The sequence below is a fragment of the Rhinolophus sinicus genome, chromosome X, assembly GCF_036562045.2.
Source record: "Rhinolophus sinicus isolate RSC01 chromosome X, ASM3656204v1, whole genome shotgun sequence".
NCBI lineage: Eukaryota > Metazoa > Chordata > Mammalia > Chiroptera > Rhinolophidae > Rhinolophus > Rhinolophus sinicus.
This window is the reverse complement of record NC_133768.1, coordinates 13,914,771-13,975,718: the sequence shown is the minus strand read 5'-3', so window position 1 is coordinate 13,975,718 and position 60,948 is coordinate 13,914,771. Positions and strand designations below refer to the sequence as shown.

Below are 60,948 nucleotides of genomic sequence, written 5' to 3'. Positions count from 1 at the left end.
GTGCTGTGGCCACTCTCTGAGGTGTGAACGGTGATGGGGTATGGGTGGGTCCCCCCACCCACAGGCACCCAGGGGCCATGCACCTCGGCCAGGAAACGACATGGGACTCAGGTCACTGCCACAAAGAAGGCAAGAGAGGAGAGGTCCCTAGTTCTACCCCTGGTGGCCACTGTCGTCCGAAGGGGCAGGATGAGGTGTCAGCCTGGGGACCAAGCTCCTTGCCACCTGCTCCTGGAGCTGGGCCGCCCTCCGTCCCTAGCTCCCTCGGTCTCCACCAGAGTCCCAGTTCAAGACTAGCCTCGGTCAGATGGCCAGATGTACCTTGCTGAGGTCACCTTCTATAGGTCACACAACAATGGGGAGATGTTTGCTTGTATTTACCTGTCTCCTTCCCGGGTTCTTTCCTGTTCACAGCTCCCATCGCAGCCCCATCTTCCCCTCAGTCTCTGTTTCTCACACACACCGTCTCTCACACACAGACACAGACACACACACAGAGACACAGACACACACACACAAAGACACACACAGATACACACATAGACACAGACAAAGACACACACACACACACACACACACACACACACACGTGCATACATCTCTGTGTGTTTGGGATCCAGTCGGTGGGATCTAGTCTCATCACCTCTAGGACACAGCCCCTTCTGGGCCTTTCCCTGTCCTTATAAGAAAACATGTTCCTCAAACTTGCTCTGTCCCTAGAGGTGTTCTGAAGGCCTTGGAGCCAATAAGTCCATTGTGGCCCCTGTGGGGGCTGGGGGTGGGAGAGAGGAAGGCAGCAAGTACACGGGTCTTAGTCAAGTGTGGGGTTTCACATCTGGGCTCTGCAGCCCCCAGCATTTCACGCTGGGAATGGTCACCATTAGCGGTGCCTGGTGAAATCCAGCCCATTGGGGGTTTCTTGGAGATTCAATGGAGTCAATGGGAACCATCAGAGTGTGCTGCACGCCTCAGGGTGGGTGCTGTTCCATGAAAAGGCTGTGTCCGTCCTGTGTCTTGTGGGCTGTGGGTGGCGGTGCTGTAGGTTGCATTAAAGCCACTTCACGGCCTCTTCGGCCTGCTCGCTTCCCTGCACATAAACCAGCGGTTAACATGAACGTGCCCAGGTGATGTGAGAATGAATGCGATGATCCTATGACTGACCCGCATGGCGTGAATAGCGGTGCACCTCAGTCTGATACTCGTGAGAATCCCCTGGACTTTCCAAACCCGCCCCCCCATGACCAGTGACATGGGAGTCTGTGTGGCCCAGGCCTGGGTACCAGGAGTTTTTATAGCTCTCCTGGTGATTCTGGGTACAGCCAGACAGGGGAACGGGCATCTAGAAGAGTGACCAATGTCAGTTGTAACATAGCTGGGCTCCCTGCCTGCCTTCCCTTGGGGACTGTGCAATGTTTTCCTTGCTCTATTTTTCTTGTCCCCCAAACTGAGGTTGTCACTTCAGCTCCATACACTTACTTGAGTGTGAGGCATCCCCTAGCTTGTAGCTTAGCTTGTACAGGAAGCTGGAAAGGCCTGGGCCCACAAGCAAGCCTTGCTCACTGGGTTTGCAGCAACAGTTTTCCGTTGTTAAAGGGTGAGGAGGCTCCTTTCTGAGAACTTGGACCCTCAAGGATTTTCAATCTGGATCTTTGCCAAGATGGAAGATGCTTACAGACTAACTTTCTCAAGACTAAGGTCACTAGCCAGGTGCCTGTGTCAGGACCACTATGTGCAGGAGTGTCCTGTGATTGTTGTGTGGGCTGAGGGTGCAGCAGAGGGCGCTGTCCCCCCAGCGTAGATGTGTTTATTGCTTCTTTCCTCTACAGTCTTATCTTCTATACCTGGTGTTGTATTTCACTTCGTGCTGGATATTTACATTTTTTAAAAAAAGATTTTATTGGGAAAGGGGAACAGTGTGTACTTCCAGGACTTTTTTCCAAGTCAAGTTGTTGTCCTTTCCATCTCAGTTGTGGAGGGTGCAGCTCAGCTCCAGGGCCAGTTGCCGTTGCTAGTTGCAGGGGGCGCTGCCCACCATCCCTTGCGGGAGTCGAGGAGTTGAACCAGCAACCTTGTGGCTGAGAGCCCACTGGCCCACGTGGGAATGGAACCGGCAGCCTTCGGAGTTAAGAGCATGGAGCTCCAACCGCCGGAGCCACTGGGCCGGCCCTATTTAAATATTTTTTGTAGAAATAACTTGATGTTATCTTCACAGGAAAATAATTTTTGTTTGCTTACGCCGAGTACCTGGGAGTGTTAAATCCCCAGATGAAATGAGACTGAACTACAGTTCATGTGGTTAACTGGATCCCTTTTACTCTGAACTGATGGCTCTTTGTGGTCCCTGTCCATTGTGGGAGTGGTTTACCAGCTCCCCTCCTTCAGTAGGTTCCAGATTCTGACTTTTGTCCCTTAGTCCCACAAAGCCACCAGAAGTACAGTCTGGCCTCTTTCAGCCTTTTCTGGATCAGTAAATGCCCTACAGCAAAAACAGTCCTCTCAGCTTCTCACACCTGTCTAGGTTTCTAGTTCTTCCCAGCTCTTAGCTCAGTAGTTGCTCATTGTTTTGTTAACTTTTTGATGTTCTTGAGACTATCTTAGAACATTTCATCCAGCTTTTGTAGTTGTCTTTCAGGGGAACAGCTGCTGCGTATTACCCAGTCCACTATTACAGGAAGCAGGACTCCTGGTTCCTGTAGCTCCACAGGGTGTTGATAGAAATACCTAGTCTGTTTACAGTGTCTGTGGCTCAGCTCGCACCTCAGCACAGGTAGGTAGGAGTACCAACATCTCCTCCCACTTCTCCCAGTACTGCGAGGTCCCCCTCGCCTGTCAGACACTATGTTCTTTCCTACTCAGGTTGATGTGGCTTAAGCAGACCAGGAGAAGAAAAGCTAGACTAAGGGGTGACAGTAAGAAAGTGTTTCCTCCTTCCATTCCGTGTCCATCCATGGAGAAGAGGGGTCAAGCGAATGGACGGCGAGGACTGAGTGGAAATGAGCATCGAGCATCCACTGGATATTCAGTTACATTCCAGGAACAGACATTGTGTACCTATTGAGTACTAGGTGCTGGAAGGAGACCCAAAAGAGTGAGTGCATCAGTCTGGGTCTAGGTGGAGAAAAAACTACACAGTAATTTGAACAGAGAAAGTTAAATCTAAAAAAGTATTAAGTATAACAGAGGATTGGCATAATGAGAGATTGGCTAGTAAGAAATAAAGACAACGCTAAAGAATATAGGAATAACAGCTATAAGGAACAGCAACTACCTCCAGCGCTGAGATAGTGCATCGAAGAGGCACAACTATGACTCACAGAATGAGACAAGTCACTATTGTGCTGCACTGGGGGAACTTGCTTTAAATCAACCCTCTGGAACTTGCAGGAAATATGCCCTGCTGGGTGTGTGTGTGTGTGTGTGTGTGTGTGTGTGTGTGTGTGTGTTGTACTCTGCAGCAGCCTACCTAGAGAGCAAATGGGAACCAGGAAGCAAAACTCATTTCTTCTACAGTCTCTCTCCAGCACATCCTACTGAAAAAAGCTTTAATTGTGCTACTAGCAAAGGGAAAAATATTTAAAGGGCCTATATCAATTTTCATGGAGCCGGCAATAGGGGTGAATTTGAAGCTGAGAAGCGACAAGTGGATAACGAGCACAGTGCATCTTTCCACTACTCAGCTCCCCCATGCACCCTCCTACACACATTTACACTGCCATGCAACAGCCAAGCGGCCCTGCATTTCTAAGAAGATGCAGCTTTCCTTCTCACAGGTGAAGAAACTCTCACCCTTCCCCCCTCCCAAATGAGGAGACACATAGTGCGAGACTCATTGTATAACTGACACAGTGAAATGGGACCAAAATCCAGGCACTGTGCTGGGTGCTTTATATTTTATAACATTTACTCCTTAGAACCTTGTGAGGGAAGTGCTATTTTAATATAAATAAGACATGATGCTACTCTCCAGGAACTTAGGAGAGGTGTGTTTTAACAAAGATTTATTTTTTTCCAATTTTGTTAAAAATATATAATTTACATATACACACACCCCACATGGGAAATAATAAAATGTTAATAGTAGTTAATGTCTACAGAGTGAGCATTTCAAGTCCAAGAGGTATTTATGGATGACCATAGATTTTATCTTACTAAATAATTTTTTTCTGTATTTCCTAAATTTTGTATAATGAATTTGTATTATCTTTATAATAGGAGAAAGTATTTCAACCGTCCCCCATATATTCTTAAAGACTAAGTCCAAAATGTTTACACTTATTTTCATCTTCACCGTCAAAAGAGGCTAATGTTTTTGATTTGCTTTTGTGAGTTCCCTTTAAATGAGTCCTCCTTATTTATTTCATCTTCATATGTCTTCTTCTTTTTTGAACTTACTGTTAAACTTGAATATTTTTCATCTGGGGAACGCTTGACTGGTGTTTGATACATGATTCTTCAATCAGCTGATGTTGTTTCTTCATCTGCTTTGGCAGCCTTTATTTCTGCTTTAATTTTCATGACTTATTCAACTGACAGGTAACCTTTTTTAAAAAACCACCCCTTGGGACCGTTCATCTTTGTTATCACCATCTTCATCTGGGAGCTGAGGCTGGATTCTCTTGGTCTCTCCGGTCGGCCCTTCCCTGTAGCAGATCTGTTCCTCGAAGCCGGCCAGGAATGCAGGCTTGGCTGGCTGCAAGTATGAGACCTGGTTCCAAATGCTCAGGGCTGCTCTGGGGAAAAACTGGCTCGACAAAGATTTCTAATATCAGGCAAAGTGATTTAAATGCTAAAAGGAGGTGAAGGTAACCTGCCGTGGAATCCTAGAGAAGTTCCTCATTCTTACCAGGGAGCTGTAGGAAAGTGTCTTGGTGCAGATATTATTAGAACAGATGTTGCCCTGGAACAGGCTTTGAAAGATGTGAAAAATTCCCAGAAGCAATGGAGTAGGAGGTAGAATAACATAGGGGATGTGATTTTGTGCAGTGTGTGTGTGTGTGTGTGTGTGTGTGTGTGTTATGGGTGTTCATATCATAACTCTGCCACTAACCATGTGGCTTCGAGCAATTTAAACTCTAAGCCTCAGTGTCCTCATCTTTAAAATGGGACAATAATATCGACTTCTTACAATGCTGAGGACCACATAAGGTCAAACATTAAGTGGCTGGCTTGTGGTGAGCACTTGGTAAATCATAAATATTATTATTTTATGGAGGAATGAAGTACATGGCTGTTTGGAAAATAGCGAGTAGAAAGCAGTGCAGTGGAAGGGCAGGGTGGCATGGATTTAGTAGGCCTTATTAGGGGCACATTTTAAAATTTGGATTATTTTGATTTGTTCCCAAAGCTGGCACTGAACATGAGTATGCAACCTGGAAAACATTAGAAAATTTGAACTCAAACTCTTACATTCTACACTTTTTCTATGATGTGTTATATATGTGAAGAGCATTCTCGGAATGGCGGAATTACACTGGTGGCTACTGGTTCACATTTTATTTTTTAAAGTACACTTAAAAATATATGAATATAGGTAGAAGGTGAGGGAGGCAAGGTGCTAAATCTGTAGTCGTCCTTGCCCCCCCAATGCCCATCCCCCACTCCCCGGCCTCCCCACCCCCACCCCAGCCTGCGCAGGTCGTCAAGGTGCTATTATTGCGCAGCTGCAGAAGCGTCTCTTAGGCGGTAAAAGTCGCGCGTCTTCTGTTTGGCGCCTCAGTCGGCCGCAGTAGGGCCGTGTGCAACGTCGCTCTCCAACCGCAGTGCCTACGCCGAGCCCGAGGAGCTCAGAGCAGGTCTCCTGCCTCACGATGTCTAAGGAACAGAGTAAGTGACCCTCCTTGAAGCTGCCCCATTAGTTTCTGCCTCTTTTCTCACCCCGTCCGGGGAAAGGTGGACAGGAATTGTACCAAGCCCACCTAGCTGGTCATCGGTCAAGGCATGACCGTCATCCCCCGATTGGTCAATGCCCATATGGGAACAGCAGGTGTGGTGGACAGGAACTGGGCCTGGGTCCAGGGTGTCTCTGGGGCTTGATGTATCCCAGGAACTCGTGTTTTCCCCGGGGTTCATGGTGGCCCCACGGGCTTGAGGCGTCCCAGAGCCTCGCCCTGTCTTCGTGGTTCATGGCATCCCACAGGCGTGAGGTGTCCGAGAGGCTCGAAGCGTCTCTCAGGTTCATGGTGTCCCAGGGGCGCATGGCGTCCGAGAGGCTCGAAGCGTCTCTCAGGTTCATGGCGTCCCGGGGGCGCATGGCGTCCGAGAGGCTCGAAGCGTCTCTCAGGTTCATGGCGCCCCGGGGGCGCATGGCGTCCGAGAGGCTCGAAGCGTCTCTCAGGTTCATGGCGCCCCGGGGGCGCATGGCGTCCGAGAGGCTCAAGCGTCTCTCAGGTTCATGGCGCCTGGGCGCATGGCGCCCGAGAGGCTCAAGCGTCTCTCAGGTTCATGGCGCCTGGGCGCATGGCGTCGAGAGGCTCAAGCGTCTCTCAGGTTCATGGCGCCTGGGCGCATGGCGTCGAGAGGCTCAAGCGTCTCTCAGGTTCATGGCGCCTGGGCGCATGGCGTCCGAGAGGCTCAAGCGTCTCTCAGGTTCATGGCGCCCCGGGGGCGCATGGCGTCCGAGAGGCTCGAAGCGTCTCTCAGGTTCATGGCGTCCCGGGGGCGCATGGCGTCCGAGAGGCTCGAAGCGTCTCTCAGGTTCATGGCGCCCCCATGGGTTTGAGGTGTCCCAGAGGCTCATAGGCGTCTCTCGAGCTTATGGCGTCCCAGGGGCTCGCGGAATCTCTGAAGTTTACGGCGTCCCAGGGCTTTGAGGTGATACTGGGGCTCGTAGCACCAGCCCGTAGAGAAGCAGTGCCTGGTTCCCTTGCAGCCCTTTCAGGAAGGCCTTAATTCTTTCCAGGAGCCCCCCTAGTGGCCATGAAACAATCTCGGCCTTCTCTGCTCCTGAGATGCGCAACCACAATCCATTTCCTAGCGCCCTCTAGCGGGCGGCTCCTGAGCTTGCGGGTATTGCGCACTTTTTCCTTGAATTTTTTTTCAAAGCCTCTGGGCACAGACCACGCCCGCTGCTGAGCACGACCCCTTGTGGGAAGTCTGCACTTTGCCGCCGCAAATTTCAGCGGCGCTTCTGTGGGTGGTTTGGGGTGGTTTCCACAGCCTCTCCCAGGATAACAGCGCGTGTGAGCTTTTCTTGGCTGCTTATTGAATACTTGGTGCTGACTTTCTGGGACTGAGTTGATCCTTTATCCGTTCTCTTTCTTGTTGCAGGAGGTAGGAGTCCAGGAAGGACCAAGACTCTCAGACTGTATATGGAAATACCATAATTTATTTAACCAATTAATTCCCTTTTGTTTAGATAATTAGGTAGTTTCTAATGTTTTATCTTTTTCCATGAAGACTGTTAAGTGGCGTTCGCAGCAACTCTCCGCCCCCAGCTTCATGTTTTATGGATGTGAAAACAGAGGCAAAAAAGTAGATGTATCTGGCCCAAAGGTCATATTTCTGGATGGCTCTAGAGCCTGAATTGGAACCTATATCGTGTGATTCCCAATTTAGTACCATTTTCACACCACCACACCCCCTCACACTAGCTAATTACTTTATTTTAATGTTTTGGCCTTTTTAAAATAAATATATTGAATCCAAGTTATATGCAATGTAGTACTTCAAGATTAAACATGTTCTTTTTTCAGGATAACTTTAAGAAATAAAGCCCATTAATATATCATATATTTTGCATAATGTACTCTTTCGTATTCATTAACATGGTTTACTGAGTTGATATTTCACATCTAGTTTATTTGTGGCCACCTCTTTCACATTTTGTGAGATTAAAATTGAATTTAATTTGTTTCACAACAACATTTACTTTTGTACTTTACTTCTGCATTATTTATTATCATAAAGATTAATATAACCTTTTAGAGAACAAGTCTGGAAATTCATGATCCCCACAAAATTTGGCTATGTAACATAAGTTGTATCATTTAAAAGTTAGAAACATACATTGAACATGTAAATCGAATGGGCCAGGTGGTCATGTTTTTTAAATGAGAAGAAATGTATTGTTCTATAAAATCGGAAGTACTAGAAATAATACTATATATGTCTGTATACATCTGCATAAACATACATATATATCTCAAAGCTTCATATTAAGCAATTGATTTCTTAGCTAGCTTGCAATGATTAGAGATATGAAAATATTTAATGTAATTTTTCAGCTAAAATAAGTTTTTTAAACACTCCATAACTTTATAAGCTGGTTTCCTATAGAAGCTGTTTATTTATTGTGGTATCTACCCTAAAGTTTCTCTGTGCTTATTCTTAGATTATGTTGTGGTAACTATTGATGACAGTGACGACGACAACAATAGTGATGTTGTGATAATAGAAGATTCTGAAACAGAGCTTGCTGAGGACACAGTTCCCGCCAATGGCGTGCTGACCATACAACCAAATTCTCAAGGCAGCAGTGGCAACTATCAGCCACCATCCGAAATGTCACATGGTAATTTTGTTAAATTCCCCCCAGTATGAAATTTTGCTTCTGGTCCCCTTTTCCAGTAAATTGATGAAATATTCCTATATCTTTTACATTAATTAGTTATTAGCAGAGGGCCAGGCTTCATAGTAATGTCACAATGTTTACTTGTGCTTGCATTTTTCCTTCATGTAAGCCTTGTCATGTCTCCTTTTCCATTTGTGCTCTGCAGGGGGTGGGGAAGAAAGCATTGGGGAGGATAAGTTCTCTGTCTCTGAGAAATTATTTCTACCTGGCAACTATAATTATAACTGTTTGGTGGCAAAGCTAAAGCTGAACTTATGGGAAAAGCAGCTTGGCTCAAGAGTGCATAGAACAAATGACACGATTGTTTATGTGGACTATCTCAGAATCAACAACAACAAAAAACTCTAGGCATTAATAAGCAATTACAGCAAGATTGTAGGATACAAGGTTAATATGCAAAAGTCAATCCCTTTTGTATATACCAGCAATAAACAATTGGAACTTGAAATTAAAAACACAGCACTATGTACATTAGTATCCAAAAAAGAGTCCATGAAAAGTAGAGTCCTGCTTCCAGAACTGCTGTAGCTACTTGTCCTTCCAATGGTTGCTTCTCAACCACATTGATGAAGGAAATGTGAGGCCATTCATCTCCTCACTTACATACAGAGTCAAGAGACATTAACCCCTTGGAACATTTTTTCATTAGCTACATGACAATTTGATTTTTGTCCTTTGCTTAGAGAATTGGGTTTCCTATTTAAAACATTGAGGGCGGCCGGATGGCTCAGTTGGTTAGAGCGCGAGCTCTTAACAACAAGGTGCCGGTTCAATTCCCTCATGGGGTGGTGGGCTGCGCCCCCTGCAACTAGATTGAAAACAGCAACTGGACTTGGAGCTGAGCTGCGCCCTCCACAACTAGATTGAAGGACAATGACTTGGAGCTGATGGACCCTGGAGAAACACACTGTTCCCCAATATTCCCCAGGAAAACTCATTTAAAAAAAAAGAAACCCCACAAAAACATTGAAATGTTATTGAGTAGATTGGAGGTTGGCAAACTTTCTGTAAAGGGCCAGATAGTAAATATTTTAGGCTTTGCAGCCATAAGGACTCTGTCTCAACTACTCCACTCTGCTGTTGAAGCTTAAAAACAGCTGATATATAAATAAATGAGTATGACTGTGTTTCAGTAAAACTTTATGGACACTGACATTTGAATTTTCTATAATTCTCCATTTCATGAAATATTCTTTTGTTTCTGTTTTTTAATCATTTAAAAATGTAAAAAGAAAATTATTAGCTCGTGGGCTGTACAAAAACAGGTGGCAAGGTAGATTTGGTCTGCAGGCAGTTTGCAGAACCCTGATCTAACTGATGTCCAAAACTCATTTGACCACTTGTCATTTGTTCTGGTTCTAAAAATATGTGCAGGACCAGCAGGATACTTCCTTAGTGTATTATAGAACATCTGGCTGACTCCAACAGTACTCCTTAGTGGGAATGAACCAGTGTAGAATTTTCAAATGTGAATATATTTGAGTTATCATTTCTACTTCTAGAAATTTGTCCCATAAAACTACTTGCAGGAGTGCAGGACTGATCAGCAGTGTTCCTTGCAACAGCAAAGCTTTGGAAGTAATTTGAATATCCATGAATCAGGGACTGGTTAAATGAATCATGGCCTATCTTCATGATAGGAAACTACGAAGCTGTTAAAATGATTGCAGTATATCTAAAGGTATTGATTTGGAAAGGCAAATGCATGCTTAGTAAAAAAAAGAGGTTTCAGAGCAATACTTATAGTCTGATCCCTTTTATTTATCTGATGGAAAAATTTAGAATAGGAGATTCAGTAAAGGTGGTCAGGTAAATTTTTTTTATTGTGGTAAAACATACATATATCATATTTTTCATTTTAACCATTTGTAAGTGTACTATTTAGTAGCATTAAACAGCCTAATAGTTGGCTAGTATTTTCAGTGCAATGTTGATAGCAGTGGTGAAAGCAGGCATCCTTGTCTTGTTCCTAAATCTTAGGGGGAAAGCTTTCAGTTATTCACCATTGATACGATGTTAGCTGTAAGTTTTCATAAATAATCTTTATCTGTTTGTGGAATTTTCTTTCTGTTCCTAGTTTTCTGTGAATTTTTATAATGGAATGGTGTTGGATTTTGTCAAATGCCTTTTCTGCAACAATTGAGATGATCATGTAATTTTTTCCCTTTGTTTTATTAATGTGATGTGTTATATTGATGGATTTTCTTATGTTAAACTACCCTTGCATTCCTGTGATAAATCCCACTCGATCATGATGAATTATCCTTTTAATATGCTATTGGATTAGATTGGCTAATGTTTTGTTGAGAATTTTTTCATCTATATCTATAAGGCATACTGGCCTGTAATTTTCTTTTCTTGTAGTATCTTTATTTGGCTTTGGTATCAGGGTAATTTTGGCCTTATAAAATGAGTTGGGAAGTGTTCCCTCTGCATCAATTGTTTGGAAGAGTTTGAGAAGAACTATCGTTAATGCTTCTTTAAATTTTCGGTAGAATCTACCAGTGAAGCCCTCTGGTCCAGGCCTTTCTTTGCTGGGAGGTTTGTGGTGACTGATTCAATCGCTTTACTTGTTACAGGTCTGTTGAGTTTTTCTATTTTTTTCTTGAGCCAGTTTAGATAATCAGTTTTTTTAAATTACAAAAATAAATTGTTTTCTCTAACATTCAGCCAGAACTCCAGTTCTGTTTGAGTTGGCATTCTGAGAACATATCCATAGTAAATTTATTGAGGTCGTAAGTGTGTGAAGTAACTTTTTTATGTGTTGCTTTTCAGAAGCTGAAGGTTTAGCAGGGCTAGATAACCAACGAGTTTCACAAATGAACCATCCAGCAAATTTAAAAAGATGTAACCCCAATTCAGCAGAAGTGGAGTTTGCCCCGTTGAACAAAAAAGGACATTTATCTATACCAGGGAAGGATGATGAGGTTTGTATAGTAAAGTGAAAATCTTTATTTTTTTCATTCTGTTTTAGTTCTTTTTTTAAAAAAATTGAGTTTAATTTCATACAGTCAAATGTACAGATCTTAAGTGTATAGCCAATGAGTTTTACAAATATGTATACTCATCACCCCATCAAGATAAAGAATATTTTAATCATCCCAGAAATTCGCCTCATGCCTCTTCCTAGTAAGTCCCTATCCCCCCCAAACCTTGGAGAAATACCATTCTGATGTTTTTTCCATTGTAGATTAGTTTTGCCTGTTATAGAACATCATATAAATAGAATCATACAGTGTGAACTGTTTTGTGTCATGGCCTCTGTTCCTTAGAATAACGTTTTGGAGATTCCTATTTATTGCTGAGTAATATGCCATTGTAAGAATATCCATAATTTGTTCACCCATCCTCCTTTTGAGGGACATTTGGGTTGTTTCCAGTTTCTAGTTGTTATGAGTAAAGTGGCTATGAATATTATTATGGAAGTCTCTTTGTGTGTGTATACTCAGGAGTGGAAATACTGGGTCACGAAGTACATCAAAGTTTATAAGAAACTGCCAAACAGTTTTCTAAAGTAGTTGTACTGTTTTACGTTTCCATCATATTCCGCTATGCTTCTTCATCTCTGAACTTGAATAAAATAGATTATTAAACTATATATAATTTGGCTTAACAGAAAATGCATTTATTTCCTTACATAAGATTAAGAATAGTAATACCACCTAACTAGTATAGGCAACTCTCTTAATTTCTGCCAGCTCCAATATTTTCATCTTTGGGGATAATGTTAATTGCCTACCAAGAGTCATGGTTTCTAACATAAATATGTGAGAGCACTTTGAAAAGCATAAAGCCCTATACAAGGGTAAGATGGCAATATTGTTTTTGTAATTACTAATCTATATTATAATTCCATATAATTTTTGCTAATAAATTTATAATGCAGGGCCAATTCAGATAATTTTTTAAACAAAGATATTATTGATAACAACTTATGTTTATATTGAAATTATTTGTGTAGTCCGCAGTTCATACTTAGACTAAAGAGTTATTATAGTTGAATGTAATAATTTGTCTATTTACTTATTTATTCCCTGTTTTATTACAAAAAAGGATTTATGGTGTCTGAGAGATTAATTTATTAAAAAAAGTAGGTGCTTAAGTGTTTCCTATTTTGTCCACAAAGTGTCACTGTTGGATTATTTGAAAATCAAAAGCCATATAACATTTGGTTCTTTGTTTGCAGTCAGAAATACTTGCTTTTAAAGTCGTTTTGGTGCCAGATTACCAGAAGACTAGTCTGTCTACCCTGAAGTACATAAGGGGCTAAGCTTGATGGAAAATGGTGCCTTAAGTGTAGTTGGGTTAATGAGTAAACAGTTCTACAAGTATATCTTTTCATGCTGTTGTAGTATTTGCAATGGGCAGAGGTCCTTCAGGCCTCTGGCACTGCTTGAAAGTGAAATTGAAGTCCTGAACTTTTCTTTCATTTCTTTCTTTCACATTTCCTTTTAGTTTATTGATAAATCTTCCCTAGGCATGAATATAAATACCTGATTGTGAAGAAGGTGAAAGTGTCATTAATAAATGTATATCAGACTGAATATGTAATATTAATTGCTAACTGCCAAATACATATACATATATGTATATATATGTATTTAATATCATAAAGAAAATGATTTAAATTTCTTTTCAGCCTTCATATACTGTGTAGTTACTCTGAAATCATGAGCTCAAGAAATATTTCTCTTATGAATTTGTATGCTTCCTTAATAATGAGCACCTAACAAGATAGTGAACACTTAATCATTTTATTTTCCTAATCTAATAGGAAATCCATAGCAGTTTTGAACCGTTTCAGTAGTTTTTATAATTTTTGAAATAATTTTAGATTTATGGAAGAGTTGCAAAAATGTTACAGAATTCTCATGAATACACTTCACACAACTTCCTTTAATGTTAACTTACCTGTATAACTTAAAATCATGGTAATTGTATAACCACAGTGCAGTTTTCCAAACCAGGATATTAACATTGATAGAGTACTGTTAGCTAAACTACAGTCCTTGTTTGAATTTCACCATTTCCCTCCTCCCCCATGCCCTTTTTTTCTGTTCCAGCATCCAGTGCAGTATCCCACATTGAATTTAGTTGTGTATCCTTAGTTTCTTCCAGTCTGTGACAGTTCCTCATTCTTTCCTTGTCTTTCATGACCTTGGCGTTTTTGATGAGTGTACTCATCAGTTATTTTGTAAAATGTTTCTCAATTTTGGTATGTCTGATGTTTTCTCTTGAATAGAGTCAGATTATGCATTTTTGGCAAGAACACACAAAAGATGTTGTCTCCTCATTGAATCATATCAGAGTAAATAGTGTCCACATATCTTTTTACTGGTGATGTTAACATTGATTACTTGGTTAACATGGTGTCTTTTGAATTTTTCCACTGTAAAGTTACTATTTTTCCCTTTGTAATTAATAAATATCTTGAGTAGGAGGACACTTTGAGACTATGCTAATATCCTGTTTCTCCTCAACTTTTTGCCCACTAAGTTGAGTTGTTAGCTCATGGTTTTTACCTACAATATTCACTACTGTGGTGTTTGCCTAATGATGACTGTTTCCTTCATTGCTTCGTATTTATTCATTGGAATTCATTTGTAAGGACAAGCTGTTCTTTCTCCCCTATTTATTTATTTATTTATTATTTATATATTTTATATTAATATGAACTAGTGACATTTATTATGTTTTATGACTAATAGTACAATATTAACATTATTTTACTGAGCAGATTTTCTAGAGTTGGCTATTGGGAGCTCCTTCCAGTTGGCTCCTGTGGCCTTTTGACATGACTCTACTTTTTTTGAGCACTTTCTTATTTTCTGACATCACAAGATGTTCAGGCTCATTTATATTTTCCCTGCCCCAGCTCTGGAATTCACCTCTCTCCAAGGAGCCCTGGTTCCTTTTATTGGAGCATGGTACTTAGAAACCAAGATTTGGACACTAGATGTGTTCATTGCTACTCTTGTGTCAGAACTAGGAAATAAATGTATGTATACTAATCCATGTGTACACATAAATTTATATTTCTATAACAGTCTTTATATCTATTATAAGCTGTGTATTCATACTGATACTCACTAGCTTTTATTAAACCTAGGTTCTTATATAATAACTTCTTTCCTTATTCTCCCTTTTAAGCAGCTCTTTTTTTTTTTCTCATATGAATGTGGGTTTTGGTTTTACTTTATCTCTGTTTTATAAGACTTCTGAAATCTTTTTGGAATGTAGGTGAAAAAGAAAAGCAATTAAAATAGATAAATCAATAGTTTTTTCAAGTACTTATTTGGCTCCTAGTGCTATGACGCATTAACTGTCTATTTTTATGATTTTAATAGGAGGACAATGCATGTGGCTGTATCCATAGTGAAAATCATCGAAACCAACTTAAGGAACTCCAACTGTTCTGTGAGGTATCAGTGTTGTTTCTTAAATGTAGTTTTCCAAAAACATTGAGCTAAAATTTTGTTTACCTCATTTAATGCCATTGTACTATTAATAGACATTTTGCTATACTAAGTTCTGTATGATTGTGATATATTAAGAAATTCTAATTAGAATAGCATTCCTAGTTGAAATAATAAAAATATGAAATAAAAAATATGGATATTGTAGCTAACCCCCCCAAAAAAAAACAACATCCCATCACTGGTCAAACGTTAAGTCTCTTTCATCTAGATTGCTCTATATTGAATTAATTTTTCCTATAAAAATCTTTAAAGAAAATAGTTTAATTTGGGTAAAATTTAGTATGTGCATATCATTTAGTATTTAAATGCATGTCAAGAGATCTCAGTTGAAACAAAATGGCAACCTACCGTTGTTTTTACAAGAGTATATCTTACATAGTTTTGAGGAGATTTTATAAAAACTAGCATGTTGGTAGAGATTGATAGAAGTATGTAACTATCAAGGATTTTGTGAGCTGTATACCCTAGAGGTAATCAACATTTACAAAAAAATAAATGTTTCTTAGCATATCTAGTGTCTTGAGTAAAATGAGCTAACATACTTTGAAAAGTAGAGTATTTATGCGAGTCTTTATCATTGTTATCACTGAGAGCAGAAGTGGAATGCTTAAAGGGAAGATACCAAGTCTTCTGGGGAAGGATGTACAGAGGGTGGGCCGTAGAGGGGGAGAGAAGGGGTTCTGATTTTGAACAGGGCTATTCCTGGCCTGCCTTACATAAGCATCCATGACAACCTAGGGACACTGCTCTGCCAAGGCCTTCTTAGCAATTGTGCAGGATGTGGTGGGATATAGCATCTATAATAAGAAATGCTCAGGTTCCAAAGTCACAGCCCTGAAATGGAGCGTAAGGGATCCACTATATCTCTCCTAATGTGCGGGCACTCTCTTTTCTTCAACTCCTTTCCTTACCAGTCTAGACCACATGGTGCAGCACTTCCATCTTTTCTTATCCTGGCCCAGCATCCTCTAGTAAAAACTTAGCCATGGCCAGGCTGGGAAGCAGAGGGGAGGACCTCTGCTGGGACCCGTCTACTGCTGGGTAATCCTTCAGCAGTTCTCTAGTCAGCTCCCTCTTCCATCCGCCATGAGCTCCAGACACCCCAATCCTTGCCTCTTGTTTAATGGAGAAAATGCAGGGCATGGAGCAGAAATCCCAACAAGTCCTGATTCCTCTCCCCACAGCCAACAAACTTGCTTGAGATCCATCCCTCTGCTGACCTCCTTCCCGGCCATTCAAATGGGAGAGATGTCTTCCTCTGTAAGGCTAACACCTTCACTGGTTTCTGCATCTGACCATCTATCCCTGTGCTCAGACACCTCCCTTCATTGATCATGCTTCTCTCCTGTATCTTCAGCCTCTGTCTTATCACTCTCGGCATATTCTCCCACAGTTAAAAACAAAGTCACTCCTTTTAGCCTCCTATCCCTCTTTAGCTGTCATTCTTTCTCCTTCCCTTAGTAACCTAGCTCTTTGAATGTCATTTATGTTCACTGTCTAAATATCTGACTTCCTGTTTTCTCTGGGTATTTTTGAATATACTGTTCCTTTTGTGCTGTATGCTCTTCCATGCATTTTTAACTAGTGAATACCTTCTCATCTTTTAATTCTCAGTGTAGATTTCTCCTCTGAAAAGCCTGCCATGACTGCCAGCCTGTGTTAGGTCTTGCTCTTCTATGCACTCTTAGCCTCTGTTCTTACCTGTGTCATGGCACTGGTAATAATGATAATAATAGATGACAGAGTGCTATTGGACCCATCATCACGCAGTACTGTTATTCTGTTAGTATGAACATAATACTATAGCACCCATTTAGTCCTCAAGGTCACAGAGTCAGTAAGTGGCAGGACTGTAGTATTTGAGCCCAAGTGTGTTCCCCTAGAGCCTGCACTATTTACCTCAGTGCTGTAGCCCAGTGGGTCTCGCACTTGATGGGACATCAGAATCACCTGGAGGGCTTGTAAAAACGAAGCTCGCTGCCTCCACTCTCGGAGTTCCCAATTCATTAAGTCTGGGGTGGGAGATTTGGCATTTCCAACAAGCTAGTAGGTCATGTTGAAGCTGCTGGTCCACGGTCCACACTTTGCGAACCACTGCTCCAGGCTTCTGGTCACTTTCTCTGTTGAAATCGTCTCTTTACTTGTCTATCTCTCCAGCTAAAATGGGAGTTTGTTAGGATAGCTGTTTTTTTCCCCCCTCAATGTCCACATTTCCAGCATCTAGCAAAGTAGTTCTGACAGGTGATAGGACCTCAATAAATGTTTATTGGAATGAATGAATGAAACTTCTGGCTATTTCAAGTATTCTCAGGTTTTATCAGTCACATACCTGGTTGGCATATAGGGGACGTGTACTCAACGGTATTATGAGTTTGATTGTTGATTACATGATGTTAAAATATTTTGAAGCCAACAGTCACATCTGTTACATTGGGCTCACTGTTCTTTCAGTGGAACTCTTACTGCATGTTCGTTCATGCCGTCATCATAAGGAAAGAGACTCTTTGGCCTTTTAGCAAATTTGAAAATTTCTTTCTTAAGTAGTACCTTCCTTGATGTATAATGACTCCATCATAAATGTGATGGATTCTAGGAATTGTAGTACATTTACTTTTCCAGAATTAAAGCTTCTTAAAATGCCTGAATGACATGGAATAGTTGCATAGGAGGTTGGGGCTCCTTGTGTCAGCCAGCTGGGCTCTGTGTCACCAGCAACCAGGTATCAAGTGAGAAATGAGAAATTTCTGACGGCTTGAGAACTTTTCTTTGTTCCTAGCAGTTAAAATTTGGCATACTACTATTTTCTTATATGTTGCTTTTATTTTGAAATAGAAACTACTAAAATATTTTTTATTGTCATAGCGTATGCAAGACCTTATGAAAAGCATGACTGTGCAGGTTAACGAGTTTTGTGGATTCTTTTCAAAAATACAACAGTCTTTGGAGCAACCACTGTTGCCAAACAGTGTAAGTGTTACAAAAATATTTTTACTACTTTGATAAACCCCTAGTTCTTAAAGATCCCAATTAGTTAGAAGTAGAGAGAACTAATAACTGTGAGATTAGCAAGTCTGATCTATACTTAGTTTAGCAGCAGATGGGGGACTAAACCTTTGTTGAAAGAATGGTCAAGTCTAGTTTTGAGAAATGATGATACTGAATATTTTTACGTTTGTAACCATACTATATAAAGTGCAATTAAAATGTAGGGTTGAATAGGAATAAAAACCTTACAATAAAAATTCAGCATTTATCCTTAACTGTGGAAAATGATGTTGCAAGGAAAATAGGTATTAATGTTTTTACCAACTTTTTCATTTTTACTCATAGATGATTTATACTACATTTGTGTCATTTGGATTTACACAAAAAAGTTTCTATCGTATGCCTCATGGGGAAAGTAAAGTCCAGGAACCAAAGAAAAGAGCTTAACTCATTCTTTTCTCTTACCCTGGGCAGGGAGGTTGTAGCTCATCTTGACCAGTAGAAAGGCAGGAAAACCATGCCTGGACCAATCCTATAGGAATGTCTCTTCCATCAACCGCACTCCCTGAATCGCTGCAGCTGGTCCTCAGGGAGAGTCCACCACTTACCCACATTGCCCCACCCCCATATTTATTACAACCACGTTATCTCACCTGTCCAGGCTTCTCCAGCACTACGTACAGCAGTTTTGCCAGAAGAAGAACCCAATTTGGCAAACACCCCTGAGACGATGAACTCCGCCACTTTAATGGTGAATAAGAGCATGGGCCCAGACACTGCCTCTTCATCTCTCTGCATTTCTCCCAAGTTGGGTGAGTTTGAAAAGGCACATATTATAAATAACATCCTTTAATCTAGATTAATGTAAGCTAGTGATAGCTTTTATTTTTCAATGAAAAGTTTTATACGTATTGAGATAATTGTAGATTTATGTGTAGTTGTAAGAAATAACAGAGTGATCTCCTTTACCCAATTTCTTCCAATGGTAACATCTTGTAAAACTACGCTGAAATATCACAGCCAGGATACTGATGTTGATGTAATCCACGGATCTTATTCATTTTGACTTGTATTCATTTGTGTGTCTCTGCATTTAGTTTTATGCAATGTTATCACGTGAGAAGGTTTGTTCACACCGTAGTGAAAGTACAGAACATTTTATCACAAGGATCATTTGTGTTGCCCTTTTATAAGGACACCCATCACGCTCAGGTGGCCCTGCCCTTCCCATCCCCCAGTCCCTAATTCTTTCCAACCACTGATCTATTCTCCATCTCTAGAACTTTGTCCCTTCAAAATAGTTGTATAGTTGGATGCATATAGTATGTAACCATTTGATACTGGCTTTTTTTCACTCAATGTAAGTCCCTAGAGATTAAACCAAGTTCCTTCCTTTTTATTTGCTAAATGGTATTCTATGGTATAGATCTGACATAGTTTCACTGTTCATCTGTTGAAGAAAATTTCGTTTTTCCCCCCATTTTTGACTGTTAGGAGTAAGGCTGCTTTGAATATTCATGTACAGGTTTCTTTCTTTTTTTTGTAAACAGAAGTTTTCATTTATCTAGCATAAATACCTAAGAGTGCAATTGCTGGTTATATGTTAATTGCATGTTTAGTTTTATGAGATACTACCTGTTTTGCAGTGTGGCTGTACCATTTTATATTCCTGTCAGCTATGTATGAGTGATCCAGTTTCTCCGCATCTGTATTTCTGCCCTTTCCATTGTTCTTTCTCCTTCTGATGCTTTGTGATTCCTTCTTTTATCATATCCTTACTGATAGAAGATTTCCTTTGACATTTCTTTAAGTCTACTAGGGACAAAATTTTTCAGTTTTCCTTTGTGTGAGAATATCTTTATTTCCCTTTTTTTTCTGAAGGATAGTTTCACCCAGTATAGAATTCATGGATGAGAGTTCTTGTACTACAACCTTTGAAACTCTTTTATTTATAGAAATGCCAGGAAAAGTACAAACCAACCTTGAAAATAGCAGAGTCAATATATTACACAACTTTATTGGGAAATGACAGTGGTCAAGATACTGCTTTTTCATCTGTATTCATCCTTCCCAATTTTGATGAGTTTGAAATGATGCATAATATAAGGTAGCACTGTTTAATCTAGACTTACCAATATCCTCAATGCAAGTCAGTGGTAGCTCTTCTTTTTTTTTCACGATTAAAATAAATTTTATTGTTTGTAATTTAAAAAAAAACCCAGTGGGAAACTGTAACATATGCATAGTAAAGAACATTTGGGAAATGTAGACATATTAGAAAAAGGAAAGAAAATAAACCTCACATATGTTACCATGACCTAAATGCAAACACTGGGTAAATGATTGTCCATGTTATTCACAAGGAATAGATAGCTCAAGATTTTTAGAGTCCTTATTTTCTTGAATACTACATAACATAGAATTTCATTTGACAAAGTAAAATATTAATGAAAAATGTAACCTTTCAGGCCCCTAGTAACTAATTGCCTGCCTGTTGAGCAATTTTTGCCAAGGGAGAATACTCCTTCATAAGTCACTTTTTCTTATTTATCAACATAGACTACTCTTGAAGATACCCAAGACTTTATTATTTCTGGCTAAGACTTCTCTTAGACATTTTTATTTATGCCACCATTTCACCAGATTCACAGTCATAGCTCTTCTTTAATTAAGTTTTTTATTTTGAGATAACTTTACATTCATGTGTAGTTGTAAGAAATTACACAGAGATTCTATTTATGCTTTACTTATTTCCCCCAATGATAACATCTTGCAAAACTAGCAAAATAACACAACCAGGATACTGACATTGATTAAATCCACATTTGTGTATGTATGCATGTATGTAGTTCGATGCAGTTTTATTCCATGCGTCAGTGTATCTGTCCACCACCACAGCTGTGGTACAGAGCACTTCCATCATCACCCCAAGGGCCCTTCATGTTGTCCTTTTGTAACCACAACAACCTCCCTCTGGTCACCCTTCCCTCCTATCCTGCCCCATCCTAACCCCTGATAAGCAATAAGCTGAAATCCCTTTCTATCATTTTGTCACTCGAATATTGTTATTTAAATGGAATAAAATACTATATAACCTTTTAGGTATGGCTTTTTCTTTTTTTTTTTTTTTTGCTAAACAATTTCTTGGAGATTCATAGCAATTGCTGCATGTATCAATAGTTCCTTCCTTTTTATTGTTGAGTACTATTCCGTGGTATGGATGTACAGCTATTTGTTTCATCTGCTCACTCATTGAAGGACATATGAGAAATTTCCAGTTTTTGGCTATTATAAGTTAATCTCTATGAACAGTGATATACTGGTTTTTGTGTAAACATAAGTTTATGTTTCTTTGAGATGAATGCCCAAGAGGACACTTCTGGGTCATATGGTAATTCCATGTTCAGTTTTATAAGAAACTGCTAAAATTTTTTTTCAGAAGAGCTGTACCATTTTACCTTCCATTTGTAATATATGTGATACAATTTCTCTGCATGCATATTTCTTCTCTTTCCATTGTTCTTTCTTTCTTCTTGATACTCAAAGATCTATTCTTTTATCATGTTCTTTCCATTTGAAGACTTTCCTTTAGTCTTTCTTTAACGGTAAGCCTGCAAGGGACAAGTTCTTTTAGTTTTCCTTCCTGTGAGAGAATGTCTTTGTTTCCCATACATTAATGAAGGATAGTTGCACTATGTATAGAATTAATGGCTGGAAGTTGGTTTCTTAAGCACTTGAAAAATATTCCTTCTGTAGATATGCCAAAAATAGCAGAAATCATTGTGGACAACAACCCTGGGATAATGAATTACCCAACTTCATTGGGAAATGATGGTGGCCAATGTTCTTCCTCTTTATCTGTCAGCCTCCCACCTAATTCTGGTGAGTATCAAATGATAACTTTTACAGGTAGTAATATTTAATCTAGGTGCATTAACATCCTTAATGCAAGTTAGTGGTAATTCATTTTTTAAATTAAACTTTTTATTTTTAAAGAATTTTAGGTTCATATATATTTGTAAGAAATAATATAAAGACCCTTTTACACTTTACCCTTTTCTCCCAATGGTAACATCTTGCAAAATTGTAGTAAAGTATTATAAACAAGGTATTGACATTAATACAATACACAGATGCTCTTAAGATACCCCAGTTTCACTTGTAGTAGTTTGTGTGTATTTATACTTATTACTATCTGATCTTATCACATGAGTAGGCTTGCTACATAGCACCACAGTCAAGATTCAGAACATTTCCATCCCCATACAGATGCCTCACTTTGCCCTTTTATAACCATGCCCACCTCTCTCAGGTCACTCTTTCCTTCCCCACTGACCCCCACCCCACTAACCCTTGGCAAACACTGATCTCTATAATTTTTTCACTTCAAGAGTGTTATGTAAAGGAAATCTTATGGTATATAACCTTTGAGGATTATTTTTTTTCACTCGGCATAATTCCCTGAAGATTCATCCAGGTTGTTGCATATATCAGTACTTCCTTCCTTTTTGTTGCTGCATGGTTTTTCCATGTCTTCCCTATGCAATAGTTGTTTTTAACCATTCACCCAATGAAGGACATTGCCTTTTCTTTTTTCTCTCCAATTTTTGGTGTAAAGCTGCTGTGAACATCCATGTAGTTTTTAAAATATATATAAATGTTATTTCTCTGTCATGAATACCAAGAGTGCAGTTGTTGAGTCTGTGGTAATAGCATGTTAGTTTTATAAGAAACTTCCTGTTTTCCAAAAAGGCTGTACCATTTTTTATTCTCACCAGCAATTTATGAGTGATCAAGTTTCTCTGCATCCATATTTCTGTTCTTCCCATTGTTCTTTCTTCCTTTCCAATGTTCCAAATTTCCTTCTTTCATCATATCCTTTCTGTTTTAAGGTTTTCCTTTAGCTTTTTTATATGGGTAAGTCAGCTGGGAACAGAGTCTTTCAGTTTTCCTTTATTTTGGATTGTCTTTATTTCACCCTTTTTCCTGAAGGATAGTTTTGCCTCATAGAATCCGCGGTTGAGAGTTCTTTTCTTTCAACAGCTGAAAATTACTTACTTATAAAACTACCAAGAAAAGGAGAAACCAGCTTGGAAAACAGCTCTGAGACAATGCATTACCCAGCTTCACTGGGAAATATCAGTGGCCCAGATACTAACTGTTCTCTCTCTATTTCGCCCAATTTTGGTAAGTTTGAAATGATACATATTAAAAGCAGTGCTGTTTAATCTAGATCCATCAACATTTTCAATAAAAGCCAATTGCAGCTCTTTTTAAAACCCATGGGTATCCCACTGGAGAATTCTCTAATAAAAAAAAGTAACAAAATAAAAAACCCTTTTTATTTTGAAGTAATTAAAGATTCATATGCAGGTATAAGAAATCATACGGAGAGATCCCATTTATCCTTTACCTATTTTCCCCAATGATAACACCATGCAAAACTATAGTACAGTGTCACAATCCAAGTATTGACATTGATGGAATTCACAGATGTTACTGAGATGCCTCCAGTTTTACTTGTCTCGGTATGTATGTGTTCATGTGTATATTTAGTACTATACCATTTTATCACATCATTAGATTTGCACATCCACCACCACAGTCAAGGTAGAGATTATTTTCATCACTCAAGGATCCCTCATTATTGCCCTTTTACAACCATACCCACCTTCCCTTCCCCTGAGACCCATCCCTAATACCAGGCTACTATTGATCTCTTCTAGATATAAATTTTATATTTAGTTTTATTTATAATAAATAAAAATTTTATTAAAACTAAATATAAGTTTTCACATCTCTGTCACAAATGCCTAAGAGTGCAGATGCTTGGTTGTGTGGTAATAGTATGTTTAGTTTTATAAGAAACTGCCAAATAGTTTTCCAGAGAGGCTGCGCCATTTTATATTCCCAACAGCAATGTATGGGTGATACAGTTTCTCCCCATCCATATTTCTGATCTTTCCTTTGTTATTTCTTCCTTCCTGATACTCCAAGATTCCTTATTTCATAATATACTTTCTGTTTAAAGATATTTATTTAGCTATTTTAATCTGCTAGGGACAATTAAAATTTTTTTCCTTTGTGTCAGAATGTCTTTATTTCCCCTTCTTTCCTGAAGGATAATCTCACTCAATATAGAATGCACAGTTGAGAGTTTTTGTATTTCAGCACAAGAAAATGTTATATTTCCAGGGATGCCAGCTAACGCACAAATCAGCGTGAAAAACAACTCTCAGACAATGTGTTACCCAGCTTTATTGGGAGATAACAGTGGCCTAGCTACTGCCTCTTCATCTGTCTCCATCCTGCCCAATACTGGTGAGTTTGAAATGATACATGTTTCAAGTAGCACTGTTTAATCTAGATCCATCAATGTCCTTAATGTAAGCTAGCGGTAGCTGTTTTTGAAATTAAACGTTCAATTTTGTGGTAATTTAAGATGTACATGTAGTTGTAAGAAATAATACAGAGAGAACCTGTGTACGCTTTACCCAAAAATAACATCTTGCAAAAATATAGCATCATAACCAGGATATTGACATTGATATAATCCACGGATCTTATTGAGATTTCTCCAGTTTAATTATATTGCTTTGTGTGTATGTATTTATTTCTATCCAATTTTGTCACATGAGTAGGTTTGATATCCAGCACCACAGTCAAGATACAGAACATTTCCATCCCCATACGGATGCCTCACTTTCGCCTTTTGTAACTACACCCACCTCAGCATAATTCCCTGGAGATTCATCTGACTTGTTGCATGCATCAGAAGTTCCTTCTTTTTAATTGTTGAGTACTATTCCATGGTATGGATGTACCACAGTTTGTGTATTGGTTCACTGAGGAAGAGCATCTGGATTTTTTCCGGTTTTCAGTATTAACAAGTAAAATTGCTATGACCATTTATGTATAGGCTTTTGTATAAACATACGTTTTTATTCCTCTTAGGTAAATGCCCAAGAGCGCAGATGCTTGGTTGTATGGTAATAGTATGTTTAGTTTTGTAAGAAACTGCCAAACAGTTTCCCAGAGAGGATGTGCCATTTTACATTCCCAACAGCAATGTATGAGTTACCTAGTTTTTCCATATCCGTATTTCTGCTCCTTTCATTGTTCTTTCTTCCTTTTTGATGCTCCAAGAGTTTTTCTTTCATCATTCTTTTCTGATAGATATTCCTCTAGCCATTCTCAAATGCAAACCATCTAGTGAGATACACTTTTAGCTTTCCTTCATGTGAGAATGTCTTTATTTCCCCTTTATTCATTTTTTTTAACAGTTTGAATGCTCATTTCTGTTTTTCAGCTTTATTGGGGTATAATTGGCAAATAAAATCGTAATATATTTAAAGTATACAATATGATGATTTGACATACATATATATTATGAAAGGATTCTTTCTCACTGTTGAGTTAATTAACACATCCATCATTTCACATATTTACCTGTTTATGTTCTGTGGTGAGAACGCTTATGTTCTATTCTCTAAGCAAATTTCAATTATATAATACAGTATTATCAATGATAGTCACCATGTTATACATCCTTAGCCCTTAGTTCATTTTATAACTGATAGGTTGTATCCTTTTCCAGTCTCTCCCTATTTTTCTTACTCTTCAAGCCCTGGCAGCCAACATTCTGCTCTCTATTTCTATGAGTTTCACTTTTTTATCTTTTTAGATTCCACATATAAGTGATACCATACAGTATTTGTCTTTCTCTGTCTGGCTTACTTCACTTAGCATAATGCCCTTCAGGTTCATCCATGTTGTTGCAAATCTGCTTCATTCTTGAACGATCGTTTTGCCTAATATGGAGTTCATGGTTGAGATTTCTTGTCTTTCCATACTTGAAAATATTTTATTTATAGAAATGTTGGTAGAAGCTCAAGCCATCCTGGAAAAGAGCCCTGAGACAATAAATTACCCACTTTTATTGGAAAACAGCAGTAGCCAAAAACATTTCCTTAGTATGTTGCTGCATTCCTCTGATTTTGCTTAGTTTGAAATGATACTTATGACATATTTAATCTAGATTCATCAACATCCTTAGTACATGATAGTGACAGTTTTTTCTAATTAAAAATTTCGTTATACATGCAGTTATAATGAATAATACAGATTTATTATGGAGATTTTGTATTCCCATTTCCCAAATTTCCTCAATGGTAACAACTTGTAAAATAATAGAAAATTATCACAACCAAGATAGTGACATGATACCCTCCACAGATATTATTGAGATGTCCCCAGTTTTATTTGTATTAATATTAATGTGTTTGTGTTTAGTTCTATACAATGTTATCATGTATCCTCTACCACAGGCAAGCCCCTAAACAGTTCCATCACCACCATGACCCCTCATATTGTTCTTCTATAACCACACCCGCTTTTCTCTGGTTGACGTTCGCCCCCACTCCCACCCCCTGCCCAGTTTCTAACTGCTGGTAACAACAAATCTGTTCTCCAGATCTATAATTTGTCCCTACATCATTGTTATATAAATGGACTCATGTGGTGTTTGAGATTGGCTTCTTTCCCTCAGTGTAATTTCCTGGAGACCCATTCATATTACTGTGTATATCAGTCGTTCCTTCTTTTTTATTGCTGAGTCGTATTTCATGGTATGGGTAGACCATGGCATATGTATCTGTTCCCTTGTTCAGAACCTCTGGGTTTCCTGTTTTGGGCTGTTAGGGGTAAAGCTGCTATGAACACTCATTCATAGCTTTTAATCTTGCTTCATTTCACTCTTTCACACAAGCTTTCATTTCTCTGGAATGAATGCCCTTTTAAGAGTCTAATTTCTGATCCTTTGGTAATCGCATCCTTAGTTTTTTATAAGAAACTGACAAACTGCTTTCTAATGTGGCAGTACCATTTTCCATTCCTGCCAGCAGTGTACAAATGATCCAGTTTTTCTCTGCATCCATATTTCTGGTCTTTCCATTATTCTTTGTCTTTCTTAATACTCCAGAATTCTGTTATATCCTTTCTGTTTGAAGATGTTTTTTAGCCATCTTAAAGCATACATTGTTTTTTTGACAAATACTTTTGGATTTTCTTTGTAAATATATTTTTGCTTCATTACTGAAGGATAATTTCATCGGATATAGAATATAATGTTGAAGTCTTTTCTTAGCATTTGAAAAATGTTTTCCTTATAGATATGTTGGCCACAGGAGAACCCATCCTGGCAAGCAGCACTCAGATGGTGAATAACCCACCTTCCTTGCAAAATGACAGTAGTAAAGATACTCAGTGTGTCTTCAACCCTTCCAATTTTGGTGAGTTTGAAATGATACATATTACAAGTAGCACTGTTTAATCTACATTCATTAACACCTTTAATATGAGCTAGTAGTACCTTTTCCTAATTAAAAATTAAATAATTAAAATTTAAAAGTTTTATTTTGAGAAAATTTTAGCTGCACATGCAATTGTAAGAAATAATACAGAGATCTCGTGTACACTTTACCCAGTTTCCCCCAACGATAACATCTTGTAAAACGATAGTACGATATGTTAACCAGGACATAGACACTGATGCAATCCACAGATTTTATTGAGATGTCCTCAGTTTTATTTGTATTCCTATGTGTGTTTATATATATTCAGTTTTATATAATTTCATGACGTGAGTAGGTTTCCATGTCCTCCATCATAGTCAAGATTCAGAACATTTTCATCACCACAAGGATTTCACCTATTGCCCTTTAAAACCACACCCACCTTTCTCCTCTTACCCTCCTTACCCCTGCCCTGTCCTTGCCCTTGGAAGCCGCTAATCTGCTTTCCTTCTTTATAATTTTGTCATTTCAAAAGTTTTATATAAATAGACTCATGTAGTACGTAACCTTTTGGGATTGCCTTTTTTCATTCAACATAATTTCCTTGAGATTCATCAAGTGACTGGGTATATCAGTAGTTCTTTCTTTTTTATCGCTGAGTACTATTTCATGGTATGGGTGTACTAAGGTTTGTTTATCTGTTCACTGGTTGAAGGATGTCTGGGTTATTTCCAGTTTTTGGCTATTAGGAGTAAACCTGCTATGAACACTTGAGTACAGGTTTCTGTGTGAACATCAGTTTTTCATTTCTCTGAGAAAATGCCCAAGGGCACAGTTACTGGGCCCTATGGTAATGGTAAATACAATTTTGTAAAATATTGCCAAACTGTTTTCCAGTGTAGCTGTACCATTTTACATTGCCACCAGCAATGTTTGAGTGATCTAGTTTCTCTGTATGCATATCTCTGCTCTTTCCATTGTTCTTTCTTCCTTCCTCATGCTCCAAGATTTCTTCCTTCATCATATCTTTTTGGTGTGAAAGATTTTCATTTAGCCATTTTTTAAAGGGCAGGTCAACCAGTGACATTTTTTTAAAAAGTTTTCCTTTGTCTGAGGCTACCTTTATTCTCCTTCATTCCTGAAGGATAGTTTTGCCTGATATGAAAATCACTGTTGAGATTTCTTATCTTTCAGCACTTGAAAATGTTTTACTTCTGTTGTTCAAACAGACTCCAACACAGAAATGAGGTCTGAGACAGTGGTTCACATAACTTTAATGTAAAATGGCAGGGATGAAAATACTGACTTAGAATCTTTCTTCCTCACTCCCAGTTATTGTGAGTTCGAAATGACATGTATTATAAGTAGCACTTTTTAATCTAGATTCATCAACATTCTTTTTAAAAAGATTTTTATTAAAATTTAGCTAATATACAATATTATATTAGTTTCAAGCATACACCATAGTTATTTAACATTTATATACCTAAAGAAATGATCACCGTGATAAATCCAGCAACCATCTGACACTGTATCACACTATCACAATATTATTCACTATATTCCCTATGTTGTATATTACATTCCCATGACTTGTTTTATATGTGGTCTTTGAACCTCTTATTCACCTGTATTTCCCCCCTTTTAATTTTTAGGTTACAGTTGATGTTCAATAGTATTTTATATTAATTTCAGGTGTACAGCATAGTGATTAGACTTTTATATAATTTAAGAAGTGATCCCCTAACTAGTCTAGTACCCATCTGACACTATACATAGTTATTACAGTATTATTGACTGTATTCCCTAAGCTGTACTTTACATCCCCATGACTTATTTGTTTTATACCTGGAAATTTGAACCTCTTATTACCTCCATCCTTCCCCCCTTTTTAAAATTTTTCAATTACAGTTAATGTCTTGCTATTAATTCTTAGTGATAATGTTTTCAAAATTAAACTCTTCACTTTGACACATTTCAGAATCACGTGTAGGTGCAAGAAATAATACAGAGAGATTTTGTTCACACAATTTCTCACAATAGTAACATTTTGCAAAATAGTAAAATATCAAAGCTGGGACTTTGACATTGATAACAATCCACAGCTCTCTTCAGATGTCCCCAGCTTGACTTGTATTTATTTGCTTGTGTGTGTATTTAGTTCTCTGCACTTTAGTGATATATTTAGGTTCAGGTATTCTCCACTATAGACATGATACAGAACTAGTCTATTACCTCCAGGAACCCTCTCGGCCTTTTTATAACCACACTCACCTCCTTCATGGCATTCCTTCCCTGGCTTCATCGCTAACTCCATCTTTATACTAATATGTTCTCTCTTTTTATAATTTTGTCATTGAAAGAATGTTATATTGATGGACTCTTATAGTGTTTAACCTCTTAGGATTACCTTTTTTTCATTCAGCAGAATTCGCCGGAGATTCAGCCAACTTGCTGCATGCATGTACCAGTAGTTTCTTCCTTTTTATTGCGGAGTACTATTCCATGGTACGAGTGCAGCCTGATTTGTTTATCTGTTCACCCACTGAAGGACATCTGAGTTTGTCCAGTTTTTGGCTATTAGGGACAGCCAAAACACTCATGTACAGGTTTTTGTGCGAACATAAGTTTTCATTTCTCTGTGATAAATGCATTAAGAGTGCAATTACTGGCTGGTATGGTAATTACATGGTTAGTTTTATAAGAAACTGTAGAACTATTTCCAAAATGACTTTATTTTATATTCCCACCAGCAGTATAAATGATTCAGTTTCTCTGCATCCTCATAAGTATTTGGTGTTTTCACTATTTTTAAATTTTAGCTATTCTGATAGGTATATACTTTGTTGTGGGTTTAATATACATTTGCCTTTGGATAATGCTGTACAACATCTTTCTGTGCACTAATTTGCCATCTGTATGTTCTTTTCTCTGATATGTATGTTCTGTCTTCTTATAACAATGTTTATATTTTTACTGCTGAGTTTTGAGAGCTGCTTAGATATTTGTAGATACTAGTCTTTTGTTGGATATGTGGTTTGCAAATATTTTCTTCTTCTCCAGCTTGCCTTTTCATTCTCTACAGAGAGAAAGTTTTTAATTTTCATGAGGTTTAATTTATCAACTTTTCCTTTTATAGACAGTACTTTTGGTATCAAGTCTATGAACTCTTTGTTTAGTCCTTGATCCCAATTTTTCCTTTGTCTTTTTTCTAAAGGTTTTATATTTTACATTTCACATGAAAGTTTGTGACCCATTTTGAGCTAATTTCATATAAGGTCGAGGTTCTTTATAGTCCCCCTGCCTATGGGTATCCAATGGCTGCAGCACCTTTGTTTGAATGGCTTTCTTTCCTCCATTGAATTGCTTTTGTACCTTAATCAAAAATTAATTGGTCATATTTGTGTAGGTCTATTTCTGGGCTCTCTATTGCATTCTACTGATCTATGATTCTGTTCCCCTGCCAAACCACAATGTTGTAATTACTGTTGTTTTACAGTAAGCCTTGCCATCAGGTAGAATGATTCCTTCTACTTTATTATTTTTAAAAATTGTTTTAGTTATTCTAGGTCCTGTGACTTTCCATCCTAATTTTAGAATAACCTGTTTAAGTTTCCAAAAATCTTTCTGGGATTTTGATAGGAATAGTGTTAAACCTACAGATCAACTTGAGAAGAATTGACATCTTTAGTATGTTGAATCATTTCATCCATGAGCATTGGATGTCTGTATGTATTTATTAAGGTTTTCTTTGATTTCTTTTTGCAATTTTCAGGATACAGACCCTGTACATTTAAAAAAAATATGTTTCTACCTATGTATTTTGTTTTCTTTGAAGATGTTGTAAATGGTATTATATTTTAAATTTTGGTTTACACATGTTCATTGTTAGTATATAGAAATGAGCTTGATTTTCTTTTTTTAAGGAGGGCACAGCTCACAGTGGCCCATGAGGGGATTGAAGTGGCAGCCTTGGTGCTACCAGCACCACGTTCTAACCAATTGAGCTAACCGGCCACCCCGAGCTTGAATTTTTGAGTGTTGATCTTGTATCCTGTGACCTTGCTGAACTCAGTTTTAGGAGACTTTTTTTGATACTTCCTTGAGATTTTTATATAGCCATCTTTCTTATATTATGCCATCTGCAAATAGGGTCGGACCGTTTGATTTCTTCCTGTCCAATCTGTATACCCTTTATTCCCTTTGCTTGTATTATTGCCGTGGCTAGAAATTCCGGTGTTACGTTGAATAATAGTGGTGATAATGTAGCTCCTTGCCTTGTTTCTGATCTTGGGGGAAAGCATTCAGTCTTTCACCAGTTAGTATGGTGTTAACTGTAGGTTTTTGATAGATAATATTTATTAACTTGAGGTAGTTTCCCTCTATTCCTAACTTGCTGAGAGTTTTTATTTTATTTTATCATGAATGGGTATAAATAATTAATATTGATTTGTTTTGCAAATATTTGATTAACAATTTTTGTGTCCAAGTTCATGAAAGGCATTGGTTCTGTATTTCAGCTATCTCTGTCTGGTTTTGGTATCAGGGAAAACTAGGCTCATAAAATGAGTAAAGGTTTCCTTCTCTTCTATTTTATGGAAGAGTATATGAAAAATTAGTGTTAGTTCTTTAAATGTTTGGTAAAAATCTCCAATACATTTTACCACTTAGAACGAAGTGTTGGAACTTTAATTCCTCTCAGGTTCCTTTGCCCTTCTCACTTTTAACTGTTATAGTTTAGGTGTCAGATGGTGTTTTCATTTTTGTTTTAGTCATTACATATGATTTACAAAACTCATGATAGTATCGTATTTGTCCATATTTTGGCTCTTTCTGTTCTTTATTTCTTTTTATCGTTGAATAGTATTCTATGGTATTGGACTTACAACAGTTTAACCATTCATCTGTTGCAGGATGCCTGTGTTGTTTATAGATTTTGGCTATCAAGAATAAAGCTGCTCAGATATATGGTGATGGAAGGAGAACTGACTCTGGGTGGTGAACACACAATGGGATTTATAGATGATGTAATACAGAATTGTACACCTGAAACCTATGTAATTTTACTAAAAACTGTTACCCCAATAAATTAAAAAATAAATTAAAAAATAAAATAAAATAAAATAAAATTAAGGTAAAAAAAGAGTAAAGCTGCTAAGAACATACATGTCTTAACATGGCACTCAGGTTTTCGCATCATCATGGCCTTTTATTTCTCTGGAATAAATACCCAAGAGTGAAATTACCATCACACAAAAACCAAACATATACATGTGATAATTGCAGGTCTAATTTTATAAGAAATTGCCAAACTATTTTGTCGTGTGGCTGTTTCATTTTACATCTCCTCCAGTAATGTATGAATGATTGAGTTTCTTTGCATATATACTTCTCCCCTTTCTATTGTTCTTTCTTCCTTCCTGATGCCTCAACGTTCCTTCTGTCATCATAACCTTTCTGTTTGAAGCTCTTCCTTTAGTCGTTTTTAAAGAGTAGGTCTGCTAGCGACAAACACTTTTATTTATTTTTTGTTTGAGAATGTATTTATTTCACCTTTATACCTGAAGGACAGTTTGCTGGATATAGAATTTGTAATTGAGAGTTCGTTTCTTTCAGCACTTATACCTATAAAAGTATTGGCAGGATCAGAAAACGGCAGGGAAAACAGCCATGGAACAATGACTTACCCAACTGTACTGGAAAACAACAATAGCCAAAATTCTTCCTCATCATCTGCCTGCAACCATTACAGTTTTGGTGAGTGTGAAATGACACATATTACAAGTAACACTATTTAACCTATATTCGTCAACATTCTTGTTACAAACTAATGGGAGCTTTTCGTTTTCTAACATGCCTCTTCTCCATTAATAGTCCCCATAATGTAGGTACCTTTATTACCCCCAATTCCCAAAACCACAGAGCTTGTGAGTGGCACTTCTGGAACTCTAACCCAGTTTTCTCTGACTTTATAGCTTGTGTTCCTTAACAGTTTCCTGTATTGCCTGCCAAGCCACAGTGACAGAGATGATGAGACCCCAGGTTTCGTGGCCTCTAAGGGCAAGCCTTCCTAATGTTTTACAGTTCCTTTGCGTCTCTACTTCTAAGTAGCTAATCTCTTATTTATATTTATATTCTAGTGCAGGGCTCAGCAAACTTTTTCTGTAAATGGCTAGATAGTAACTGTTTTAGGTTTTGTGGGTCATCTCATGTCTGTCACAACTACTCAACTCAGCTGCTGTAGTATATGAAAGCAGCCACCCATACAGGTAAATGAATGGGTGTGGCTGTGTGCTAATATAATTTTATTTATAAAAACCGGTGGTGGGATTGGCCTATGGACTGTAGTTTGCTGATTCCTGTCCTAAAGACCCCTTTCCCTTAAATTATTTTGTTACCCAAACTAGAAGAAATTTCAAAAAATTGTGCTCTTTGTACTAAATGGGCACTGGGATATGCTGTTATTAGCAGTATAAATTGGTGAAAACGCTCTGAAAGGTAATTTGTATAAAAATCCATAGAAGTATTTGTGACAGTTGACTCAGTAATCCTACTTTTATCTGAAAGTATACTTTAAAACAAAGATTTGTATTAAAATCTGGGTCCAAGAATGTTCTTTACAGAATCATGAAGAATTAGAAACAGCCAAATAAGCAACCATAAGGAATTAGTTAAGTGACTCCTGGCATAGTCGTGGTATGTGAGGCAGTAAAGAAGCATAATGGTTAAGAGCCATGGGTTCCTGAGTCAGACTGCCTGGGTTCAAATCCCAACTCTGTGTCTTACTAACCATGTGATCTTCAGCCACTTCTCTAACCTAAATATTAGTTTCTTCATCTGTGAAGTGACAAAAACTATAGTACCTCCTTCAGAATTGTGAGGATCAAATGAGATAATTCATTTGAAACACCTGACACAATTCCCAGAGCATAAGTAAAACATAAATGTCACCCATCAGAAAAACATGATGACAGGGATGCAGACTTGAAAAAAAAAAAAGAAAACGGAGAAATGCTCAAAATATAATGTTAATTGAAAAAGCAATATTCAAACTATCTATAAAGTATGATTTCAATTTTGTGTTTTAAAAAAAGAAATAAAAAAAGAATCGGAGACGTTAGCAGAAGATTAATGGTTCAGAGCCCCTGGCTTATAAACAGACTTAGATTTTAAAACTGGCTCTGTAACCAGCAGTGTGATCTTGTTCAAATAACTTATCTTCTCTGGGCCTCAGTTTCCTCATCTGCTGAGTGGGATTAAATTGTTAGGATGATGAAACCGAGCTTATAGATGTAAAATATTTAGCACAGTGCCTGATATATAGTAGATATTCAATAAATGCTAACTATTTTTAAATTTTCTTAATTATACTCACCCGTGCTTTCCAAAATGTCTTCAGGGAACATATATCATTCAGTAATAGTGTACTTTCAGAGTGTCAAAGGGAGCAGTGGGATCTCAGAGCAACATATTCACATATGCACCTGTAGCCTAAAAATTAAATTTATTCAAGACAATGAACAGATTAGTTCAAGTACAGCAAATTCAAGACTAGCAAAGGTGAAAAAATGCTAACAATTATGCAAATGGCATCAAAGAAACTCATTTAAGGGAAAGGAGAGATAAGTATAGAAGAAAAAAAATTCACCCAAGTAGAAATTTGTGAATTAGAAATCAATTAGATTAATTTTCTTAGGCACTTTCATGGTAGCCTTGCATGGAAAAACAAGAATTTTACTTTTTCTCTATATTTTTAAAGGATTTCTTGGTGACCCAAGAAGAAATATCCGTATTCTTAATTTTCATTTGATGGCCGCACAAAGGAAGATTGAACCTAGACAGGCAGCCCGCTACTTGGTTCGTGTTCTATTCTCCAAGGAAGTCCTGATTTGCAGCTCAGTAGGTGTCAACTCCTACCAACCAACCTGTAGTGGCCAGCGACCCCTAGATCCAAACAAAATGGCTGCAATAAGAGGTATGTAAACTCACTATGGAATCTTGTTTTTTAATCATTTGGTTACCTGATGGATGTTATTGGCAGATGAACAAATAATGATTAAGTCTTGGTAAATCTTAGAACTATTCATTTTTTACCTGTCTGACCCAGATTTTACAATTTAATAGTATGTAATGGGTAACAACGTCTAAAGAATAAAATTTGTCCATAGACTGGTGGAATAAGACAAGCTTTATTGATTATAGTTGCTTATGATTAGTACGAATTCAGTTCTTCAGTGCTGAAACTTGGTACTAAAAACTAAAGAAAAATAAATAAATAAATGTGGGAGAATAAAACAGTGCTAGTAAATGGCAACACAGAAGTAGAATCTCATGATTAATTCACGTTAGCCTTCTTCCTTCCTGTCTTCCAGAAATGTGTATGGAGGTTCTAGAACTCATGGGCATTGAGGATATAAGGAATAAGTATTTCTGCCTGCAAGGAGTTCACAGTCTAGAAAGGGACACATTGAGAGAAACAGACCAATCCATCCCAATCCAGTGTGGTAATGTGGGAGCTCAGAGAGCAGAGCAACTACTTTGAGGGCATTAGGGAAGACTTACTGAGGACGAGACATTTGAGTTGAATTTGAAGGATTCCTTAGCTAGGTAAAGAAAATAGGAAGGGGAAATAGCTTATGGGGAAGATAGACATGTAATGTACACAAATAAATAGACCACGGCGTAATACTGTTTGCAATAATACTATTTTCTCTTTATAGGTTTTCTTTTATTTTTAGTTCTGACTTATCCATTGGGCTATTAATGGCATTAGCACCTGAAATGGTTGACTTTTTGTTACACACTTTTTTTTTTTTTTAAAGCACCAAAACCCTCTTTACTGGCTCCCTAGGTATTTTAGGAAATTGCACATTGGAAGAAATGAGATATTCAGCAAAGCATCCTCTTTGGGTGGAATTTCTCAACTCTCAGAGTTAGAGAAAAGAATGACAATTAAAAATAGTCATAAGAATGTAAAGTACAGCATAGAGAATATAGTCAATAATGTTGCAACAGCCATGTATAATGCCAGGTGGGTACTAGACTTATCAAGGGGATCATTGCCTAAATTATACAAATGTCTAGCCACTATGCTGTACACCTGACATAAAATAATATTGAATGTCAACTGCAACTGAAAAAAAAATAATTTAAAAAACAAAATAAAAATAGAAAGCTTCAGTATTTTAAATAAGTTTCTTGTCAGTTTCTTTGTTAATTTTTTCCCTAATTTTCATGATGATTTTTACTATTTGCAGAGTATCTGGCAGAAGTTTTTCCCAACCATGATTTGCGTGAATGTGGAAAAGACTGGAAAGCCTGTATTGCCTATATCAATGCTCTGATCCGCTATTTATGTTTTTATAACACCAGAAAAATACTAGTAAGTTATTTTTCATCTAAATATGGTCACTTTTGTATAAGTGTATACAGTATACAACTCCAGACTGAAAGCATGACACACAGGATCTTCCGGCACGTGCTCAAAATCCTGTTTATTTAATTTAGGGGCAGGGCATATTCTCTCAAAAGCATACTGCCTGTTTACTTCACTCTTTGGTGTTTATGCTCCATAAAAATATCCTTAAGATAAAATAAATCAAATATAGTATTATAATTAATATGTTTGAAACCGAGGGCTATACTAGAACAAAAGTTTTGGCTACAAAGATATTTGGCAAATCTTTTTCAGTATCCCACTGAGTAATACAGAAAAGACCAGACTGTGGTACTGCTTTGCTGTTCTAGTGGTCGTTAAGGGTGGTACAGGAGAAAAGGGAGGCACGTGGTCACATGTTCACTTTCAGTGATGGCAGAACCTGATGAAAGTAATGCATGTCATGAGGTTAAGTTATCAGAGATACTTTATATTCTGTATGGTTACATGGTAAATGGGAATCTGGCCTCTCTCTCATCCATTCTATCTTCAAAGTACATCAGCGATTTTTTAACACGAATGGACCAGTAGAGAAGAATGTCCTGTCTATTGCCTTCTCCTGGTGAATTTAATGACAATTCTTAATTTCCACCCACGTCTCTAAAAACTCCATTTTATTCTCACCATGTCTAGTCACTCCTGTGTCTCTAGAGTAAGTTTATGGAATCTGTTTGCCAAGAATATTTGTAGCTGAGCTTATGTTTTCCTGGTGAACGGCTTGATTTTAGTGATAGCTCAAGCACCATCTGTCTGAAACCAAATCTGCTTATTTTTCACATTCCCTTTTATATCCTACAAAAATTGCACCCTAAACATTTGAATGTAAAATTAAGATACTGCCTGGAAAATGATAATTTGCATATTTGCTTAGGCATCAGAAGAGAAGCAGCATCTGCCAAGTGCCTGCTGTGTAGTTGACTAAGGGTAGGGTAGGTTCTCACCACTCAAAGTGGGTATTTGGACCAGCAGTGGCACCACTGGAGAGCTTGTGAGAAACGCACAGTCTTGAGTTTCACACCAGACTCACTGAGGCAGGATTTGCATTTTAACAAGACCCCCAGGTGATTTGTGTGTACATGGAAGTTTGAGAAGTCCTGACCTAGAGCTGTGGTTGTCAACCTGGGATACATATTAGAATCATGTGAGACACTTGATAAAAAGTTAGTAATGCCTGAGCTCGCTCCCTTACTCCACCAGAGGGTCTGGTGGAATTTGCTGAGTGTGGGGCCTAAGGAGAGCTTTTATTTTTTTTTTAAGATCCCTAGAGTAATTCAAATGTTCAAAAGTGTAGCCAGATTTGAAAGCCACTGGGGAAAGAGAAAACAAACATTAAAAAAACAAACAGACGTTGTCATCTTCAAGAAACTCATGTATTCGTTTATATTCTAAATATTTATTAAGTATTTATTTTCTGTCAGTAATTATCATTCAGTTCTTTAGATAGAGCTACCAAGTCCCCCAGGAAGCAGCAGTCATGGCAGCTTGAGGAAGAGTCCACACCTATACTTCTTTGATAGTGACACACAATATCTCTGTGCCTTAGCCCACCTTATTGAAAACAGTTGCTTCCCCACCAGCCTAGGGGGCCCTGGTTGATGCTGGAGCATGTCCATACTTTCTCACTATGGGACTTCATTTATAGATAAAATTTTGTGTTTCAGGGGAACACTTCTGTCAACAATAAATTTCCTACCAACCCCAATACACCAGTGTCTGCAGGTTTGAATGATAAAAAGGATGGTGATGGCTGTGAAAGCAGTTTCCAGTTATTTCAGGAAGCAGCTGCCTCAGAAATGAGAGCAAATCGCAATTCTCAGCAGAACAGCAGTGCTCTCCCTAAAGGATTTATAGAACCTTCCATTGATGATTCAAAGATACCTTTGGGTGCCCTGAGTGAGTTTTAAAATAAGTTCTCTTGATGAGAGATGTTGAATCTGGGTGATGCTTTTATGGGGCTCATTGTACTACCTTTCTACCTTTATATGTCTTTGAAATTTTACATTATAAGAAATCTGAACAACTTAATCTCCTATAGTAATGAGTTAATGAAATATAGATACCTAGTTCTGAGACTGATAGTTTTAACGTTAAGTGAAATCTGCTATTTTTCCTTTGGGAAGCAGTTCTCAGCCCACTCCTTTGACCGAGTGTGAACTCTTACTTAGGTTAGGCACCTTGCTCGGCAGGTAAAGACGAAGGAGCTACCCGAAGATTCAGAAGCAATTCAGGGCTCTTGCTGTCAGTGTGCCGGGCATATTGCAGGTGCCCCATAAAGCGTGAGCTAATGAATCCCATTCCTCAGATCACTGTGCCCTCATGCTAGCTGTCTGCCGGACATGCTTCCTGCTTCATTAGTGTTGAGTGGCAGTGGCTTCTGTAGGTGACTGTGCCACCTGCCCCTCATGCTTCTCAATGCCCCCTTCCCAGGATGCTGGGGTTTAGGGGCACCTGAGGTAGCAAAACTATTTTCTGTCTCTCCCTTGCCCCATGTCAACCCTGGGTAGAACATTACCTGTGAGCCTATTCACATGAAATTATTTAAATGATACATCTTCATATTAATAGTATACTGTTTCCATTATAAAAGTAATAGAACTACTGTATTTGTTAAGGTCCTACACCGTAGAGACAGACTCTGGCCAAATTAAACCAGCACAACCAAAATCACCAGACGAATAGCTCCTAGATTTAAAGAAGCAAAGAACAAACTGAGCCGCAGGCAATAGCCAGAGTGGCCCCAAGACTGTGGCATCTGGGGTTCATCTGGGTCTCTGCGGCTCCATGTCTGCAGCGTCCATGAAATCCAGGTTCTAGGTTTCTCTTGTCACTGTTCAGATTCTCAGGACAAAGAATCCAATTTGGGGAGGTTGGGTTACAGGTCTCAGACCCCGACTCAACTAGAACCAGGGGCCAGCACATTGTGAGTCAGCCAGCCACTCCAGTTTGTATGTAGTCTATGATACCGTTTTATTTAAAAAAAAAAAAGGAAAATATTTAGGAGGGAAGAAAAGCTCCATCAAAGATGCCATAACAAAAATTATTATGGACGTTTTAATTTTTTCCAGTTTTTTTTCTTACACTTTAAAGCATTATGGTCTTTATGTAATTTTTCTTCTTTTTAAACATGGTATGTAATTTTTTTTTTCTCAAGAATCTCCAGTCATCATACTCCTTGCTTCTAACATGTATGTAAAATTCCATTGAGTAAGTGTGCTCTAATTTATTTAACTACTTCCCTCTTGTTGTATTTTTTGAGGATTTTTTGGAGGGGATTATCAATCATGCAAATCATGCTGCCAAAAAACCCCAACTTCATTTGTATAGGGTTTTTCTTTTTCTTTTTTTTTTACATACTTTGGATTCTTTCCTTAAGTGAGGTTCTCAGAATTTGAATTACCAGGTTAAAGAGTATAAACTTTTTTGCGACCCGTCATTAATATTGCCAGGTTAATCTTCCAGAGTTAATTCTATGGACCCACTGAGTGAATTTTGAAGTAATTTAATCTCTCTTAGTAAATGTTGCAGCTGAGGGATTTAACAATTTATATTGTCATCTAGTAAATGATGGATATTCCAAGATGAAAAATATGCTTCTTGACTTGTAAGGATCAAATTGTATTTCTCTAATATATTTTCTTCAGCAAATAATTCTTTCTTATGTGTGAAACACAACATTTTTCAAGTACGGTTAATTTGAATCAGTATAGACTGAAGAGGAATGAAAACAGGCTTACAATTTATTTTTCAGTTCAAATAAGTTATCTAAAATATGATATTTAAGATGAGTTTGTTGATTTTTAAATGTTTAATACCAAATAGAAACCTACATTTTAAAAATTATAAGTATTTCAGTAAGCATCATGGTGCTTACTTTTGAAAAGGCCTTTTTTATAAGTAGGAAAACAATGCATTAAAATGACTTAGAATTTATTACTAAATGTAATGAAAAACTGATTGTGACCTAAAAGGTAGCAGAACACGGAATTGTCCTCTTGAACAATCAGAGCACGTGTGATCACATCAGCAGTGATTCCTGTCTCATTTCTCGTGCTGTCTCAAGATACACTAAAAACTTAAGGCTTTAATTTTTTTTAACCTTTCAAATTCTTGAGCCTAAAAATTCAGAAAAATCAATCTTTTTGTCACAGCCTTTTAAAAAACTTGAACCTAACATCTGCCATGAAAATCGACATCTTCTTTCTCTTTTGCTTCTAGCGTATGTTGGAAATCCAAGTAGAAATGTACAGGTACCATATGAAGTACCGAATACAGCAAAAGCGAAGCCTTGCCCAGAGCTGCCAGCCAGACACCTTATTCGCAACATGTTCCCAGAGGACATCCTGATGAAAAGTAATGTCCATGGCAATGTGACACATGGCACACATGCCCTTAACCCCAATAGGATTACCACTCTCAGAGGTTTGTTACAGGCTGAGAATGTGAGAATAAATAAAAGCCACTTATCTTAGAGAAACCAAAAAGAAAAATCCATTCAGTTGTGTGTTTCGAGGAGAGGGAGCTCTTACATATCCCTCATTAGGGCACAGCAAGTACCATGTTCATGAATTGTGTTTCTTTTTGCATTTGGGTTCTCGGGGCTAATTGCTCTGTTTTGAATGGCATTATTAGTACAGGAAAGGCATTACTGACAATAGCTCCCTGGTATGGACTGTCAGGAGTAGGGAAACTCAAACACCTTCATTTACTGAGGATCAGGGTCAAAGATGCTGGGCTATGTCAATTTGCAGAAGTGTCAACAATAGCACAGCGGGCTAATTTGCGAGTTTTTCTTGTGCACACGAGCCTGGTGTTGTGTTTATCTATGACAGATATAGATGAAGTAATAAAGCTTCCAAGAGCAATTCTGTGAAATCTTACATTTGAACAAAGCAGGAAGCAGAATATTTCTTACTTGTATCACTGGTACCCAGCAAAGACATAATTCTGAGCCCCAGCCTGATCTCACTTGGTTCCTACCTTCATATCATTGTGTGTTTGCATCCAACAAATTTGAACAATACTTGTGTTTCAGGCTAAACTAAAGAAGCCTGGCTTACAGCACCTCTCATAAGTATTTGCTGTCATCTAATCCAATTGTTTTCAGGTTTTTTCCCACTGCAATCCATAGTAAAATATACATTTTACATTGTGACTCAGTACATGTGTGATTTTTTAAAAACTGAAGCAAAATTTTCAGAAACAATACTTTTTCTATGAGAATTACATTCCATTGTTTTCTATTCTATTACACTTTTTGGAAAGTACTGCTATCACTGATTTCATGACCTAGTAATTGGTCACAATTTGCAATTTGAACATTACTCAGCTAATCCTCTGGGCAAAAAACCTGAAACCCAATTTCTCTTACCTGATAATAAAAATAGAATACAGAGTTTGTAACCAGTTTGGAAATGCAGATGTTTATAGAAGAAATAGTGTCTTTCTAATTAAAAAAAGTTTTTAAGTGAGGAGGAAAAGTGACTTTTATAGTTCTTTAAATATCTGGACTACATCAATTTCTTAAAAGTGGACTAAAGATATTGTTCTATGTATTTCATTTTGTTTGATCATTACTGAATTATCTTACAAATCAAGATGTCTTTTGTAGCAAAAAATATTTAGCATGAGTTGGACATACTATCCACGTGGGGCACATTTTAATAGATTTCCCATAAGACTCAAAGTTCTACTCCTTTGGAGAAGGGGAGCCATGTGAGTTATTTTAGCAGAGAGAATACAGTAGAATCATCATTATCCTGGTGGGCAGAACCAGTCCCAATGAGGAGAAGCTGGCAAGAAAGCATATTTTAATTTAATATACAGGCAAAATGATCTTGGAAAATGAAGAGTCAGAGCAAAGGCTGAGTGAGATTCCTGCACTTGTAGACTGGGCTTTATGACCTCCAACATTTCTTTAGAAGTATCAGTTCAGCATAAACTATTTAAAACATACAGAAATGTACAAAAAATAATATAAATAATAAACACCTGTCTGCCCAGTACAGATAAAGACATTTTACCTTTTATCTTTTTTAGAAAAATAAAAAAGTATTACTGATATCGTTAAAACTCCATCCCATCGTCCCTTTCTCCCGTCTTTCTCCCCAGAGGTGATCACAGTCTTGGAGTTGGATCTATCATCCTCATGCATATTTTAAACTTTTGCTACCTATGTTGATAGACTCATAAATAATATGATACTGTTCTTTAGCTGTGTTAATGTACATGAATGGGGATATATTGTACATGTCCTTTTGCAGATGTTTTCACTTTTCATCATATTTCTGAGATCTACTTTATACATTTTAACTGCTGGTTGGTTTCTCATTGAATTAATAAACCGGTTTATTCTTCTAGTCTAATGTAATTTCTTATCCTAAGATTTTATTATTTGGTGTCGGTGGGGGGGGTGGGGAACACTTCTGGAAATTAGTAATCAAAGGTAAGTATATCCAGAAGCCAAAGGTATTGATTTCATATAAGAAACTATTATTTGATGCTCTCTGATGAGAGTTCAGTATGACTTAAGAGCTCTTTAGAGAATGGTTTATGTGGAGAAAATTAGTAGGCTGTAGATTTGCAATCAGTGAACAACCTTTACTCTTATACCCTCCCATCCAGTTCTGCATATTACAGAACTGTAAAATTTTAGCAATAGAAAGTGCATTACAGGTCCTCCAATCCAACTTCGTACCCAAGCAGGAATTCCCATCTCAGCTTTGACTTATAGTTGCCTCTCTTTGGCTTGAACACTTCCATTGATGGCAGTCCACATTTTAAAAGGGCTCTAATTCATAAGAAAGTTATGAACACGGAAGCCAGGCGTCTCAAAATTTACCTCCCTGCAGGTAAGATACATTTGTTCTACTATCCCTTCCAGAGCTAATCCAATCACTTTTCATATGATAGGCCTTCAAGTATTTAAAGGCAGCTATTATCTGTCCTGGCTTTGCTGTCATGGGCAGATGGGACAAGCCTACTTTCCATAACTTCTTTTGTTGTTAATGAAAATGTTCAGGATAGAGGTACTACCAAATCTAGTGACATACCACTAAAAACCTCCTTCTAGGCTACCATTGATCTATTAATTAGTCCTTTGAGTATTAAAGCCTTTTAACTTCGTTGGATATGTGCTGTATTTATGGCTTTGTCCTGATTTCCCAGTTTATTAATTCTATTGAAAAATAAATGAATTAATGTAGCTAACTAATGCTGGCCTGTAGTGATCACCAGATCCTTTTCTAAGGGCTCAAAGGAAGTTACCTAAAAATGTATCTGAGGGCAGCTCCGCTCTTCTAGATAATACCTCTCTTCCCGACCTTGCCCTTTGCCTTCCCGCTTTCTCTAAGAGTGCTCCTTAAGCTGTGTTGCTCTGTCACCTTCCCTTATGGAAGTTTTCTTCTAACTGCAAGATCTAGACTCTCATTCCTTTTGTCTGTGATAAACCAACCAGTACCACAAAATTTAGCATTTGTAGCTTCTTGACTCCAAGAGTATGAAAGACACTGCAGCCCCTTGTGTGTTTCAAAGCCTTAGCATGTCTTTATTTGATATAATGAATAACATGCACATTTGATAAATTTAAGAATAAGAAAAGTTTACATTGGGTACTGAAGGCGACAGAGGATTTCCATTCGGGTTATGTAGCAAAATCAAAATCGTGGGATGTTATTGTGATTTAAGAATGGTGCTTTTAGATGAACAGATTTGTCAAGCTAATTTAATGATAGTTGTAGTCCATGTGTTTTAATTAAAGTCTAATGACCCTTTCACAGACGCGGCAATAGAACTAAGGTGGAATACATTAATTTCTCTGAGAAGTGATTTCTAAGTTAACTTATTATGTTTTGTGACTTTATGACCAGAATTTCTCCAAGACAACTACCCGAACAGGGATCTAAGAGAAGCTGGATATGACTGGAAGTTGTGTGTGACGGCTATCAATAGCTATATATCCGTCATCTTAGACATGAACTCAATAAGTCCACATCTAAATCCCAGCCACTCCCAGCAATGACCCCTTAACAAAGTCAGAACAAAAATATATCGAATGAAATTATACCGACTGTAATACTTGAATGTGAGCCATCCTGCCTTTTTTTTTTTTTTTTACTCTTGTGTTATCTTGTAACTTTCTCAAGTTATAATTCCAAAATTAGCCTGTTGTAGTGGCATTGTAGGTCTGCATTCACACTTGAAGAAATAGCCAATGTTCTTTTTCTGCCAACATACGAGGGGGAATTGCACGAGGAAGATGTATAGTGTTTCACCTCATGAGCAAAATAATAGGCAGTAATCTGATAAGAACTTCTGATTAAGGGAATGGTAGTAAACTCCGTAAGGTTTTCATTGCTGTTCTTTTTTTTGTTTCTGGTGTTCAAAACAACATAATGATTAGACAGTTTATATACCTCACAAAGTAATAACCCCAATGTCTGTTACTCATCTGATACTGTACATAGTTATTAGAATATTATTGACCATATTCCCCACACTGTACTTTACATCCCTGTGACTCTTGTAACTACGAATTTGTACTTAATCCCTTCACCTTTCTCACACAAGCCTCCATCCCATCTTCCATCTAGTAACCATCAGTTTGTTCTCTGTATCTATGGGTCTGTTTGTTTTGTTCACCTGTTTGTTTTGTTTAGATTTCACATATAAGTGAGATCATATGGTGTTTGTTTTTCTCAATCTGACATTTCATTTAGCATAATACCCTCTAGGTCCATCCATGTTGTCCAAATGATAAGATTTCATTATTTTTTTGTGGTAGAGCAATCCATTGTGTAGATTAGCTTTTTGGATTCCTTTGGTTAAATGCCCAGGAGTGGAATTGCTGGGTCATTAAGGTAGTTAGTTCTGTTTTCAATTTTTTGAGGAACCTCCACACTGCCTTCCATAGCGGCTGCACCAGTCTGCATTCCCACCAACAGTGCATGAGGGTTCCCTTTTCTCCACAGCCTCCCCAACACTTGCTGTTTGTTTATTTATTGATGGTGGCCATTCTGACAGGTGTGAGGTGATATCCTATTGTTGTTTTAATCTGCATGCCTCTGATTGAGCATCTTTTCATATGCCTGTTGGCCATCTGTATGTCTTCTGTGGAGAAATGTCTATTCAGGTCCTATGCCCATTTGTTAATTGGATTTTTTTGTTGTTGAGTTGTATGAGGTTTTTTTTAAAAATAAATTTTGGATTTTAATCCCTTATCAGATATATCATTGTATATGGTGTAAGAAAGTGGTCTAGTTTCATTTTTTTTTCAAGTATCCAGTTTTCCCAATACCATTTATTAAGAGACTGTCTTTATGTGTATTTTTGCCTCCTTTGTTGTGGGTCAATTGACCGCGTAGTCATGGGGTTATTTCTGGGCTCTGTCTGTTTCATTGATCTATATGTCTGTTTTTATGCCACTACTTTGCTGTTTTTTTAATTATTATTAAAGCCTTATAGTATAGTTTGATGTTAGTTAGTGTGATCCCTACAACTTTGTTCTTCTTTCTTAAGATTGCCATGGCTATTCGGGGTCTTTTATGATTCCATACAAATTTCAGGATTATTTCTTCAAATTCTGTGAAAAATGCCATTGGTATTTCTGATGACATTTTAACTACCGTGTTTCCCCGAAAATAAGACCTGGCCAGGCAATCAGCTCTAATACGTCTTTTGGAGCAAAAATTAATATAAGACCTGGTCTTATATTATGTTAGATAAGACCAGGTCTGATAGTAAAATAAGACTGGGTCTTATATTAGTTTTTTGCTCCAAAAGACTCATTAGATCTGATTGTCTGGCTAGGTCTTATTTTCAGGGAAACACGGTATATTAATTCTTATCCATGAGCTGTAAAGTGAGAATAGCATGTTTAGTTATTAATGACACATAAATTCTGAGTGTCTGTGACACAAATATAGGTAGTGAGGTAGAAAGCCATAGTTGGATAGGCAAACCATAATGCTGAGTTTAGGAACTTGTAGGCAGTAGACACTCAATATTTGTCAAGTGAATTGTCACCATAGAGCTGAGGTCTAAGCTTCACTGATTCAGAAGGGAGGTATGGTTTGCATACAACCACAACACTCATGCTGGCTTTCTTCTACATCCATCAGTAGGGGATTTCATAAGATTGACATCATTTATAGATGATGTAATACAGAATTGTACACCGGAAATCTATGTAATTTTACTAACAATTGTCACCCCAATAAATTTAATAATAAAAAAAAAAAGATTGACATCATATTGTTTGACCTAAGCTTTCCAGAGATGAGACCTATGTTCTTTAGATTTACTCCTGATAAGAACAGCATTCTTTTAATTACCTCCTTATAATATTTTATCACAGAAGTTTGCTAAGAGTCGACATAGAAAATCATATCAGGAGACTTGGAGACTTTGGGTTCCATTGAAGTAATTTGAATTTGAGAATACACCGCTATGAATAAAAAGAATCTGACCAGCTTTAGACACTAACATTTTTTTTTTTTTTGGTTTCTGAAATGTTTACTATGTTTTTCTGATTGATTCTACTAGTTGAGATGCATACAAATTTAAATCTTCTAATGTTTAAATGAAAAAAAATACTAATTAGAAATTCAATTAGAAAAAGGTGATCTTACAGGACGTTGGCCCATTGAGGCAGGATTGTTAGAGAATTAAATAATAATTCAATTTTGCTCATGAGTAGGATTTTATTTTTAAAGTTCTTGAGTGTTTATTTTATTTTATTATTATTTTTAAATTAAAGTTTATTGGGGTGACAATTGTTAGTAAAATTACATAGATTTCAGGTGTACAATTCTGTATTACATCATCTATAAATCACATTGTGTGTTCATCGCCCTATTTATTTTATTTTAAGCACTTTAAAGTTCTTGAATGTTTTGGCTATAGAAAATACTATATAATTTTATTTTATCATTTGTGTTTAAGAAACGTTTTGTCAGTTACAATGCCATCTTTTAGCTTTCAACCTATTCAACAGCTCTCAATTACATTCATTTTATAGCATTATTAATTATTCTTCAAAAAGAAAATTTTTTTCCTTGTGAGAATTCAGTTGTGGCCATTTGCTTGTGACCCATGGCTTTGTCTTAGATAATTGATGTTAATTAACTTTGGTTTTTTTTATAAGGCAAAGAAGAAATTCAATAGAAAATAATAAGTAGGGCAGTCAAACTATGTAAGTTGTGTGGAAGTTGACAAGTAATTTTATCTTTGTGACTTGTGAGATAGTTTAAAATGGTTTTATATAATAAATTTGTAGAATAGATGCATTATTTTCATATGATATATCTTTTGAAAATTTAACTTTTAGAGTATTTTAATAATAGTATAATTAGTTTAATAAAGATAAAGGATTTACTTTTTAAGACTGTCTCCAAACTGACTCTGGGTGGTGAACACACAGTGGGATTTATAGATGATGTAATACAGAATTGTACACCTGAAATCTATGTAACTTTACTAACAGTTGTCACCCCAATAAATTTTAATTAAAAAAGAAAGACTGTTCTCCAAATAAATAATTTGCTGTTAGTTTCAGTTAGCTTAATAAACCTATAGTATTTCTACATATATCTTTATATCATTAGGCTATGCCTACAATGGTCTTAAAAAGTAGATAATTCAAGCCAAAAAATCTTCCATTGAGGGCAAAAGAGTTTTGAATAGTTATTCAGATTAATTCATCTAAGGTATTCTTTGGCTTCACCATTCAGATTCACAAATAATTTTACAAACTGCTGGTAATAGAGCTAATATGGAAAAGTAAAATTATATCCTAGGCAAGATTAAATTTCAAATTGTATATGCAGATTTCAAATTTGATTTGTATTTTGTGGTATTTGAAATACTCCCTGGATTGAAAGCAACATTACAAAAACAAAAACTTCATATTTACAAAAACTTTTCAAGATTTATATGGTTAACGTTGTTATGGTGGTTGCTTATGTAAGTTATTAGACCAGCCTGAACTTTCCATTATGTTGGTGATGTTCCATAATTTTACATTGTCCAGTACGGTAGTTGCTAGCCACATGTGGCTCTTGATCACTTGAGGTGTGGCTAATTAGACAGGGGAACTAAATTTTAAATCTTATCTCATTTTACCTAACTAAAATATAAATTTAAATAGCCACATATCCATCGTGGCTACCGTATTGGAATGCACAGTTTAGAATTCCCCACCCCCCCTTTTAAAAAATGTGTTTAAAATGGTCCCCCCCCATGGTTTGAATCATAATAATAAACACATAACTTCTTTTTTTTCCCCTCACCCCCCCACTCTGGTTCAAGCCGCTGTTTCTCAGTCTAGTTGTGTAGGACACAGCTCCCTGGCCCATGCTGATGTTATGAGCCTTTGCGCGCCCCCCCCCCCCCAGCCCCCAGTGACTAACTGTATATAGCGTGGAGATGGTGGATGAAGGGATAATTCACGTCATGGGCAGGATGGATCAGGAAGGAGTGGGACAGCATGAGATTTCATCATGCTATTCAGAATGGCACACAATTTAGAACTTAAGAATTGTTTATTTCTGGAATTCTCCATTTGATATTTTCAGACTTTGGTTGACTGCGGGTAACTGAAGAAGTGGAAAGGGAAATCTCAGATAAGGGGGGAACTACTGTAATATCTACAGCATTCTGCAACAGTGGCAAACTAACCACATTCATTCTTGTATAGGAGTAAAGCGCTTGTCACCCCTTCCTTCACCTTAACTTACTTTAACTCACAATACATTCAATTTGCGATAACTTTTTTCACCATGACAAAAAAACCTGCTCATGCACTTTGAGACAGGATAATTGCTAATCTCAAATAATTAGTAAAATCAATTTGGAAGATTGATGGGCGATAGGTACAAATCTCAGTACACCACACAGGTGGGCAAGAAACACTAATACTTTTTCCAAAACTACGGAATTTCTATTTGCTAGTCCAGGCAGCTCCCAATTTTTTCAAGCAGGCTTTCCGGTCTGGAGGGACTGGGAGCTACCGTCAGCCTTGGCTATGAATTGACCCCTGTGCCTGGACGTGGCAGGGGAACGCTGCACCACAAGTGTTGGCTTTATTCTGGAGTGAGTAGCTCCACCTGCTCAGCTCCAGCAAGGCTTCCAGGTGTTCCCGGCAGCCTCTCTGGCCCACGGGCCAGGGAGACACTCTACTTAGTGCTGGGCTGTGACTCAGCACCTTGCCTCGGTGTGGGCAAATCAGGCTCTAAGGCTGGCAAAACTCTTTGTTTGAGGACATGAATAAGGCCGACCTGCACCCAAAAGAGTTTCCTGGTCAGAGTGTGCCCCTACGTGGTTCTGCAGATGAGCAAAACTGCTGCTTGGCATTACTACTTGAGTGCTGCTCCAGGTAGGAACTCAGCTGGCCAAGGTCCGAGTGCTGGTTGTTGCGAGCTGTTCCCCCCTTCCCTGTCTCAGTCAGATTACCAGTGGTTGAGCCCCACAGATGCTGGCTGTTGTCCCCTGGAACAAGACCAGAGTAGAGGTTCCCATGAAGCACCCACAATGCTTCGGGGCTGGTTGTATCTTGGGCTCTCTTCCCGCCGGAGGAACCAGAGGTTCGGGGGAGACCTCCACATGGTGGTGTGATGGCCGATGGCCTGGGGACGGGCAATGTGATCACCTGTAGCCACTTCTCATACCCTTTAATGCAGTCTGTCTTGGTCTGTGTGCAAGGTGCTTCAGCCTCACCCTGTGTTCTAGGATTCTCCCAGTGGTATCTCCTTCATGAGTCGTTAGTTGTTTTCGGGGTGTGGGGGGTGTTGAGACAAGTCTGGAAAGAGCTATGTCGCCATCTTGGTGATGTCACTCTGAAAATCTGTTTTGAGCCTCCATGCACTGGGCGTAGAAACTGCCATAGTCATTCAAGGCTTTTGAGTTTCCCAGGCATGTACGAAAGAACCCAGGACATGAACAGACATAGGTTTGGGAGCATACCAATGGGATTTTCATCCTTTTCTCAATTGCTTCTAAGTTTTAGAGGTCGTACACAATGCCAAGGCTGGGGAGAGGGATTCAGAATCAGGTTCCTGTAATTTTTCTTATCCATTATCAGCTGAGATGTCTGTTTGTCTCATTTGGTCTTTAGTCATTGACCCAGAGCCCTTCTTATTCCTGTCCACAATACCTATTTAGCTCCTCTCTCTGCTCCTTCTAGGTCCCTCTTAAGCTCATGGGAATGGTTTTATTGTCGCTTCATTATTTTGTGTCACAGGAAATGGGTTTAATCCAGTTCTCCATAGACTTCCAGGCAGGACCAGCTACATATGAGTAATTTGCAGGGCCCAATGCAAAATGACGAATTCAATTTTCATACTATTTAAATAGCAGTTTTATTTTTTAGTACATTTTATTTTGGGATAAATTATACTTAAAGAAAAGTTTCAAAACTAGTACACAGTTCCCATGTGCTCTTCACCCTGATTCCCCTAAATGGTTTTTTGTGGCTTAAACAATGTGATAGTTAGACATTTTACCCCTCACAAATGATAACCCCCCCAATCTACTACCCCCTGACATCAAATATAGTTGTTACAATTCCATTGACTATATTCCCTATATTGTACTCTACCTCCCGTGACTATATATACTTAAGTTGACATTCAATATTATTCAGCTTCAGCTTCAGGTGTACAGTGCAGTGATCAAGCATTGATACAGTCTATGAAGTGGTCTCCCTAATAAGTCCAGTGCCCATCTGACACCCTATGTAATCTTTACAAAATTATTGTTTATATTCCCCAAACTGTATTTCATATCCCTGTGGCTATATTGTGACTACTAATTTGTACTCGCTCATTCCTTTGCCTTCTCCCCCAGCCCCAGCCCCTCCCACCTAGCAACCCTGTTTTTTTCCCTAAATGTCTGAGTCTATTTCTGTTTTGTTTGTTCGTTTATTCTGTCCTTTAGATTCCACATATTACTGAGATCATATGGTATTTGTCTTTCTCTATCTGACTTGTTTCACTTAGCATAATATTCTCTATGTCCATCCATCTTGTTGCAAATGGTAAGATTTCATTCTTCTTTATGACCGAGTAATATCCCATTGTATAAACATACCACAGTTTCTTTATCCAATCATCTATCAATGGGCATTTCGGTTGTTTCCATGTCTTGGCTATTGTGAATAGTGCAGCAATAAACATAGGGGTGCATATATTTTTTTGAATTAGTATTTTGGATTTCTTTGGATAGATACCCAAGAGTGGAATTGCTGGGTCATAAAGTAGTTCCATTTTCAATTTTTTGAGGTACCTCCATACTGTTTTCCATAGTGGCTGCACCATATGCAATCCCACCAACAGTGCACGAGGGTTCCCTTTTCTCCACATCCTCGCCAGCACTTGTTGTTTGTTGATTTATTGATGATAGCCATTCTGACAGGAGTGAGGTGGTATCTCATTGTGGTTTTTATTTGCATTTCTCTAATGATTAGTGAGGTTGAGCATTTTTTCATATGTCTGTTGGCCATCTGTATGTCCTCTTTAGAGAAATGTCTCTTCATGTCCTCTGCCCATTTTTTAATTGGGTTGCTTGTTTTTTGGTGTTGAGTTGTATGAGTTTTTTCTAAATTTTGGATATTAACCCCTTATCAGATGTATCATTGGCAAATATCTTCTCCCATTCAGTAGAATGCCTTTTTGTTTTATTGATGGTTTCCTGAGCTGTGAAAAATCTTTTTAGTTTGATGTAATCCCACATGTTTATTTTTTCTTTTGCTTCCCTTTTACTGGTATAGCCCTAGGGGATATATCAGTAAAAATATTACCAAGGGTAATGTCTACAAATTTACTTCCTATATTTTCTTCTAGGAGTTTTATGGTTTTGGGTCTTACATTTAAGTCTTTAATCCATTTTGAATTTATTCTTGTATATGGCATAAGAAGGTGGTCCAGCTTCATTTTTTTGCATGTGTCTGTCCAGTTTTCCCAGCACCATTTATTAAATAGACTGTCTTTACCCCAATGTAAATTCTTGCTTCCATTGTCATAGATTAAATGACCATATAGGCATGGATTTATTTCTGGGCTCTCTATTCTGTTCCATTGATCTATGTGTCTGTTTTTATGCCAATACCATGCTGTTTTGATTACTATAGTCTTGTAGTATGATTTGATGTCAGGTAGCATGATACCTCCAACTTTGTTCTTATTTCTCAAGATTGCCATGGCTATTCAGGGTCTTTTATGGTTCCATATAAATTTTAGGATTATTTGTTCCAGCTCTGTGTAAAATGTCACTGGTATTTTGGTAGGGATTGTGTTGAAACTACATATTGTTTTGGGTAATATGGACATTTTAACTATATTAGTTCTTCCTACCCATGAGCAGGGTATGTTTTCACTTATTTGAATCTTCTTTTATTTCTCTCTTCAGTGTCTTACAATTTTCTGAGTACAGGTCTTTTATTTCCTTGGTTAAATTTGTTCCTAAGTACTTTATTGTTTTTGATGCAATTGTAAATGAGATTGTTTTCTTAATTTCTCCTTCTGATAGTTTGTTATTGGTGTATACAAATGCAACTGCTTTCTGAATATTAATTTCATATCCTGCTACTTTACTAAATTCATTTATCAGTTCTAATAGATTTTTGGGGAGGTCTTTGGGATTCTCTATAGTATCATGTCATCTGTATGTGACGACAATTTTACTTCTTCCTTTCCAATTTGGATGCCTTTTATTTCTTTTTCTTGTCAGATTGCTGTGGCTAGAACTTCCAGAACTGTTGAATAAAAGTGATGAAAGTGGGCAAACTTGTCTTGTTCCTGATATTAAGGGGAATGTTTTCAGCTTTTCCCCATTGAGTATAATGTTAGCTGTGGTTTTATCATATATGGCCTTTATTATGTGGAGATGTGGTCTCTCTATTCCCACTTTGCTGAGAGTTTTTGTCATAAATGGCTGCTGGATTTTGTCAAATGCTTTTTCTGCATCTACTGATGTGACCATGTGATTTTTATTTTTCATTTTGTTAATGTGGTGTATCATGTTAATTGATTTGTGGATATTGAACAAATGTTACATACCAGGAATGAACCCCACTTAGTCACTGTATATGATCTTTTTAATGTATTGCTGAATTTGGTTTGCTAACATTTTGTTGAGGATTTTTGCATCTATGTTCATTAGGGATATTGGCCTATAGTTTTCTTTTTTTGTAATGTCTTTATCTAGTTTTGGGATCAGGGTGATAGTGGCCTTGTAAAATGAGCTTTGGAGCCGTCCCTCCTTCTGAATTTTTTGGAATAGTTTGAGGAGAATAGGTGATGATTCTTTTTTGAATATTTGGTAAAATTAACCTGTGAAGCCATCTGGTCCAGGGCTTTTGTTAGTTGGGAGCTTGTTGATTACTGACTCAATTTCATTGGTAGTAATCCGTCTGTTCAGATTTTCTGTTTCTTCTTGATTCAGCCTTGGAAGATTGTATGCTTGTAGAAATTTGTCCATTTCTTCCAGATTGTCTAATTTGTTGGTGTATAGTTGCTCATAGTATTTTCTTAATTTTTTTTGTATTTCTGTGATGTCTGTTGTCACTTCTCCTCTTTCATTTTGGATTTTATTAATTTGGGTCCTCTCTTTTTCTTGATGAGTCTGGCTAAAGGTTTGTCAACTTCGTTTATCTTTTCAAAGAACCAGATCTTGGTTTCATTGATTGTGTGTATTGTTTTTTGGGGGGTCTCTATTTCATTTATTTCCGCTCTGGTTTTTATTATTTCCTCCTTTTGCTCCCTTTGGGCTTATTTTGCTGTTGTTTTTCCAGTTCCCTTAGGTATAAAGATAGACTGTTGATTCTAGATTTTTCTTGTTTCTTTAGGTAGGCCTGCATTGCTATGAATTTCCTTCTTAGGACTGCCTTCATTGCATCCCATAGATTTGCGGTTGTGTTTTCATTTTCATTTGTTTCAAGGTATCTTTTGATTTCTTCCTTGATTTCATTGTTGACCCATTCATTATCTAGTAACATGTTATTCAGCCTCCATGTGTTTGCGTGTTTTCCAGTTTTCTTCTTGTAATTGATTTCTAGTTTCATAGCACTGTGGTCAGAGAAGACGCTTGATATGATTTCAGTCTTCTTAAATTTATTGAGACTTGTTTTGTGGCCTAGAATGTGGTCTATCTTGGAAAATGTTCCATGTGCACTTGAGAAGAATGTATTATCTGCTGCTTTGGGGTGAAATGCTCTAAAGATATCAATTAAATCCAACTGGTCTAATGTGTCATTTAAGGTCCCCGTTTCTGTGTTGATTTTCTGTCTGGAGGATCTGTCCATTGGTGTCAGTGGGGTGTTGAAGTCCCTACTATGATAGTGTTACTGTTGATCTCTGTCTTTACGTCAGTCAATATCGGTTTTATATATTTAGGTGCTCCTATGTTGGGTGCATAGATGTTTACTAGGGTTATGTCCTCTTGTTGGATCGATCCCTTTATTATTATGTAGTAGCCCTTCTTTGTCTTTTATTATAGTCTTCATTTTAAAGTCTATCTTGTCCAATATAAATATTGCTACTCCAAATGTTTTCTCATTTCCATTTGTGTGAAATATCTTATTCCATCCCTTTACTTTGAGCCCCTGTGTGTCTTTTGATCTGAGGTGGGTCTCTTATAGACAGTATATGCATGGGTCTTGTTTTCTTACCCACTCAGTTACCCTATGTCTTTTGATTGGAGCATTTAATCCATTTACATTTAAAGTGATTATTGATAGGTACATAGTTATTGCCATGTTATAATTTGTATTTCTGGTCTTCATTAGCTAGTTTGTTTTCACCTTTCGTCTGCTTAAAAGAGACCTTGTAACATTTCCTGCAATAGTGGCTTGGTAGTAATGAATTCCTTTAGCTTTTTCTTATCTGGGAAGCTCTTTATTTCTTCTTCAATTTTAAGTGATAGCCTTCCTGGGTAGAGCAATCTTGGTTGTAGGCCTTTGTTTTTCATCACTTTGAATATTTCCTGCTATTCCCTTCTGGCCTGCAAAGTTTCTGTAGAAAAGTCAGCTGATAGTCTTATGGGAGCTCCCTTGTAAGTAACTAGCTGTCTCTCTTTTGCTGCTTTTAAGATTCTCTCTTTATCTTTATTTAACCTTTGTCATTTTAAATTTGGTGTGTCTTGGTGTGGGCCTGTTTGGGTTCATCTTGTTTGGAACTCTCTGTACTTCCTGGGCTTTATGTCATTTTCCTTCACCAGGTTAGGGAAGTTTTCTGTCATTATGTCTTCAAATATATTCTCAATCCATTGCTCCCTCTCTTCTCCTTCTGGTATTGCTATGATACAAATGTTGTTGTGCTTTATTTTGTCCCACAGATCTCGTAAACTATTTTCATTTTTTTTTTTTTAATTCTTTGTTTCTTTTTGTTGTTCTGATTGGATGAATTCTACTACTCTGTCTTCTAAATCACTGATTCGGTCCTTTGCTTCATCTAATCTGCTGATTATTCCTTCTAGTGTGTTCTTCATTTCAGTTATTGTGTTCTTTATTTCTGACTGGTTATTTTTCATGTTTTCTATATCTTTCTTTATGCTTGCTATCTCTTTGTTGAAATTCTCACTAAGTTACTTCCTATCATCAGTATTTTAAACTCTGTATCTAGTAGGTTTAGTGCCTCTGTTTCATTTAGTTCCATTTCTGGAAGTTTCTTCTGTTCTTTTATTTGGGACATGTTTCTTTGTTTCCTCATTCTGGCTGTCACTCTTTGTTTGCTTCTATGTATTAGGTGGATCATCTATGTCTCTCAGTCTTTCCTGGATGAGCTTATGTAGTATGTGTCCTTTGTAGTTGAATTGCTCAGTCTCCCTAATCTCCTGTGCATGTGTTCCAGAATTGTCCCTTGTGTTGTGAGTGTTCTGTTGTAGTTGAGCCTTGATTGTTTTTGGCTTGTCAGTGGGTGGAATTGACTCTCTGGCTGAGTAGCTATGAGGATTGGCTATGCCCACAGTGTATGAGCTGCTGTGTGAGGGCTGACCCCTCAGCAGGGGCTTTACCCCTGCATGCTCTTGTGCCTATTGAGAACCTGCTTTGGGTGTGCCGCTTGTAGGTCAAACCAGGTAGTGCTCTGGTGTGGTCTGAAGCTGGCTGCTGGGTGTTTTGTTTCTGGTGCCTCTTGGGTGGAGCCCTCATGCAGGGCCATTTCAGCCCTGCCTGTTACCAGCTGGTGGCTACCTGGTAGGTGCCTCCAAGCTGTATGTGGTTGGTTTCTGCCTGTGCAGAACCTGGAGGAATGTGGGGTGGCCTCTCTGTGAACTGAGGCTGTCTGCTACCAATATTGGGCCTGAGGCAGTTTAGCAAAAGGCCAAGGCTCCGTATGCCTGGTGCTACCTGTCAGCTGCCCGTAAGGCCCAACTGTTGAAAGAGGCTCCTTAGGAACATGTGTCTGGTTGGTTGACCTGATGTTGAGAGTGTCCTGGGCGATGCGGCACTAGCTGGGAGGGGTGGAATTCAAGTGAGTTACGAAATGTGACCAGTGGTTTTTACAATGTTAATGCAGATTCAGATCTTATGCCTGTACCTGGCCTGTGACCACCTTGTATCATGCCCCGAGGACACTGCTGCCAGCCTCCACCTCAGGCTTGCAAATTCCTGAGAGCTGCTCCTGTGTGGTTGTGGTGCAGTTTTTGGGTCACTGTTCACCACCAAAATCTCCCCAGGCCGTTGAGGATTGTTTACTGCTGTAAAAAATCTCTGTGGTTTGTGGGAGTAGGGCCAGTCACCCAGGTGCCTAGAATGTCCCTGGCAATGCAGCTGTAGGTGGGCAGGGTGGGATTACAAGGGGCTACAGGATATGGTCAGTGGTTTCTACAAATTTGGTGTGGTTTCAGCTCTTGGACTGGTGCTGGGCTTTGGACCACCCCACAAAACAAAACAAAAGAAAACAAAACAAACCAACAACAAAGAAAAATAAATACACACTCGAAAACTACACAGACCAAACAAAAATGTAAAAATACAACAAAACAAGACAAGGAAGCAAAAGCAAAACAAATACTCAAAAAACAGAAAAACTAAAAAAACACACCAAAAAAACCCAAAACACCAAAAACAAAAGAAAAGCAGAACAACAAAAAGAACAGGAAAAAAGAAGAAAAAGAAAGAGAAGACAAGAAAAGAAAGAAAAAAAAGAAAAGAAAAGGAGAGAGAAAGAAAAATAGAGAAAGAAATGGAAAAAAAAAATACACTAAGTCCAGCCACTGCCCATCTATGTTGCAGAGCAGGTCTTGGCTTAACACCATCTAGCAGTGTCTCCAGGCCATTGTGGGTTGTCCTCTGCTATAAAAAACCTCCATGCAGCTTGCAAAGGTGGGGCAGCCACCAGGTGCCCAAAGTGCCCCAGGCAATGCAGCTTTAGGTGGGCAGAGCAGGCTTCCAGTGTGTGTGGGGTGTGGACAGTTGTTTCTACAGAGTCAGTGCAGTTTCTGCCCCAGCCTGAGAAAATATGCTGAGAACATCATGGCCAGAGCTTCTGAAATCCCAAAGCTTCCCCTGCAGCACAATGCTGAGCCTGTGTGTCTCTGCTGCTCTGATTACCCCACAGGGATCTGCCCAGAAAGATGGGGTGGGGTGGGAAAGGCAGCTGGTGCTTGTGGCCCCGACCAGCCCAGAGCTGTCTCATCACCTCCACCCCCAGCTCTTTCCCTGTCGCCAGCGTGCACAGGACTGTCGGTGCAGTTCTCAGGATTGTACATATGTTGTTCTTTAATCTGAAACTGCTACCTGTTTCTTCTGGAGCCCACTTCTAACTCTGGGAAAGGTGGACGTGGGACGAGCTTTGTGAGGGTGGGAGGGAGGCAGCCAGGCTCTGTGTCTTTGTTTTCTGATTTCTGCCTGGCCGTGCAGGCTTAAACTACTGTTGTCTCACCTCTAGTCTCTGCCTCGAATTCTGGATTCAGCCGCCTTGTATGCTGATCCCTCAGGCAGGACTGTGCATCACAAGGGGTACTGGCAGAGCCTGAATTCTTCCCTTTCTCGAGGCTGTAACTCCTGTCTGTGTTCTGCGGCTTTGTGGTCCATGTCTTTGAGCTTTCACCTCCCTCCTCCTCTACTAGCCCAATTTGTCCACCTTCAGCTGATTCATAATGCGAGTCTCTCAGGCGTACTTGTGTGATGTGCAGGGAGTCCTTTGTTGAAGCAGAGCTGTTCAATTTGTTGTAAATTCCAGAGGAGATTTCAAAAAGCACCCCTCACGCTGCCATTTCTGTGATGTCACTCACTTACCCTAAATGTTAACAGCTTTCATAGCCACGGTACAATTATCAAAACTCGGAAATTAACACAGATACAATACTATTAACTCCAGGCTTTATTTGTATTTCACCAGGTTTTCAACTGAAGCTCTTTTTTGCTTCTAGGATTCAATTCAAGATCCAATTTTGCATTTAATTCTCATGTCTCCTTATTCTCCTCCAATCTGTGGCAGTTTTCAGTCTTTCCTTTTTCCCCCCTGACCTTGACACTTGAAGAGTACTGATCAGTCATTTTGTAGAATGTCCCTCAATTTGGGTTTGTCTGATGTGTTCTCATGATTGGCCTGAGGTTATGCATTCTTGGGAAGAATACCCCAGAGATGATGTGCTTTTCTCAGTATCACAGTCTTTTCAATTTTTCAATAAAACAGTTTCAAGAAAGTTCCATGGTTTTCCCCAAACCACACAGCTGCTAGCACCAAAGCCAGGACTTTATTATGCTAGAGTTGTTAACACAAACCTATAAATCCTTTCATATATTTTTCAATACTACTGAATTATTCAGTAGTTGTCTTCTAGGATTGTAGATGCCAAGTCCTTGTTTGGCCCCTGCACAATAAAATGTGGAAAAGGGGAGGCTGGGTGATGTACAGAAATCCTAGCAGAAAGATAGTACTTTCAAAACTGGTGAAGTTGAGCTCTTGCTCAGTGTCCCTGCTTCTTCATGGATGGTGGTGATTAGATCACTCAGTGAGCCCCAGCTGTATGTCAGGTCAGCATCACCACTTCCCCCTTCTAGAATTGCTGCAGAAGAGAGGCTGATAACCACATTTCCCAGAACCCCTGTCTCAGTCTGGTTCCGGTTTAGAGTTTGTTGATGAGAGGAACTTGACTGAAATTTGAAGGCAAAAGAAAAGGAGAAATCATCTCTCCACAACCAGGCACATGGGCAGGTATGAGATTTACAGAAGCTTCCTGAGGAACTCATGAGAATCACATACTTGTCTGCTGCAGATGGGTGGGAGTAGGGTGAGGGGATTTTCAGCGATTCTTCAGCAGCTTCCCAGTAATCTTTCCAGAATTTTCCATCTTGGTGCTTCAAGTTGAGGTCTCCAGTGTCAACTCTCTTGATCTTTGGTGGTATCTTCTTTGACCTTGTCTTTCCTACCTCTTTCAATAGTCCTGTAAACCACTAATTCCTATGCTAAAGCCCTTTATACCTGATATACATAACATGGTTCTGCTTTCCTAACCAGAAGTATTAATGCATTGAATCCTCTCACCACCCCAGGAGTTGGGTGCCATTAGAAATGAGGGAACTCACAAGTCGATTGTGCCACTCCCACATCTAACCAGGAGCAGTGTAATGAATATTTCAGATATTTCTTAGCAATAAAGATGAACTTCTTTCTTATTGGAATAGGTGTCCTTATGTGAAAAGAATGAAGAGCAAGACTTTCCTGTGTCTTTTATCTTTCAAATCTAAAAACCTATTTCATATGTTATATATTGATATATTATATGTACAATGCATATATTCTATTGTACATGTCAAGTATTAAATAATTTAAATTTAAAAACAAAACAAAACAAAACAAAAAAAACCTATTTCCATATGAAAGCATTTCCAGGCACTCTGAAAGCTTTGAGAGACCATAACACGAGGACCAGAGATTGATAAACTCCCTTTCCTTCCATGGATGTATTAGAGCACACAGAGCCTGTTTTCACATTACTTAATTGCTTAAGTATTCATCTGCCCCTCTAGCCTGAGCTTCTTGAGGGCAAAGATTGTCTCTCCAGTGCCTAATACAGTGGTCTGGGAGTAGTGTATACCCAATAAACAAAGGCATTTCTCATTCATTCTGAAATTCCACCATTAGTTTGATTTCTTTGGTTTGAGCCTAATTTGATCTTTTCTCCTGTCAAAATATAACTTCTATCTGTATTCATTTTCTACGCCTTCGTGTAGTTGAACTTGTTAAATCT

General features: G+C 38.1%; 1 protein-coding gene and 1 pseudogene across 1 annotated transcript; one reads left to right on the top strand and one right to left on the bottom strand.

The window, feature by feature from the left end:
* Nucleotides 1-4,244: 4,244 nt before the first annotated feature.
* On the bottom strand, nucleotides 4,245-5,591 carry LOC109460214 (uncharacterized protein KIAA1143 homolog; annotated as a pseudogene).
* A 216-nt stretch (nucleotides 5,592-5,807) lies between these two features.
* BEND2 (BEN domain containing 2) lies at nucleotides 5,808-44,787 on the top strand. Its single transcript, XM_074324081.1, is given in 17 exon segments — nucleotides 5,808-5,823; nucleotides 8,330-8,509; nucleotides 11,345-11,496; nucleotides 14,917-14,991; nucleotides 17,911-18,015; nucleotides 18,695-18,845; nucleotides 24,229-24,410; nucleotides 27,248-27,323; nucleotides 28,556-28,663; nucleotides 32,943-33,083; nucleotides 33,584-33,595; nucleotides 35,086-35,301; nucleotides 36,584-36,708; nucleotides 38,424-38,655; nucleotides 40,978-41,181; nucleotides 44,628-44,710; nucleotides 44,713-44,787. Coding segments are annotated over 17 exon segments (2,133 nt in total).
* Nucleotides 44,788-60,948: the final 16,161 nt, after the last annotated feature.